This window comes from Muscardinus avellanarius (genome assembly GCF_963383645.1).
Source record: "Muscardinus avellanarius genome assembly, chromosome: 1".
Lineage (NCBI taxonomy): Eukaryota > Metazoa > Chordata > Mammalia > Rodentia > Gliridae > Muscardinus > Muscardinus avellanarius.
This window is the reverse complement of record NC_137786.1, coordinates 235,028,076-235,097,925: the sequence shown is the minus strand read 5'-3', so window position 1 is coordinate 235,097,925 and position 69,850 is coordinate 235,028,076. Positions and strand designations below refer to the sequence as shown.

The 69,850-nt window shown below is 56.2% G+C and overlaps 2 protein-coding genes across 2 annotated transcripts; one reads left to right on the top strand and one right to left on the bottom strand.

Annotated features, from left to right (window-relative positions):
- Positions 1-1,331: 1,331 nt before the first annotated feature.
- On the top strand, positions 1,332-2,795 carry MRGPRD (MAS related GPR family member D; the record flags this gene model as incomplete). The annotated part of the gene is made up of 2 exons (XM_080693655.1): positions 1,332-1,624; positions 2,123-2,795. The coding sequence occupies 2 exons, from the start codon at positions 1,332-1,334 to the stop codon at positions 2,793-2,795; spliced, it is 966 nt and encodes a 321-aa protein (XP_080549781.1).
- Positions 2,796-24,187: 21,392 nt separating this feature from the next.
- On the bottom strand, positions 24,188-46,299 carry IGHMBP2 (immunoglobulin mu DNA binding protein 2; the record flags this gene model as incomplete). Its single annotated transcript, XM_080700773.1, has 15 exons — positions 24,188-24,382; positions 24,964-25,136; positions 26,884-27,732; positions 28,263-28,386; positions 28,911-29,005; positions 29,459-29,577; positions 29,903-30,085; positions 31,883-32,057; positions 36,477-36,624; positions 37,927-38,127; positions 39,818-39,981; positions 41,380-41,477; positions 41,624-41,816; positions 43,042-43,211; positions 46,214-46,299. 15 exons carry the CDS (start codon positions 46,297-46,299, stop codon positions 24,188-24,190), a joined length of 2,973 nt encoding a protein of 990 aa, XP_080556899.1.
- Between the last annotated feature and the right edge of the window lie 23,551 nt (positions 46,300-69,850).

Sequence of the window (69,850 nt, the reverse complement as noted above, 5' to 3'; positions counted from 1 at the left end):
ATGTCCAACATCCAATCGAGTATTCCTAGACATAAAACAAGCAGGAAAAGAGGCCCCATAACCAAAAGTAAAACCAGCAAATTAATGCCGGGCGTGGTGGCGCACGCTCGTCATCCCCGCGCTTGGGAGGCGGAGACAGGGGGATCGCGCAGGTTCGAAGCCAGCCGCGCGCGCTGGCTTAGGAGACCCTGTTTCCAAATAAAAATGTAAAAATAGGTCTGGGAGTGTAGCCCGGAGGTAGAAGGGCTTCCAGGAACCCCAGTACCACCAAAAAAAAAAAAAAAAAAAAAAAAAAAAAACCAGCAAATTAAAAAAAAAAAACAGGAAATTGAAAAATACCTCTTTGCAGAGGTGAAGAGAGTACTAGGTAGGGATGTTAAACAGCTTTCATAAAATGCCCAAAGATTTAAAGGGAAGCATGGACACAATATAGATAAAAACAAAATTTAGAGAAGGGCCAAGTGCGACTTTGAGAGCTAAAAATATGGTGTGGGGGACGTCTCGGTAAAAACGACAAACCCTAGCCAGGTGTGGCGGCGCACACTTGTAACCCCAGTACTCGGGAGGCTGAGACAGGAGTGCAGGTGCGCGGCCAGCCTCAGCTACTTAGTGAGGCCTCTGCAACTCAGTGAGACCCGGTTTCCAAATAAACCATAATAGCCCGGCGCGGTGGCGCACGCTTGTCATCCCAGCACTTGGGAGGCTGAGACTGGAGGATCGCGGTTCGCGGACAGCCTCAGCTAGTTAGTGAGGCCCTCTGCAACTCGGTGAGACCTGGTTTCAAAACAAAGAATAAAAAATAGGGCTGGGGATGTAGTTCGGAGGTAGAATGTTCCTGGGTTCCATCACCAGTACCACAAAAATACATAATACATAAAGTAATAAGTAAATAAGTAATAAATAAATAAAAACAGAAAAATGAGAACATAGAATGGGGATTATTACAGATTCTTTTCAGAAATTATGCAAGATGGAGCCAGGTGTGGTGGCGCAGGCTGTAGCATCTTTGGGGGAGAGGAGAGGACTTTTATCTCTGAGCTACTTTTTATTTTTATTTTTAAATTTTGAAACAAGGTGTCTCTAGGTTGTTGAGGGTCCACTAAACTGCAGAGGCTGGCTTTGAACTTGAAGTCCCCCATCTCAGCCTCCTAAATTCTGGGATTACGGCTATGCATCCCTGCACCTGGCTGAGTGATATCTTTAAAGTGCTGACAAAAGAAAAAAACAAAACAAAACAAAGAAAAGAAAAACCATCGACCTAGGATTTTTTTTCCCACCAGGGTTCCTGCCACAGTGAATTTCAAAATGGTCCGTTTTTTCTTTTCCTAGAGATGAACGATACCCCGAACGCCTTCCAGGCTCCAGGGCCAACCGGGGACAGCTCCGGGGCGGACGCGCTGACCTGGGCCTACATGGCGGGGTGCTTCCTGGCCATGGTCACCTGTGTGTGCGGGATCGTGGGCAACAGCGTGGCGGCCTGGCTGCTGGGCTCGCGCATGCACAAGACCCCGTTCTGCGTGTACCTGCTCAACCTGGCCGTGGCCGACATCCTCTTCCTCGCATGCTTGGCCACCATGCTGATCCTGGAGACCCAGCCCATGGAGATTCAGTCCCTGCAGATCCGGCCCCTCGAAACGCAGCCGCTGGAGACCCAGCCCACAGGGACGAGGTCCCCGGAGACCTGGCCCATGGTGATACGGCCCCTGGAGACCTGGACCATGGAGACGAGGAACAGGATCATAAAGTTAGATCTCCTGCTGACCTGGCCCCAGGAAACGCAGCCCCCGGAGACCCAGCCTATGGGGACGCAGCCCCCAGAGACCTGGCCCACGGGGACGCGGCCCCCGGAGACCTGGCCCACGGGGACGCGGTCCCCGGAGACCCAGCCCATGGGGACGCGGTCCCTGGAAACCCAGCCCATAGGGATGCAGTCCCTGCAGACCCGGCCCCAGGAAACACAGCCACTGGAGACCCGGCCACAGGAAACGCAGCCCCCGGAGACCCAACCCATCGGGTCGCAGCCCCCGGAGACCCGGCCCATGGGGACGCAGTCCCTGCAGACCCAGCCCCAGGAAACGCAGCCCCCGGAGACCCGGCCCCCGGAGACCAACCTGACCACCAGGATCTACGAGGTTGTGATCAGAATGAAGTACTTTGCCTACACGGCCGGCCTCAGCCTGCTCACGGCCATCAGCACCCAGCGCTGCCTGTCGGTCCTCTTCCCCATCTGGTACAAGTGCCACCAGCCCCAGCGCCTGCCGGCCGCAGTGTGCTCTGTGCTCTGGGCGCTGGCCCTGCTCTTGAACACGCTGGCCTCTTTCTTCTGCAGCGGTTATTGGTATCTCAACACGGCCCATTGCTGGTCGGTGGACATGGCCGTGAGCTCTCTGATTATGGGCGTCTTCACACCCGTGATGACCCTGACCAGCCTCATCATCTTCGTGCGGGTACGCAGGAGCTCTCTGCTGCACCGCCGGCGGCCCCTGCGGCTGTACGTGGTCATCCTGGCCTCGGTCTTCACCTTCCTGGCCTGCTCGCTGCCCCTGGGTATCTACTGGTTTTTCCTGTACTGGGTGCACCTGCCACACAAGGTGAAGCTCCTGTTCAGGAGCTTTGCCCGCCTCTGCTCGGCCGTCAGCTGCAGCGCCAACCCCGTTATCTACTTCCTCGTGGGCAGCCAGCGGAGCCGGAGGCTGCGGGAGTCCCTGCGGGCCGTGCTGGACCGGGCGCTGCAGGAGGAGCCGGAGCTGGAGGGGAGGGAGACCACCTCCACGGGCACCATCGAGGGGATCTGAGGGTGCCGCCCAGAGAGGCCTCCCTCCCCTCCCCGCCAGCACCTGGTCGGCCTGTTGCAGGGAACCCCAAAGGCTTGTAGCTGGCCCTTTGGGGACCTCTTTTCTCTGTGCCCAAACCCCCAAGCCCCCCACACCACAGTGTCCTGGCTTAAAACCGGAACAGAAGGTGTTATTATTAGCTTACAGCCTGATCCTGTCCAAAGCCAGTTAAGGAAAAGGTCTCTAAAGGGATTGGGGTATGGACGCTCACTCCCAGCCAGGCAAGGTGGGGCAATATGTGAGAGTACTGATCTAATCCTAATCTCAGTACTTGGGAGGCTGAGACAGGAGGATCGAAGGTTTGAGACCAGCCTCTGCAACTCAGCGAGACCCTGTTTCAATTAGTGAGACCCTGTTTCAAAGTAAAAAGGAGCCGGGCGCGGTGGCACACGCTCGTAATCCTGGAATTCAGGAGGCTGAGACCAGGAGGATCGCGGTTGGCGGACAGCCTCAGCTACTTAGCGAGGCCCTCTGCAACTCAGTGAGACCCTGTTTCAAAATAAAGAATAAAAAATAGGGCAGGGGGTATAGCTTGGAGGTTCTATCCCCAAACCCACAAAAAAATGAATAAATAAAAATAAAAAGGCTGGAGGTGTGGCTTAGAGGTACAATGCTTATGGGATGCGTCCTCCAGGAAGGCAGGCAGGCAGGCAGCAGGAAGGAAGGTCATAGCCGCCTTCTCTCCCTAAATGGCATCTGTCTCGCCGTGGGCGCACCTCGTGTGTCTGGTCCCACGCTGGTCCTTGGGCAAGTGCAGGTGGCCTCACCTGGCCACCGGGATGGTATCCAGGTGTGGGATGGACCTACTGTGTTCTGCCCACAGGGGGCGCTATTGCTATTCAGCCATGAAAGCGTGAAGGCCTGTCACTTGTGACCCCACGAGTGCACGTGGACGGGCGTGAAAGTAGGGCGGGGGAGGGGTAAGTTCTGGAGCTGGTGGCACAGCAGGGTGATCGTGTAAATAATAATAGATCATATATTTCAAAGCAGCTAGAGAGAGGACTGGAATGTTTCCCTACCAAAAAAAAAAAATAATAATAAAAAGTAAATATTGGGGTTAATGGAAATGCTAATTGCCCTGATTCAATCATTATGTAACATATGCATGTATGAACACACCCCATCAGTCATTATATGTTGATTAAAAATAAAATAAAACAGCCGGGCGTGGTGGTATATGCTTATACTCCCGGCATTCGGGAGGCTGAGACTGGAGGATTTGGGTTCACAGACAGCCTCAGCTACTTAGTGAGGCCCTGTTTCAAAATAAAGAATAAAGAGCCGGGCGTGGTGACGCACGCTTGTCATCCCCGCACTTGGGAGGCCGAGACAGGAGGATCGCACAGGTTCAAAGCCAGCCTCAGCTGCTTAGTGAGGCTCTCAGCAACTTAGTGAGACCCTGTTTCCAAATAAAATATAAAATAGGTCTGGGAGTGTAGCCTGGAGGTAGAAAAGCCCCTGGGTTCCACCCTCAGTACGAAAGAAAGGAAGGAAGGAAGGAAGGAAGGAAGGAAGGAAGGAAGGAAGGATAAAAAATTGTGTGTGGATTATCCGTACACACAAAAATAAAATGATATAAAATAGAAAATAAAATAGAAAAAGAAAAATAAAGAGCCGTGTGCCTTTTGCCCCTGGCTGTGGCCCGGGGAACGCCCAGTCTCTGGATTGGTCCGTCCGTACGGGATGGACGCTCTGGAAGCCCCCTGCTTTCCGTCCCGCCTGCGCTGGGCCCCCTGTCCGCCTCAGGACCCGCTCTCTGGGTCACCTCTGGTGTTTAGGACCTGTGTTCTTGGCCCAGCTCCCGCGGTGGCCTGAGGGGGAGGTGGGGGCCGGTGGTCCCATCACACACCAGCGAAGAGGAGGCCAGAGGGGCACACCTGGCCTTGGGGCACCTCAAAGGCAGAGGGAGCCTCGCTCTCCTCGGTCCCAGAGTCAGGTGGGCCCCAGCAGAGACGCAGAGAGGCGCAGGAAGGACTGCGGACGCCATCGGAGACCAGAGGGCCTGGGCTGGGGGGGGGGGGGGCTCTGAAAGCTGGGAGGCTTCCCGGAGGAGGCAGCACTGCCTGGCCTGAAGGACGGAGAGGGCCTCCAGACCAGGGAATCAGATACGCCCCAAACGCCCCACCTTGGGGCGGTCTGATTGTCGCCTGTTTTAGTTACCTGTTTTATGTCACTGTGACCAAAAAGCGTGACAGGGAAGACATCCGAGGAAAGGCTTCCTCGGCTCACGGTTTCAGACGTCCTGCTCATGGTTGGCCGGCGCCAGGGCAGGCACATCATGGTGGCGAGGAGGGGCGGGGCACAGAGAGCTGCTCAGGTCCTGGCAGCCGGAGGCAGAGAGAGCAGGACCCAGGGACCAGGAGCAGATGCAGCCCCCAGACCACGCCACACCCCCCCCCAGGGCATGGCTCAGCTTGTCAGCCCATCAAGGGGTGGAGCCGCCGCTGAGATCAGAGCCCCGACCCGGTGACTGCACCCCTGGATTTCTGCTTTGCAAACACGGGAACCCTCCCAGGGGACATCGTGAGCCCTCCCAGAGGACATCCTCTATGCAAACCCTCACACCTGCCTCCCCAGCGCAGCTGCCTTCAGCCTCCCGCCTGGGCTGTGTCGCTCTCAGCCAATATCCCTGGAGACTTGTCTGGTCTGCCCTCAGGACTGAGCCCCAGGGTGGGTCTGCTGTAAACGCTTAGTGAGGGCCTCAGTAAGTAGTTGAGGCTGACTGGGAGATGTGATCCTCCTCCCTCAGCCTCCCAAATGCTGGGATTGCGAGCGTGCGCCACCACGCCCTCTCGATAGAGAAGTTCTAGGCGCCACAAGATTTGTTCCTGGGTGAAAGGCAGAGGGACCCCCTCAAGGCCCAGACGGTCAGCAGGACCCACTGGGCTATGAGGACAGCTGAGAGCGATGCCCAGGAGGAGGGGAAGGTAGGAAGCAGGGAGGAGGGGAGGAGGGGAGGAGGAAAGGGAGGAAGGAGAGGAAGGGCAGCCTGAGCTCGCAGACCACAGTGGCTGCTCCCGACAGCGCTGGGCGCCTCAAGGCAACAGAAGGACAACTCAATCCTTAATTTCTTGTTTGGAGAGCTGGACGGCAGCTCAGGGACTTTCTGTGCCAAAACTGAAAGAAATCTTTTTTTTCCCCCTGCAGCCGGGAGGCTGATGAATTTGGAGGAAAAGCGACTCTCGCTATCCACTTCTGCGTGGTGGGCACCTAGAACATCCATGGGGGCGGGCTCGGCGCAGGCCAGCTGCCGCGTACAGCTCGTCATCGGTCATCAGCACTTGGGAGGCGGAGACAGGAGGATCGCGCAGGTTCAAAGCCAGCCGCGCTGGCTTAAGAGACCCTGTTTCCAAATAAAAATAATATAAAATAGGTCTGGGAGTGTGGTCCAGAGGTAGAAGGGTTCCATCCCCAGTACCACCAAAAATATATAAATATAAATATATATACATATGTATATATGTGTGTAGATAGATACTAAAAAATAGGACCGGGGCTATAGCTCAGAGGTAGAATTCCCCTGGGTTCCATTCTCAGTATCACAAAAAAGAGAAGAAAGAAAGAAAGAAAGAAAGAGAAGAAAAGAAAGAAGTGCAAACATTTTTCTTTGTCAACTTTAATGCAACAAATGGATGAGAAGAAACCGATTCATGGAAACTGAAAAAAAATCCCCCAAAAAAGCCGATTTCAGGGGCTTTTTGCTCTCTCTCCCGCGCTGCCCTGCCTTAGCACAAAGAATGAGCACGCGGTGTCCTGGTCCCCGCGGGCCCTCCGAGGGGCTTGTGTATCTTGGAACGCAACAGAAAGCCGGGGCCGGGCTCCCCCCGCCAGGCGTGGGTGGGGGCCCAGAACATTCCTGCAGAGCCGGCCTTGAGACGCAGGGGCAGGAGGGGGCCCCTGGCAGGGACCCCAGAAGCTGCGTGCCTTTTTCTTAACAGTACACAGGCACGGGGCAGCGCGCCCCCCCCCCAGAAAGATCCAAAGTGGCGCCTCTATCGCTTGGGGACAGGGAGAGGCCGTCCATTAGCAAATGAAACATCCACGCAGGTCACGGCTAACCATCCGGGTGTGAGGAGAGGAGCCACGGCTGGGCATGGGCGGCCCCTGGTGACACCCCCGGCGGGCAGCGGGATCCGCCCTGGGCAGGTGGCTGCTGTGGCCCCTCCCCCGCCCGGGCAGGTGCAGGCCTCCCGCTCACTGTCCTGGGCAGCTGGCTGGCTGTGATGGCCGGCTCTGTGTGTCCTCTGGCCCGGGCTGAGGATGCCCAGGTAGCTGATGACAAAAGGGAACTTGAACTGGCAGCAGAGTAAAGACCGTCCCCTCGTCCCCTCGTGCATGTGGGTGGGCCTCGCCTAATCGGCTGAGGGCTGCACAGAAAAAAAGGGTGCAGGAAGCGGGGGCTCCTTCTCCTCCGGCTTAGCAGGAGCCGCACACTCACGCACGCCTCCTAATTCAGCGGCGCCTTAAGTTCCACAGCTGGTAAACAGGAAATAGGGAGACAGGATTCACAGGCAGCGTCTCTCCCAGGAAATCCCGCCCCCACGTCCTCTGCCCAGACCCCGATTGTCCCCAGTCTCCTGGGAGTTACTGTGGCCTCGCCCCACACACTGCACCCCGGGGCAGCCTCCTCAAATCTGTCCCACTGACACCGGAGCCGGGATGGACACCCAGTTCCCCGGTGTGGGGCAAGGGCTGGGCCAGGGCTGCTGGCTGAGCTCAGGAGGACTGTGCTTGGGGTTTGGCACTCTTCTCCACTGTCTTGTCAATTTCCATCTTTTTTTTTTTTCTTTTTATGGTACTGGGGATGGAACCCAGGACATTCTACTTCTGAGCTACACCCCCAGCCTTATTTTATATTTTTTATTTTGAAACAGGGTCTCACTGAGTTGTAAAGAGCCTCACTCAGATGCCGGGCGTGGTGGCGCACGCTTGTCATCCCCGCGCTTGGGAGGCTGAGACGGGAGGATCGCGCAGGTTCGAAGCCAGCCTCAGCTGCTTAGTGAGGCTCTCAGCAACTTAGTGAGACCCTGTTTCCAAATAAAATATAAAATGGGTCTGGGAGTATAGCCTGGAGGTAGAAAGCCTCTGGGTTCCACCCCAGTACCACCAAAAAAAAAAAGAGCCTCACTCAGTAGCTGAGGCTACACTTGAACCTATGATCCTCCTGTCCCCGTCTCTCAAGTACTGGGATTATTTATTCTTTATCCTGAAACAGGGTCTCACTAAGTCATGGAGGGCCTCACAAGTTGCTGAGACTGACCATGGACCTGCGATCCTCCTGTCTCAGCCTCCCAAGTACTGGGATTACAAGCGTGCGCCACCACGCCCGGCTAAATCTTCATTCTTTTGACTTTGTATTTATGTTTGCTAGAAAGTCTGGCGAAGTCCTAGCTTCCAGCGCCTGGCGGGGCCCTGATGTCCCCAAGTCAGAAGTGGCAGTGCAGCCAGGCATGGTGGCGCACGCTTGTCATCCCAGCATTTGGGAGGCTGAGACAGGAGGATCGCGGTTCACAGCCAGCCTCAGCTACTTAGTGAGGCCCTCTGCAACTTAGTGAGACCCTGTTTCCATATAAAGAATTGAAAAATAGGTCTGGGAGTATAGCCCGGAGGTAGAAAAGCCCCTGGGTTCCACCCCCAGAACCATGTAAATAAATAAATAAATAAATAAATAAATAAATAAATAAATATTTAATGCACCCAACAGCAAACCCCTAACTCAGCCTCCCCTGCCTTAAATGCACTCAACACACAAGTGCCGACCAGTAGGTAACTCAGCAACACCAGCCTGTAAGAGTGGCAGGTGCCGAGCTCGAGCTCCACGGGGCCAGGGGAGGCGGGGACACCTCACTGCTGTCTTACCCTGGGCCACATTTCAGGGCCGGACAGTTCCTGTTTATCAGCAGTAGAGCCGCTGAGTTAGGACGCGTACGTGAGTCTTCGGCTCCTAACAAGATAATGGACGCAGAGCGGCTGGTGGGAGGCGCCAGACCACTCAGGACAGCGGGCAAATGCAGGGTGGGCCTGGAGCCGAGGCCCCTGGAGGAGTCTGCGCTTGTTTCAGTCTGTGATAATTGCACTAGGCCAGCAGGGCTTTTACGTTGTGTTGTGTTGTGGCACCAGGGACTGTGTCCCACCCCTGAGCTACACCCCTAGCCAGTTGCATTTTGAAAGAGGGTCTCACGAGGTTGCAGAGGGCCCTGCCCTGCCCAAGCAGGACGTCCGCTTAGGGGTTGGAGGCCCTGCCGTCCTCCGAGGATGCGGGCGCCCTCCCTGCCCACCCTGCGGCTCCCCTCACGGCCCACGCCGGCCTGTTTACTCTCTCACAGGCCCCTCCCCAGCACTGCTGGCCACACTGAACTTCAGGGTTGAGCTGGGCATGGTGGTGCCCGCTTGTAATCCCCGCGCTTGGGAGGCTGAGACAGGAGGATCGCGCAGGTTCGAAGCCAGCCTCAGCTACTGAGTGAGGCTCTCAGCAACTTAGTGAGACCCTGTTTCCAAATAAAGTATAAAATAGGTCTGGGAGTATAGCCCAGAGGTAAAAAATAAAATGCTCCTGGGATCCACCCCCCAGTACCACAACAAACAGACAAAACTTCAGGGTCACCCTTAACTATACAACCTTGGACAAAGTGGGGCTACATCTTGTTTGGGGACTCTTGGCCTGGAGTTCCATCTCCCCCAACCCTCCTCCCTGGAAGAACCTTCACAAAACCAAGTTCCCATGGACAGTGGGGTGCGGTGGTGCACGCCTGTAATCCCAGGACTTGGGAGGCTGAGGCAGGATCCCAGGTTCAAGGCCAGCTCAGCAAGTACTGAGCTGCTCATCAACCTAGTGAGACCCTGTTTTAAAATCTGGAATAAAATAGGGCTAGGCATGTAGCTCAGAGGTAGAAAGCCCCTGTAGTCAATCCCAGGGGAAGAAAAGGGAGAAGAAGGAGGAGGAGGAGGAGGAGGAGGAGGAGGAGGAGGAGGAGGAGGAGGAGGAGCGCTGGCTGCAGGGGGAGCGTCTGTCCTTTCCCAACCACACCCCTCACGTCATGGGCCCACAGAGCTCCTAGCTGGGTCCCTCCTGTGCCAGGCGACTCCCGTGCCTTGGGCAACTTTCCTGGGGAGGCCAGGCCAGGGGAGCACTCCCATTCCTCCCTCCTCCCCCAGGGCCAGGGAGGAGGGAGCATGCAGGGCAGCCTGCCAGCCATGCCCGCTCCTGCAGGGCAGGGCCTAATGGGCAGGTCCCCTGGGCCCCAGAGGGCTCTGCTTCCCGGAGGTGGGCTGGGACCTCTCCTCCTTCTCAGAGGAGGTCGCCTCTCAGGCAGATGGGGGACAGGCCTGCTCTGAGGTCAGACAGCATGAGGACAGCACAGCTGGCCAGGCCTGGCCCAGGGGAGCTGCCCACGAGGCCCATGGTGCACGACTCTGAGCGGAGCACAGACATGATCAGCCGCCCTCCCTCCACCCTGTAGGCCTCTGTTTTGCATCTGAAAAACTGGGCTAATCATCCCTGCCCCCAAGGGCTACGGGAAGGCCAGCGGTGCCCTCAAACCGAGCGTGGCCTCTGCACCCTGCATCCTGCCTCCCATGGCCAGCAGGGTCCAGGGCCAGAGGGCTAGGGATGGACAAGACTAAAGCACCTCCCAGAGCCCAATCAGCTGGTTTGGGCAGATGGGAGAACAGAGCACACTCCTGGTTACTCAGAGACGTCCGGGCCCCAAGCGTGCAGTTGTGCCTGAAACCCCAAGGCAGCTTCAGCTGCGCCAGACACAAGCGTGCAGGACTGGGGAGACAGGAGGCGGAGGCGGGACTTGAGGACCAGCCCTGAGGTGTCTACTGTGTGGGAGGAGGGCCCTGGCCAAAGAGGACCTTGCTCTGAGATCTCCTCCTTCCCTGAGGTAGGGAAGGAGCCCAGCCTGAGGGAAGAGAGAGACCCCTCCATAGCACCAGCGGGGCTTTCTGTGAGCAGCCCGATACCCGGCCGAGCTGCCCACCCTCACCTGCTTCTGAGGCCCCAGCATGGCCGGCTGTGCCACCCCTGCCTTTTCCTGTCCTGGGCATCCTGTGGTCACTTACTTGGTGAACAGTGCGGGCCAAGCACTGGGGGAGGGAGAGCAGCCCCTCCCCTTCCGGGCTGCTCTCCCTTCCCCCTGTGGAAGGGAGAGGGTCATGTTTAAAGATCAGGAGGATCACGTTTAAAGTCCTAATATGAGCCGGGGCCCGGGTCGTGGGACTCTGGGCCCCGGGCCAGACTGCACGTAGCACGCCAGACCCCTGGAGAAACTGGGCCCAGTACCCTGGGTCCTGGACAGGGGTCGTGCGGGGCACTCCAGCCAGGGCCCGGATTGCGGGACTCTGGTCCCCAGGCGGAGTAGTGCGGAGAACGCTGGACCCATGGGGAAACCAACCGGGTCACAGTGCTACTGAGTGCCTGATCCCACTACCTCCTCAAACCACATATACTGTCTTCTCTTATTTAAAAAAAAAAAAAAAAAGGAAAAGAAAAAGAAAAAGAAAAAATATTGGAGAGGGGTTAAGAAAGCCGTGGCGGATGCCAGGACACTTGAGATGCAGACAAAACTTATCCAAATGCACTGGAACTTATGGAAAAATTCCCCGTGAAGGAGGACTGCTTCTTCTCTACATTGTTAAGAATCTTGGACATCACCTGTAAGGAAAGAGTTTAGCGGAGACCAAGGAGAAAGGCGGTGTTGAAAGCGGTCTCCACGAAGGTGGTGGAGACTTGTATTCAGGAGAAGCAGAAATCGAATCCTACCAACCTTATTTTTTTGGAGAAATTACACCAAAGGTCGAATGCTACCGTCGCGCATGCTTAGGAAGACTGGACAACATTCAGAGTGGAAAAAGAGCTTGGGAAAGATTTGAAATGGTGGAGGCAGTGGCATTGGCAGTGGCCAGTACTCAGGGGAGGCAGAGATCTGATGCATTACACCTGGAACCTTTGAAATAATAACCCCAGAGGCAGAATGCTACCACCACGCACCCTCGAGAACGTGGGACAATTGGTTGGACGAAGAGGATTGGAGCCTGCCAAGCGGTGAGACCAGCAATGGACACAGCAAAGCTGGGATTGGAGCCTATTGTGAGGCAAGGCCGGTGCTGGAGCCTCCGAGGCCAGGATCGGAGCCTGCCGAGGGGTTAGGCCAGTGGGAGCCAGTGAGGCCAGGATCAGAGCCTGCCATGAGGCAAGGCTGGTGCTGGGGCCTCCAAGGCTGGGATCAGAGCCTGCCAAAGGGTTAGGCTGGTGCTGGGGCAAGCGAGGCCGGCATCGAAGCCTGCCGTGAGGCAAGGCCGATGCTGGGGCCTCCAACGCCAGGATAAGAGCCTGCTGAGGGGTTAGGCCAGTGCCGGGGCCAGCAGCCGGCATCGGAGCCTTTCGTGAGGCAAGGCCGCTACTGAGGCCTCCGAGGCTGGGATCGGAGCCTGCCGAGGGGTTAGGCCGGTGCTGGGGCCAATGGCCGGCATCGGAGCCTGCTGTGAGGCAAGGCCAGTGCTGGGGCCTCTGAGGCCGGGATTGGAGCCTGCCAAGGGGTTAGGCCGATGCCGGGGCCAGCGGCCAACATCGGAGCCTGCCGTGAGGCAAGGCCGGTGCTGGGGCCTCCGAGGCTGGGATAAGAGCCTGCCGAAGGGTTAGGCTGGTGCCGGGGCCAATGGCTGGCATTAGAGCCTGCTGTGAGGCAAGGCTGGTGCTGAGGCCTCCGAGGCCGGGATCGGAGTCTGCCAAGGGGTTAGGCCAGTATCGGGACCAGCAGCCAGCATCGGAGCCTTCCGTGAAGCAAGGCCACTACTGAGGCCTCCAAGGCCGGATCGGAGCCTGCCGAGGGGTTAGACTGGGGCTGGGGCCAGCGAGGCAAGGCCACTACTGGGGCCCCCGAGGCTGGGATCGGATCCTGCCGAGGGGTTAGGCCAGTGCTGGGGCCAGCGAGGCTGGGATCAGAGCCTGTCTTGAGGCTAGGCCAGTGCTAGGACCTCCGAGACCGGGATCGGAGCCTGCCGAGGGGTTAGGCTGATGCTGGGGCCAATGGCCGGCATCGGAGCCTGCCGTGAGGCAAGGCCACTACTGGGGCCTCCGAGGCTGGGATCAGAGCCTGCCGAGGGGTTAGGCTGGTGCTGGGGCCAGCGAGACCAGAATCGAGGCCTCCCATGAGGCAAGGCCACTGCTTGAGCCAGCGAGGTTTGGATCAGTCCACCGGGTAGCCAGGCCACTACTGGGGCCGTCAAGAGTGGGATCGGTACTTGCAATGCGGCATGCACAGAGAAATATCACAGAAAATAAAAATCAGATGCTTCCCCTAATCAGCAAAAACTAGGAGGAAAGGGGCAACAGGAAGTGGTCAAGCTATAGAAAGGGCCCTATAGTGAAGCAACTAAGGTGACCAATCAGAGGGTATGGAATAGGGGAGGATGGAGCCTCTTTAAAACGCAGGAGGTACATAAACAAATGTATCAAAGTTAATCACCCAACAAGCATGGGATCAAGGGAGGGGGAGGGAATGGGATGGGGACTGGATGAGGGCTAATTGGAAGATGTGTGCTTGTATATCCTCTCAAGTCTTGTACTCCAATGTGATTGATATATGACTACAATGCACCAATTAAAAAATAAATGAAGAAAAAAAAAGGAATAAAAAGTCCCAATATGCACAGTGAGGCCGGGTCTGGAGCCAGCAAGGCCGGGCCTTGAGCCAGTTGTGTGGCAGGCCTGGAACTGGGGCCTGCTCCACAGCAAAGGGCCAACGGGTTTCTTCAGCTGTGTGGCCAGGAAGCTCTAGAAGCTGCTGCTGCCTTACCTCGTCTCTCAGTAGATTCCCAGATCCAAGTGATCTCTATTAGAAAAACAGTTGGTTGTGAGTGGATCATCCTGTCAAAGTTGCTCACCTTCTGGCTTTCAGTAAATGGGAATACGTGTGGAGAAATAGAAGCTCTAATGCATTGTCGGTGGGATTGCAAGTTGGTGCAACCACTTTGGAGAACAGTATGGAAGATCCTCAGAAGGAAAATGAACTGACCCTATGATCCAGCAACACCACCTCTGGTATCTACCAGAAAGAATGAAACCAAAACACCAAACTAAGGCATGAGCAACCATGGTCAGAGCTGCACAGTTCACCACTGCCAAACTTGGAACCAGCCAAGACGTCCTTCAACGGATGAGCGGATTTCAAAGCTATGGGATGTGCACACGATGGAATTTTGCCCAGCCATAAGGGAGAACAGAATTATGGAATTTACAGGGAAATGTCACAAAAATAAGAAATCAGATGGCTTCCCTAATGTGCGAAAACTAGGGAGAAATGGGCAACAGGGGGAAGTCTCGATGAAGAAGGGACCCTGTAGAGGAGCAATGAGGGTGACGTATCTGAGGGGATGAGAGGGAGGAGAAGGGAAACTCTCTACAGCACACGATGTGCTTAAACACATCAAAGTCAATCAGGAAGCCAAGCAGGGGTAGGAGGGAGGGGGAGGGCAGGGGTTAGAGAGTGGGGAGGGCTGACTGGGTGATGTGTGCGTGTGTATCTCCACAAGTTTTTATCCTATTAGGATGTATGACTACAGTGCACCAATAAATATTTATTTAAAGCCGGGCGTGGTGGCGCACGCTTGTAATCCCCGCACTTGGGAGGCGGAGACAAGAGGATCGCGCAGGTTCGGAGCCAGCCTTGCTGGCTTAAGAGACCCTGTTTCCAAATTAAAAAAAAAAAAAGGTCTGGGAGTGTAGCCCAGAGGTAGAAGGGCTTCCAGGAGCCCTAGTACCGCAAAATAAATAAATAAATAAATAAATAATTAAAAATAAATAAAAATAAAAAATAAAAAAATAATTTAAAAAAATATTATTTGGAAATAAAAATAAATAAATAATAAATGAAGTCCTAATAGCCAGGCTGGGCACAGAGACACACATCTGTAATCCTCTGTAATCCCGGCTACCTCTGAGGCTGGGACAGGAGGATCACAAGTTCAAGGCCAGCCTCAGTAACTTAGCAAAACCCTATTTCTCAAATGAAAAGGGCTGGGGGTGTAGCTCAGTGGAGGAGTGCCCCTGGGTTTAATCCCCAATACCAAAGAAAAAGTCCCAGGTTAGCCAGGCACGGTGGGGCACACTTGTAATCCCAGCACTTGGGAGGCTGAGACAGGAGGATCTCAGTTCATAGATAGCCTCAGCATTAGTGAGGCCCTCCACAACTTTGAGACCCTGTTTCAACATAAGGAATAAAAAATAGGGCTGGGAGTATAGCCCAGAGGTAGAATGCCCCTGGGTTCCATCCTCAATACGGCACAAAAAAAAAAGAAAAAAAGAAAAAATCCCATGTTCTAAGCCCCCTGCATAGGGCACTGGTAGCTCGCCTATTGGATGGAGATAAAGGGGTCCTGGGGGTCCTGGGGAAGCAGCTGGGGCCAAGGGAAAAGGGGTCCTGGGGGACTCGGGGTAGAGCTTTCGATAGAAAGAGGTGGATCCGTGTGTCAGCCACCTCCAGAGCCCTGTCCTGTCCGTCACAGTTAGATACCAGCACAGTGGCCGGCCAGGAGCTGGCGGCACGCACAGCCATCTGACCCGCACAGATGGCCTGCGCGGGGGACAGCGGGACCGGGAGGGGCCTTGGTGGCCACGGGAGCAGGCAAGGCTGCACTGCCGCTCTTCTTGGCCTCGGATGACCGCGGAGGGAGGCAGGCAGGGGGGCCGGGCAGGATCTGGGGCGGCTCCGAGAGAACCGGCCAGGGCACAGGGGTGGCCGAGTGGAGGGCCACGGGCTGCTCGGCCCTCAGGACCCTGTCGCTCTGTGTCAGCCCTGCTCACCCAGGGGCCTGTAGACCAGGAACAGGGTGCTGCACCCCACCAACAAGCGCTCCACCCCTGCACAGACCATGCACACAGCAGGCGCTTAATATGTGTTTAATAAGCCAGGTGTGGGGCACATACTTGTAATCCCAGCACTTGGGAGGCTGAGACCAGAGGATCGCGGTTTGCAGACAGCCTCAGCTACCTAGCGAGGCCCTTTGCGACTCAGCAAAGGTTCTTGTATTAAGCACCAGGTTCTTGTATGAAAGTTTACCTATTTATTTCTCCTACTGGACACCCCCAAGACAAAGAGCGCAGAGCACAGACCTCTGAGGCGGGGCTGTGCATACGGGGTGGGAGGACAGGCAATAGGCTGTTTCTGGAAGAGACAAGACGCCCGTATCAGAGCCCACTACCACTGCCGGAGGGACACCCAGGGGCCAGGAAGGCGCGGACCACACGGACCATGGCCTCCCCGCCTCCCCGGTCCCCTGCAGCCAGCCACAAGCAGGCCCTGAGTGTGAGGATGTGGCCCCAGAATCTCAGCCCAGCTTCACTGAGCAGATCACGAAAAATTGGATCTGGGACAGAAGGATGAATAAATGGCCAGCAACCGTGGGCGGGTGAAGGGGAAGGGTGCAGGAGACCACCCAGCTGGGCACCGAGCAGCGCTGAGCAGACCCCTGCAGCTCTACGGGACCAAGTCCTCTGGGCCCACCTCTAGGGAGCGGGCTGCGGCCTCTCTGCCCAAATCCCAGAGCCACACAGCCCGAGCCTGGAAAATGGCCGTTTTGCCCCTTGGAGTTTTCCAGAACTGTGTTGTGTAGCCATGGTAACCGCCCAGCCCTCCTCCCTCGGGCGAATCAGAGCCCGCCCCAGCATCTGGCTCCAAGCGGACCGGCCAGCCAGGGTCCCCTCCCAGTTGGCCCTGTTCATTCTGTTACCCTCAGGACGAGGCTGCAGCGGCTGCTGCTCACCAAGCCCAGATCCGCCTCTCCAGAAGCTGCTCTCCTGCCTGGATCCTGAATACTGGGCTATTTCTCCCACAGAGTGCAGCTACACGATATTAAAACACCCATTCTAACCCCGGCGTGGTGGCGCACGCGTGTAATCCCAGCATTCAGGAGGCCGAGACAGGAGGATCGCGGTTCACGGACAGCCTCATGTACTCAGTGAGGCCCTTTGCAACTCAGTGAGACCCTGTTTCAAAATAAAGAATAATAATTTAAAAAAAGGCTGAGGGTGTAGCTCAGAGGTAGAATATGCCTGGGTTCCATCTCCAGTACCGCAAGAAGAAAGAAAGAAAGAAAGAAAGAAAGAAAGAAAGAAAGAAAGAAAGAAAGAAAGAAAGAAAGAAAGAGAAAGAAAGAAGAAGGAAGGAAGGAAGGAAGGAAGGAAGGAAGGAAATGAGTAGGGCAGGGGACATAGCTCAGAGGTAGAACACCGCTGGGTTCAATCCCCAGTACCACAAATAAATAAATATATACATATATATATTAAAAGCTTGTTATCTAGAATATATAAAAGCATCTTATATCTCAGTAGTAAGACAAACCCACTTTATTTTTTTTTTCCTGGCATGGTCGAGTTCTTGGAATTTCCTGGTCATGATTCACTAGGTGGGTGGAGGAGTCAGTGTCCCCATTAGTGCTCTGATGAAAAGCCGGTGGTACTGGGGGTGGAACCCAGGGGCTTTCTACCTCCGGGCTACACTCCCAGACCTATTTTATACTTTATTTGGAAACAGGGTCTCACTAAGTTGCTGAGAGCCTAAGTAGCTGAGGCCGGCTTCGAACCTGTGCGATCCTCCCGTCTTAGCATCCCGAGCGCAGGGATTACAAGCGTGCGCCACCACGCCCGGCAACAAACCCACTTTAAAAGCCACAAAAGGATGGGGCACCGCTTGGTGGTAGAGACTATGCTTAGCAGGCACACAGCCCTGGGTTCTTATCTCCTTTGGTGAATTATCTTTTGCCAAAAAGGGGATGGGTGGGTGATGAACAGACATTTCACCAAAGGAGACGCAGAATATCTTGTAATCAAAGGTGCCGGCCATCATGCATCTTTAAGGAAATGCAAATGAAAACTGCAATGAGCCGGGCGTGGTGGTGCACATGTGTAATCCCAGTACTTGGGAGGCTGAGACAGGAGGATCGCAGGTTCAAGGCCAGCCTCAACTGGCCTTCACAACTTAGAGACCCTATTTCAAAATAAAAATAAAAATCTATATAGGGCTGAGGGTGCAAGTCCAAGGTAGAATGCCCCTGGGTTCAATCCTCAGTACCACACACACACACACACACACACACACACACACACACACACAAAGAAAACTGCAATTAAATGCCAGACATACCACAAGGATGGCTACAATCACCACCACCATCAGACAATAGCTAATGTTGGTAAGAAGGGAGAGAAACCGAATCCCTCACATTGCTGTTAGACATGTAAGATGAAACGCCGCTCCAGAAAAACTGATTCTTTAGAAAAATGTAAGCCGGGCGTGGTGGCGCACGCTTGAAATCCCAGCATTCGGGAGGCTGAGACCAGAGGATCGCGGTTCACAGACAGCCTCAGCTACTTAGTGAGGCCGTCCGCAACTTAGTGAGGCCCTGTTTCAAAATAAAGAATAAAAATAGGGCTGGGGGTATAGCTCGGAAGTAGAATGCCCCTGGGTTCCTTCCCCAGTACCACAAATAAATAAATAAACAATTAAATAAATAAAATATATATACATATATATAAACTTAGTATATGACCCAGTAATCGCCTAAGCACTCACCCGAGAGAAACGCGCACACACACTCACTCACACTCCTTGGAGGTGAGTGTCCACTGCAGCCCCAGGGGTCCAGTCCCTGCAGCCCCTTGGTGCCTGGGGGAAGGGCCTCACTAAGTAGTCGTCTGTCCATGAACCGCAATCCTACGGTCTCAGCCTCCCAGGTGCTGGGGTTATAAGCGTGCGCCACCAATAAAATTGGGCTAAGGCAGGCGTAGCTTGGAGTAAAATGCTTCCGGGTTCAATCCTCAGTACCAGGAAGAAACAACACAAAAGCAAAACAGAAAAACCTAGAGTCAGAGCCGGGCATGGGAGCACGCTTGTAATCCTAGCATTCAGGAGGCTGAGACCTGAGGATCGCGGTTCGCGGCCAGCCTCAGCTACTTAGTGAGGCCCTCTGCAACTCAGTGAGACCCTGTTTCAAGATAAAGAATAAAAAATGGAGCTGGGGGTGCAGCTTGGAGGTAGAATGGCCCTGGGTTCCATCCCCAGTACTATAAAAAACCCCAAAAAACACAAAATACAAAAAACAAAACAAAAACAAAAACAAAAAAAAAAACAAAGACAACGCTGCCCCATGCTACTGAAGGGTAGACTGCGAAGTCAGGCTGTCGAAGGCCCACATGCAGAGGACTGTGTACTAGTATGAAGTTTCCAGAAAAGGCCAGTTTACAGGCAGGAAGCCGTCGGTGGTTTCCGGGGCCCAGTGGGCGCAGGCGGCCGTGGGCCTCTGTGGGGTGATGGACGGCACGGTCCTGAGCGTGTGCAAGAGTCGCTGAACAGCACTCGCGTGAGTAGGTGGACTCTGCGGGACGGTAACTAGTCCTTCGTCACTAGTCCTCCGTCACTAGTCCTCCGTCACTAGTCCTCCGTCACCAGTCCTCCGTAACCAGTCCTCTGTGAAGCTGCAGGGGACAGTGGCCCGGGGTGAGGGCCGGGAGCCGGGCCCGCAGAGGGAGGCCCCGTGGCAGGAACTCAGAGCGGGCAGCCCGTCCTGGAATGCTGGAGCTGGCCACACACCGCCCGCCCGCCAGGGCTGCTCCCTGCTCTGCGCCTCTGCACTCAAGTTTCCAGACCAAATAAGGCCACAGTGCCTGCCATGCTCCTGCAGAGACACAGCCCAAGTGCCAAGGCTGTGAGGCAGCCCGAGCCTCCCCTGTGCTGCAGCGCCCCAAACCAACCCAGGTAACCGTGGGCCACCCGCGGGGTGGCCATGGACCGCGTCACCGCAGCTTTGCAGGATGCCCGGGATAAGCCAGGGCCACCTGCCGGTGCCCGGCACAGTGCCACGGCCTCCCTTGAGCGCCTCACTTTCTTCAGAGCTCCCGCGTGGGAGGGGTCCTGGCATCGCCCTATTTTACAAATGAGGAAACTGAGGCACAAGGAGAGGGAAGGCTGGGAAGGTTTTTCCCAGACCCGCCCCAAATCCAGGGCCTACAGCGGACTGTCCCCTCCAAGATGAAGCCAAGGCCGAGCCTCCTCAGTGACCCTCCGCAGAGGACCCCCGCACCAGGAGGGGCGCTCTTGGTACCCACGTGACCCGCCCTTCTGCAGGACCGAGCAGGGCCTGCGGGGAGATGGTGCCGCCGGCTGCGCAGACGCTGTCCTGGGACACGGTCTCTCCTGAGGGCTAACATGTGTCCAGTCGAGCTGCGGGACATTTTCCAACTGCCACAAACATTTTCCTAAGAAGTTCTCTGGGGTGACAAATGGAAACTTCTAGTGTTACTTCGCTGCTGACTTTTTTTTTTTTAATGCAATACTAGTGATGTACCCAGGGGCATTCTACCTCTGAGCTACTCCCCCAGCCCTATTTTTTATTCTTTATTTTGAAACAGGGTCTCACTGGGTTGCAAAGAGCCCTACTATGTAGCTGAGGCTGTTCATGAACCACGATCCTCCTGTCTCGGCCTCCTGGATGCTGGGATGACAAGCGTGCCCACCGCGCCCGGCTCCACCGCTGACATTTTAACAAAACCCCCTCAAGGGTTGAGCGGGCAGTGGTTAAAGGGGAAAAGGCTCCGTGTGCGAGGGCGGGCGCGGGACTGCCGTGGAGGGCGCCAGCACGGCCTGGGCGTGCCAGGGCAGGGCCACAGTGCTGGTCACCTCGAGATCCCCGCCCAGCCGGCGGCGGGGGAGCGACAGTCCCCGCTGCTTCACAGACATGATCGTGACCTGTTGAACCACACGCCAGCATGTGGACTCGGGTCCTGCCAATTCCGGTGGCTTCTCCCACGCAGGCCGTGCTGTGGCCCCGGTGGGATGGGGGAGCGGAACCTGGATTCCAGGCCCTCCCTCTCCAGCGGGTAAGAGGGCACTGACTCACGCTGCCTTCGTACCGGGACACATCTACCCAACAAGGCACCCAGAGTGGGCGTGACTGACCCGCAGAGGGCCCGCGGCCGCCTGCCTCCTCCACCAGGGAAGGGTGGAGCGGAGGCCGTGCGGCTGGTCCAGTGCTCAGACGCGGCCACCGTCATCCCCACCCCACCTGACCCTTGGCCTTTCCCTCCAGCAGAGCGTGGCTGGCTGCTGGCGTCTCCAACGGAAAAAGAGCCAACGACTCTTCCCTTCAGCACCCAGCGTGGCTGCAGGGCAAGCTCCTGATGGGCCTTGTTGGGATTCCGGCCTTGCTGTGGCCAGAAGGGCAAGTTCCTGCGAGCCAGCCGAGGACGCCTGCATCCCAGGTATGCCCGCACTGGAAACTTGTCGCGGTCCTCATCTCCAAAATGTAACGAGCAGTCAGAGGCTGGGTGCTGCGCAGGCGCTCAGGAGGGGGCGCGGCCGTCACCCTGCAGTGCTCCCCCCACCGCCCTTTGTAGTAAGGACGTAAAGGAAATTAAGGCTTTTAGCCTTAGAAGCCCTAGAGACAACGGAAGCCTTTGACCTTAGAAATACACAGAGGCAATCGGGGCCTCTGTTCACCTCCTCTCCTGTGACTCGGCTTGGTTACAGGAAAGGTAAACCCAGGGGCCGCTTCAAAGCACCCAAAGTTGATGAGCAACCGACACTGCCCACTACAACAGAGGTGGAAACAAGGTAGATTGACACAGTTTGCAGACAGCCTCAGCTACTTAGGGAGGCCCTTCGCAACTCAGTGAGAGCCTGTTTCAAAGTAAAGAATAAAAGGCCGGGCGTGGTGGCGCACGCTTGTAATCCCCGTGCTTGGGAGGCAGAGACAGGATCTCGCAGGTTCGAAGCCAGCCTCGCTGGCTTAAGAGACCCTGTTTCCAAATAAAAATATAAAAATAGGTCTGGGAGTGTAGCCCGGAGGTAGAAGGGCTTCCAGGAACCCCAGTACCACCAAAAAAAAAAAAAAAAAGAATAAAAATAGGGCTGGGGGTGTAGCTCGGAGGTAGAATGCCCCTGGGTTCCAACCCCAGTACTGCTAAAAAAAAAATAAAGAAAAAGAAATATTACTATCCCATTGCCTTGGTAACGCTAAGACATACCAACATTAAATCTGTATTTAAGGGGCCGAGGTGGGGGGCAGAGGTCCTGAATTTTCAGCTTCTCCATCTCCAGTGTGGCTGCCAGGACACCCTGCTTTTCTTCTCTTCCCTTTCTATTTCCTACTGATTTTGTAATAAGGAATTGCTAACGCTGCACCAAGCTATTACTTGCAGCTTCCCTACTCAACAGATTCTAGTTGAATAAAGAGCCCACAGTGCCGTTACAACCGTCACACCGGGAAGAAGGCGTCCAGCAGGTGAGGGACGCAGCGCCCAGCCTCGGCAGCCAAGCGGCAGCACCGTGCGCCCCTGCCCCGCGGCTGCACTCCCGACGCGGCACCGTGCTCCCGGCGAGCAGCCCGGGGAGCACAGCCATCGCCGGCGTGCGGCGCTCAGCCTGCTCCGCACACATCAGCCCCATCCGCACTTACTTAAGAAACTGAACGCGCTCTATGTAGTACTTGAGTACAAAATGCAGTGAGGGAGCCGGGCGTGGTGCACTTGATTGCAATCTCAGTACTTGGGAGGCTGAGACAGGAGGATCGCAGGCTTGCAGCCAGCTGCAGTAACTTAGTGGGGCCCTTCAAGAAGTGGAGGGGCCTTTGTGAGATCCTGTTTCCAAATAAAAAATAAAATAGGGCTTGCCAGGCGTGGTGGCGCACGCTTGTAATCCCAGCGCTCGGGAGGCTGAGACAGGAGGATCGCACGGGTTTGAAGCCAGCCTCAGCTACTTAGTGAGGCTCTCAGCAACTTAGTGAGACCCTGTTTCCAAATAAAATATAAAAAAAGTCTGGGAGTATAGCCTGGAGGTAGAAAGCCTCTGGGTTCCACCCCCAGTACCACCAAAAAAAATAAATAAAATAAAATAAAATAGGGCTAGAAGTGTAGCTCAGTGTTAAAAAAAAAAACAAACCCTGGATTCAATCCCCAGTACAGCTACCAACACACATACACACACACACACTCTCACACTCTCTCTCTCTCTCTCTCTATTAGGCAGCCAGGGGTGGCACATGCCTACAATCCCAGCTACTTGAAAAGCTGGGGCGAGAGGATCAAAATTTGAGAGCAGTCTATACGACTTAGCAAGATTCTGTCTTGGAGCAGAACATTTCAAAAAGAGCGGGGGGCGCAGCCCAGTGGTAGAGCACCTGGGCTCGGTCCCTGATACAGCCCAGTGGTAGAGCACCTGGGCTCGGTCGCTGATACAGCCCGGACAGACAAATCAAAAAGCCCCCACAACAAAACAAACAGTGAGTCCTGTCCTCTTTCCTTTTCCAAACAATTCAGTCCAAAAGCGACCATGGGCCGGGCCGGGCCCGGCAGCCCACACCTGTAGTCGCAGTACTCGGGAGGCTGAGCCAGAAGGATCACAGGTTTGGGGCCAGGTCCACTAATTTAGTGAGAGAGATCCTATTTCAAAACAGAAAATAAAATAGGACTAGGGTTTATCTCAGAGGTACACACCCCAGGGCTCGACACCCAGCAGCACAAAAACATAATCTGCTTCCGGTTATGGAAGCCAGCGGGCAGGCCGTGCACGGAGGGGAGGGCCGGTCCAGGCTGCGCGGGTGTCTGCCGGGCAGCAGAGTGGGACAGGAGATGACGGAGCCGAGGAAGCACCGGGGAGGGTGGCGCAGGGACGGCACGCGGCTCCTGAGGGCTACTCTGGATCGCCCAGGAGGGCCGTGGGGCATCAAGACACACCCACAAGTGCCACTGACGTCCAGGGTGTGGGCAGGAGCCTGGCCAGGGGCTCTGCCCAGCCCCGCAGGCTCGACTGTCCACAGTTTGTTTACAGTGCTCAACTTTCCCATGCGGACTCTGCCCCCTCGTTGGTTGAGGAGCCGAGCGAGAGGCAGCCTTCCCGTGCCCGGCCCTCCGCCCATGCCACCGGCCCCTCTGAGCGCCCTACACCAGAGCTCCAGACGCGGGGGTTCGCCGGCAGCCCGCGAGTGTGAGATCTGAGCAAGAGGCGGGGGCACTCACCCCACACACGCAGCAGGCACACTGCAGGGTATGTTAACTTCATGTAAATAATTTATGAGCCTTTGAAACAGAGACCTGAGGCTAAAGTACATCCGATGATGTTCTCATAAATAAGACATTTGGCCAAGGACACTGGTGAGTGCTGGGGAGGCCCGGCCCCGCCCCAGCCCAGCAGGAGGGAGGGAGCCCGGCCCCAGCCTTGTCCACGCGCCGAAGCCCAGCAGAGGCGAAGCCCACTCGACGAGGCCAGCAACGCTTCCGGGCCCGGGCGGCAGTGGCGGGCGGCTGACCTGGGTGCTCTCCACCGCTGCCGGCTGGGGGGCCGGTCCCTCCGGCGCGGGGGTCACGTCCCCGTCTCCTTCCTCCTGCTCCTCTGGCCGCTCAGCTCCCCCAGCTTCCTGTCCAGCCTCCTCTGCAGCTGGGCCCTCTTGGCCGGGTCCAGCGACCGGTCCTTGGTCCCACTGCCCGCGTAGAGCACGCCTTCGCGGCTGATTCTCTGCCGGGCGTAGGCACGCGCCTTCTCGCCACAGCCGTGGACCTGGGAGTAAACGGTGGTCAGCGCAGGGTGGTGTGGGGAGCCTGCAGATCTGTCGTTAAAGAGCCAGGCCCCAGGAGCCCACGAGACTCAGGCTCTCTGTCCCGGGGCTCGCCCTTGGCCTGCGCCTTTACCCTGCAGGCAGCAGGCGGCCTGGGCTGGGAGCGGAGCACTCCATGTGTGGTCGGGAAACCACCGGCTAACCGCACAGCCATGGCCACAGCACTCCCCCGGCCTCCAGTCCCCGGCTAGGGCCACTCTGGCCACAACAGGGCCTTGTTGACACCTCTGTGAGCCTGCTGTCTCTAGACTAGCCTGAGGCCCCCAGGCCCCTCCCCGCTGCATGCTGAGGGCCTCTGCCCTTCTCCCTTGGGGTCTGGGCCCACCCTGATGACTGCACCCAGATTACCCCCGAGAAGGAAACCAGGGGCAATGGGACAGTCCTGTGTGGAGCCCCACTACCATGGCCGTGACCAGCAAAGACCACACTTTAGGTCCCTGTGCCCGGTACCACAGCAAGCCGGCTCTAGCCTCTCAAGAACACGCTCTGGGGACAGTCAGAATGCGAGCGGGCGGCCACATACCTCGGGCAGGTGGTGGCTGAGGCAGTAGCGGCGGCCGCAGAGCTGGCAGAGCTGGCCCAGGGTCACGACGCTGGCTGAGCATTTGCTGAAGCCGCAGGTGTTATCAGCCTTGACGGCAGCGGACACCAGTGCGTCAAAGTCCTCCTCGGCCGGCCCGTCTGTGGCAGGGCGCCCTAGAGAAAGAGGTGGGCTCAGGCAGGCAGAGAGAAGGTTCCTGTGGCACCACAAAAAGCCACACATGCCCGCCCCCCTTCCCGAGCCCCGCCGGCACGCAGAGCAGTGAGCTGGGCAGCAGACCATGCCTCCGTCCAGGCTGCGAGGGCCCCTCCGACTGGCCCGGCTTCTTCATGGAGCCAAAGGTCCAGAGCACATGGGGTGAGTAGCGGGCAGGGCTGTCCAGGGCCCTGGTGCAGGGGGGCCTTCCACAGCACCCCTCTCGTCCAGCAAGCGTGGAGATGCCCCCTGGGACACAAACCCAGCCACGCACAAGTCCAGGAGCGCGAGGCACCACGCGGCAGCAGGGGACCACGACCTTCTTACCCAGAGGCGACAGCAAGTTTTGCAGTCCAAAAGTGACTCGTCTAGACCACTGCCTTCTAGATCATACCCCCCATCGCGGCCCTTCTGCACTGTGCCCCCGCCTCCCTAACTAACCCTCTTGAACTCCTCTGAACAACGTGAGAAGTTATAAAAACAGGAGCGGAAGGTGAGCAGCCCGTGGCACGCGTCTACACAGCAGAGGCCGGGGGCAGGAGACGGAAGGGCCACCCACGCGGGAGTCGGCCTCGGAGGCAGGACACAGGAGGCGGGGCCGGCAGCCAGGGTGCCCCAGGCCCGTCCACACGGCCGCTCCTGCCTCCTGGCAGGAGCTCTTCCTGAGCCTGCAGCCCCAGCAGGCGCTGACGCTGCCGGGCTCCAGGTCAGAGCCGGGCCTAGAGGCGGCCTGGAGAGCAGCCATCCTGACCTCGGGACGCAGGTCCCTCCTCACCCTTGATGGCAGCAAGGGAACGTGCCCAGGCCCCAGGGGGAGGAGGGGCGCCGGCCGGGCCCCAGCACCCGCCCCGCCCTCTGCCTGCAGCTGAGTACGTGCAACCCAGGTATGGGACAGCCGGGCGGCCCGGGCCACCTCTGCATCTGAGCTGCCGGCCAGGGCACAGCCCGAAGCCCCGCAGGGCCGTCACGGCCAGAGCTGGAGTGGCAAAGGGACCAGAAAGAAGGTGACCGCCATGAGAAGCGCTGTCAAGGGGGCTGGGCGCCTTCCACCCAGGCCAGGGCCCAACCCCGCTGCAGGTGTGGAAGGGCGGATGGAACGCCGCTCCCTGGGGAAGCCATGCCCAAGGGCTGGTGGCCCCTGGTCCCTACCGCGGGCCTGGGCCGAGGCTGCTCACGAAGATGGCGTAACGCGGGCTGGCCTGGCGCCCTGGCTCCGGAGCCCGCCTCCCTCGCGGTCTTGCCCACAGGGCTGCGGTTCTAACAGGAGCCCGGTGCCAGCAGGCCTATAGTTCTGTGCTGGTGGGCCCTGGACTGCAAGGAGAGCCGGGGACCCCAGCGGGAGGCGGGCACAGGGCGCAGTGCAGGGTGAATGCACAGCACACGGCCCGCCTGGGACCAGCACAGCACACTCAGCGAGCTTGGCGCCCACCTCTGGGCCCAGTAGTCTGAGGGGGTGAGGCCCCAGGCCCCGAGCCCGCGGGACGGCTGCCCTGTGCTGGCGAGCTCCCCGAGAGCTTCCTGGCTGCTGGGCACCACGAGCCTGGGCCTGGGGGCCAGAGGCGGTTACTGCGGCAGGAGGGCAGGCCACAGAAGGCCGCTCAAGGATGCAGGCCAAGGACCCAGGCCGGCCGCAGCAGTGATCCTTCCCCGGGCGGTGTTTCCAGGGAGGGCGCCCCAGCCCTGCTCTCGATAGCTGGTAGCACTTACCCTTTGCCTTTTTCTTCTTCTTTTCTAGAACCTTCTGTAGCCCCGAGCCCGCGGCTGGCTGCTCCTCCTTGGCTGGCCGCTCCTGGCGGCCCCTCTCCCGCCGCAGCCTCTCCAGGTGCAGAGCCTTCAGATCCAGCGGGGCCGATCTGCGTGGCTCCCCGAGGGGCTGCTCTGGCTGCGGCTTTGGCTGGGGGGGGCTGGGGGGCTCGGGTGGCGGGGGTGTCCTGCGGCCGGCCCCCGCGGGGCCCCTCTTGCTCACGGTGATGAACCGGGCCTTCCCCTCCCCAGCACTGTCGTGGCGCAGCCCCAGCTCCTCGGCTATCTGGTGGACCCGCAGCCTGTCGTGGGAATTCAGGGACGCGGGGAACTCCAGCCGCGTGTCCTCGCTGGCCACGAACGCCTGGATCGTGGCCCTGAGGTGCTCCATGCCTCCCGGGCCCCCTGCTTCTCCCAGGCTGCCCCCGTTCAGGCTGGGCTGGCAGGGGGCTTTGCAGCCTGAAGGCTGGGGGCCTGGCTTCCTCCGCTCACGTGTGGTGGCGGCCGCGCTCTCCCGGCGCCCCTCCTGCTGCCGGCCTCCGGCCTTCTTGGCTGAAGAAGCAGGGCCCGGGGGCCTGGAGGCCGCGCGGCCATGGCTCTGGGAGTGCTCGTGGGCATAGCTGTTGGGGACCAGGTCGTCCAGGTACTCGAAAGCCGTGCGCACCTCCCCGTGCTCAGTGAAGTAGCCCACCAGGGTCTTCAGGAACGCGTGGCTGCTGACCGTGCGGGAATCGCAGACCACAGCCACATGGCGCCGGGCACGGGTGACAGCGACGTTGATCCGCCGGTCCTCGGCCAGAAAGCCCACCTCACCTGAGCAGGGAAGGGGCAGCCCTGAGCACACCGACTCGGGAGGGCAGGGAGGCGCGGCCGCCCACGCCAGCGCCCGGCACGGCCTCTTCCCCACCCTGCCTGGGACACAGCCGGGGCGGGGGTCCCCACCTCCTGACTTCCACCCACCGCCCAACAGGCGCCAAAGCCACGAGTGAAGGCTGGGCTTCTGGCTTCAACTAACTAACTTTCTTTCTTTCTTTCTTTTTGTGGTACTGGGGATGGAGCCCAGGGGCAATCTACCTCCAAGCTACACCAAAAACCCATTTTTATTTTTATTTTGAAACAGGGTCTTGCTAAGTTGCTGGAGTTCTTGCTAGGTTGCTGAGGCCGGCCTCAAACCTGTGATCCTCCTGCCTCAGCCCTCCTGCCGTTAGACGTGTGGCTGCGCGCTGGGCCTTGGCTGACGTGAGCTCACGGAGGGCCAGGCTGTGCTCCGCGGCGACAGCAGTGACCCGCGTCCTCAGCACCAACACGCCCTCGTAGTGCCCCAGGGCCTGGCCAGTTCGCACCTTTCCTGTTGGACCTGACGAATGACAGTATCACGGCCTCCTTTTCTCGGCCTTGGAAGCCGTCGACAGACTTGATCTCGAGCTCGGGGTGCTTGTGTGCGAGGCTCTGCCTGAGCAGGTCCACCTGAAACACCAACACGGCCCTGGCCCATCCGCCACCCAGCACGACAGTGTGGAGACCCCGCCTCGGCCAGCGGAGGGAGCCAAATGGGGTCCCCTGAGCAAGCCAAGAGTGTGCCGGCAGGACGCCTCCCCACGGGGACCCCATCCTCAGACACGCGTGACGCAGAGCCAGGATGGCGTTGTGACGCCGCCTCCCTGGACCGTACGCCACCCAGACGGCCATGGGACCCGGGCCTAAGCCGAGGCTCGAGATGGCCCAGGGACCACTGCTCCGCTGGGACCCGTGGGAGGACAGCGCCCCTGAGGAGCCGGGACCCCGGGGGAGGACAGCACCCCTGAGGTGCTGGGCCACCTGGGGCAGCAGGCCAAGACCAAAGTCAACATGGCACCCACTGGGGGCCCGGGGCCGACCGTCAGGCGGAGGGCTCCTGTTATGGCGGTGTGCACTTCTGGGTTACACGGCCAGTGGATTCCCTCGCCTTAACCCCTCCAGGCTGGCTGAGAGAAGTGGCAGCAGCCCCTCACCTGGAGGTTGTAGGGCGTGATGACGGCGATGTCGCCGGCTCGCACGCCGGCGTCCACCAGCGCCTGGACGTGCAGGGTGACAAGGCGGACCTCACCTGCGGGGGAGAGGCCTTGAGTGCGGGAGCCGCGCTGGCCGGCCACTGCGCTTCCTGTGGTGGCACCTGACCACGCTGTGCCCGTGGGCCCTGCAGGGTGTGCTGGGAACGGGCACCTGCCGGAGACTCTCCAGGCCCCATGCCTGGTAACCTGAACTGCACACCAGCGGGGCCTGGCCGCCCGTCCGTGGAGAGGCGAGGGTGCTGTTGGGTGGCAGGGATCTTGCATGAGAATCCCCTACCAGCTAGCCGCGTGCTCTCAGGGTGAGGCCCGACAGAGCTGCTGGACCAGCAACGCGCGGTCACAGGCCGCGGCCCCAGGAGGGCGGGGGCTGGCCCAGCGCAGGGCCCCATCGAGGCGCAGGCTCATCTCCAGGGGCGCCTCCCTCTGCCCCCAAGTGACGTGCCTTGTGCTGTCTGATGGAACGGGCTGGCGCGGGCCGGCGAGCTCACCCGGATTCCCCTTGGACTGGTCATCCTGCTCCTCCAGCTCCAACAGCCCACAGCCGGCCGTGTCCACCAGCAGCAGGGGGATGCCTGTCTCCTCTGTGGCGGCCACGCCCGGGAGGTCCCTGGCCCAGGACAAGAACGGAGCTGAACTACTCGACGACACCGAGGGGCCACCGGGGACCGGACACCAAGAGCATCAGGCAGGCGGCCAGGCCTGGCCCTGCACAAGGCCTGCTCCGTCCAGAAAGGTGTGCCTCTGAGCTCACTGGCACCCTAAAAGCCTTGCTGTTGTTCTACTGGAGGCTGAATGCAGGGGCTGACGGGAGGATCACAGGCTCGCAGCCAGCCTCCGCCACTTAGGGAAGCCCTCCCCAGCTTACTGAGGCCCTGACGTCTTAACAGGACCCGATTCCGGTGGGGTGGGTAGGGCCGGGCCGAGTCACTCACCTCAGGAGATGGCCCTCCACGGACGAGTGGGCTGCGAGCCGCCCCTCATACATGGCCTCCGAGGCCCAGCGCATAATGGCCCCGTGCATGCGGTATTGCGTGGTCAGCATGCGCGTCACCCTGGCGCCGTACTCCCTGGACATGCGCTCCATCAGGCTGAGCGACAGCCCCTCCTGCGCCGCCCTGCACCCGAGAGGAAGGCGGCCTGAGTCCAGCGAAACCCCAGCAGGTGGACAAAGCAGTCTGCAGACCTCAGGACTGGCCCAGCTGACCACCTGAGACAGCCCGACAACAGACTCTGCTGATGGGCAGAGGGTCTGGGTGCCCGGGGACAATCACGACCCAAGCCAGGCAAGGCCGCGGGTGTGTGAAGGTCTGCCGGCCTCCTGCTGCGGCAAAGGGCGCGGAAGGAGCGTCGGCTGCCGCTGGACGGGAGGAGACGGGTCCCCTCACCGTTAGTGATGGACTCACTCCCACCAGGTGGCTGCCGAGACGGTTCCTACCTTCTACAGGACGGTGAGACCCAAAGAAGTTAAGGCGCTGGCCCAATGCCGCCCAGTCAGGGAGCGGGGCCAGAGCCTACCCAGGCCGCCTGGGCCCCAGCCCGCACTCTGGGCCCCCAGGAGCAGCATCGCTCCCCAAGCTGCCAATCACCAAAACTGTGGGAAAGTGCCCAATCCCCAAAGGCGACTTCAGCGATCTCTGGACACTTACGGGGCCTCTGACCAACCAATTCTGAGAAGTCATCGCTGCCAGAGTTGAGGCCCCAGGAGACAGCCCCCACCTGCAAACCAAGACGTGCCCTACAGGGCCCGCCCGCTGACCGCAGGATCCTCTGCTGTCTCCAGGGACACCAGGGGTCCACCCCGAGGGCACAGCTCAGCTCCAGACTGTCCACCCAAAGGCTCCCGGAGGACACAGCCCTCTTGCGGGGACCCCCAGAGAAGCCACTGCACAGCCCAGGGGGCGCTCCCCATCCTGGGCTTCCGCTCTGGATCCCGCCTTCTCCACAAGAGCCAGCCCTGGTCCCTCTGCCGTGTCCCAAACGCTCCTCCCAAATCCTCGCTAGAGGGGACTTTCTTTGTGTATGTGGTGCTGGGGATGAAACCCACTGACCTGTACACTCCAGGATATACACGCAGACCTATTTCTTATTTGGAAACAGGGTCTTGCTAGGTTACCAAGGACCTAAGTTGCTGAGGCTAGCTTCAAACCAGTGATCCTTCCGTCTCAGCCTCCCAAGTACTGGATTACAAGCATGCATGACCATGCCCAGCTAGGAAGGACACTTGACATCCTTTCTCTGAGACACCCTGGCCCAAACATCCCAACTTCTGGACCATCCAGCCTCTTCTAGAAGATTCCGCCGGACACCCTTTCTTGCACTTGTTACTGGCACTCAGAAAACCACTCGAGGCCCAGGCTCATCGTGATCACTGCACACACGGCGAGGCAGCCTCAGGCTGCCCTCTAGACACAGGCCTGCCCTTCAAAGACAACGCGTGCAGCTGCCTCTGGACAGAGGATCGGCACGGCAACACAGGCCACGCGAGGGAGCCCCCGGCGCCGGGAACAAGCACGCTCAGGAGGTGGCGCGTCCCAAGGGAGGGTGGGCCACCAGCGCCCAGGGAGCCGGCCCAGGCGTGGCCACGGGGAGGGCGGGGGAGGAGCCGGGCTGAGCTGGGAAGGGCCAGCCCACCCACAACTTGGTCCAGGCCCCACTCACAGGGCCACGGGGCAGGGCAGGAAGCTCCAGGTGAGCGCAGAGAGCAGGCGAGGACCGAGCCCGCACGGGGCCAGGACGCTGGGCCAGGCGCCCCGAAGGGCACAGTGACGGCTCCGCCGCCTCCTCAGGCAAACGCGGCAGCGCGGGTGGGGCCGTGTAGGTTAACAGGCTAAGGGCCCAGCACGCCCGGCCGGACCCTGGAGGACGGCTCGAAGGGACGGGCGAGGGGGGAGAGCCACGGGAACGGGCCTTACTTCTGAGAGACCGTGGTGGGCGGCAGCTGCTGGTGGTCTCCAGCCAGGATGCACTTCCGGGCCCTCAGCAGCGGGATCCAGCAGCTGGCTTCCAAGGCCTGGGCACACTCGTCGATGACCACCACGTCAAAGTGGCCCTCGGGCAGCAGCCTCAGGGGGCCGTCGGCGGAGGCCCCTGGTGGAGATAAGGAGTCTAAGCACAGGGGAATCGCATCACAGAGACGCGCCAAGGCTGGGGTCCACGGCGGGGATGCAGGGGTGGGGTCGTCATCTAGCTCGCGTTACACTGGGAAAGCAGAGCCGGGCGTGGAGGCACATGTCAGTAATTCCCGTACTTGGAAGGCTGAGACAAGAGGATTGCAGATTTGAGGCCAGCCTCAGCAATTGTGTGAGACCCTGTTATAAAAATAATAAATAAAATAGAAACCAGACATGGTGGTGCACACCTGCAATCCCAGGACTTGGGAGGCTGAGACAGAAGGATTGTAGGTTCGAGGCCAGCCTCAGCAACTTAGAGGCCCTATTTCAAATAAAAAATAAAATAGGGCTGGGGTTGAGGCTCAGAGGTAGAATGCCCCTGGGATTCAATCCCCAGAGCCATACAAAAATAAAATAGGGCCAGGAGTATAGTTCAGATGTAGAATGCTCCTAAGTTCAATCCCCAATACCCCCCCCCAAAAAAAAAGCATGCCTGTAATTCCAGTACGGGGGTGGGGGGGGGCTGAGACAGAGGATCACAAGTTTGAGGACGACCTCAGCCACTCAGTGAGAACCCCGTTTCAAAATAATAAGATAAAACAGGGCAAGGAGTAGAACTTAAAGGTAAAACACCCCCGGGTTCAATCCCCTGTGCCAAAAAAAGAATGAAGGAAAATAAATGGAGTCTCAGAGACCTGTGGGATACCATCCAGCACCTCCCTCCCTCCCTCCCTCCTCCCTCTCTCCTGCACACTAAGCGGTGGGACGTGTGGTAGTGGCAGCCACACAGCAGTCTCACAAACACGGGACGCGCGCCTGATCCCGGGAGGGCAGGCGACGCATTCTCAAACCCGCCCGGGGTACAAAGCACCGTAATAGCTGGATAGCCACGGGAGAAATGGAGAACAAGACTCATTTCTGCCCAGGATGGAGTAACGGCAGCTGTTACACACACACACACACACACACACACACACACACACACACGGCCCTAGAAATAGAAAATCTGAAGTTAACTTTTTGCGACACTGAACAAAGTAGGTGAACCCTGAAACGGCCTCAGCTGCTGCCTTGAGTTCCCAGGGGCAGCCAGAGGACCCCTGCGCTGAGGAGGGGAGGAGACCCAGGGAGATCGACGCAGCCAGACTTCCTAGGCAAAATACCAAAGCGACCGCTGCACAGCGGAGAACGCCAGAGCTCTGCAGAGACCGCCTCAGGAAGTCAGCCGAAGACCGAGCAGCCCAGGCTCATAAAAACTACCCGAGGTCAGGGGAAACGCCATCGTAAACTATGCTATGTTTTGTTGTTGTTGTTGTTGTTGTTGTTGTTTATTTTTTGGGTGGTACTGGGGTTCCTGGAAGCCCTTCTACCTCCGGGCTACACTCCCAGACCTATTTTTACATTTTTATTTGGAAACAGGGTCTCCTAAGCCAGTGCACGCGGCTGGCTTCGAACCTGCGCGATCCTCCTGTCTCCGCCTCCCAAGCGCGGGATGACGAGCGTGCCCACCACGCCCGGCTGTGCTATGTTTTTTAAAGGGTTTCTTTTGTTTGTCTTTTTTGGAATCAGGGACCAAACCCAGAGCGCCACACCTGCAAAGCAGGCGCTTTGCCACTGAGCTGCCTCCCGGCCCCAGTCACCTTAAACTATGATAGCAGTGCCCCTGCTCACGCAAGCCTGGGATGCGCCGAGCCCAGCGGTCAGACCAAAACCTCAGGACCCATGTGCCCTGGGTGCAGAGCCCAGGAGGGCCTTCCTTCAGGAGTGGGAAATATAAACCATGGACTACCCCGTTTCAGACACAACAAGTCCAAAAGCAAGACCCAAAAGCAACACAAGTAACTTTTTATCTCCCAGAATACCGCGCAAGAATGTTTATAGTAATACAAAAATATCCAGCATGCACAAGATAAAACTCCCAGTGTCTGGCATCCAACAAACTGAACAGGCGCACAAAGAAGACGGACGGACGGACGGCACACCCCAGACGAGGCCCAACTGAAAAGGTGTAGAAAAAGGCGGGGATGGCGGGCCTGGGCCGTCAAACAGATTATGTTACAAACTACAAAGATTACATCGCAGGCTATATTCCCGGTGTTCAAGAAATTAAAGAGAAGTGCCGAACTGTGAGGCCCAAATCTAACTTCTGAGTCTCAGATAAAAATTCTGATAGGACAGATCAGATAGGACAAAAATAATTAGTGAACGTGAAAATACAGCACTCAAGAGGGACTGAGTTGCAAATTATACAAAATGTTTGGGGGAATCTTCAAGCAGCCTCCTAAGGATAGGAGAGGAGGACAGGAAAATAAGTAATAGCAGAATATTTTCTAAACTGATAAAACTATACACCCATATGTACAAGCACAAAGAAAACTACACGAAAATCTGCCAGAGCCTGCCGGGCGCGGTGGGCACATGTGTCATCCCCGCGCTTGGGAGGCGGAGCCAGGAGGACCGCGCAGGTTCGAAGCCAGCCTCGATGGCTTAAGAGACCCTGTTTCCAAATAAAACATAAAATAAGTCTGGGAGTGTAGCATGGAGAAGGGTTTCCAGGAACCCCAGGACCACCAAAAGCAAAAAAAAAATGTCAGAACCAAATTACTTAAAACTAGAGATAAGGAGAAAAAAATCTTAAAATCACCCCCCACACACAAAAAAGGACATTACATACAAAGAAAAAAGGGATGGAAACAGATTTCTCTCCGGAAGGACTGGTACAGACGACAAGGGGACATATTTTTAAACAACAAAAGAGCCGGGCGTGGTGGCGCGCGCTTGCGATCCAGGACTTGGGAGGCCAAGACAGGAGGATCGCAGGTTCGTGGCCAGCCTCAGCTACTTAGTGAGGCCCTGTTTCAAAATAAAGAGTTAAAAATAGGGCTGGGGGTGTAGCTTGGAGGTAGAATGCCCCTGGGTTCCATGCCCAGTACCACACACACACAAAAAAAAAGAAACACCAAAAAAGCCAGGCATGTTGGTCCATGCCTATAATCCCAGGACTTAGGAGGCTGAGACAGGAGGACTGCAAGTTTGAAGTTAGCCTCAGCAATTTAGGAGGCTCTCAGCAACTTAGCAAGACTCTGTTTCCAAATAAAAAATAAAATAGGGCTGGGTACAGAAGGCCTCTGGGTTCCACCCCAGTACCATACACAAAAAATAAAAAACAAAAAATAAATAAGCCAGATATGGAGGCACACACTCGTAATCTCAGTGTTTGGGAGGCCGAGACAGGAGGATCACAGGTTCAAAGCCAGCCTCGCCAAGTTAGCAAGGATCTCATCAACCTAGTGAGACCCTGTTTCCAAATAAGATATAAAATCAGGCAGGGCTTGGAGGTAGAATGCCTTTAGATTCAATCCCCAATACCAAAAAAATAAAATACAAAACACCAAAAGAAAAATGTGTCATTCTGGAATTCTGTACCCAACAAAAATATCTTTCAGAACTGCAGGTGAAACCTGGTGTGGTGGTACACAACTGTAAACGCAGTGCTTGGGAGCCTGAGACAGGAGGATCACAGGTTTGGCCCTGGCCTCAGCAACTCGGCAAGACCCCGCTCCAAGACAAAAAACACAAAGGGCCGGGGATACAGCCCAGAAGTAGAACGTCCCTGGGTTCAATCCCTGGTACCACAAAAATTTAAAAAAAGAAACTAGAGAAAGAGGAGAACAAATTAAACCCAAGTAAACAAAGCAAAACAAAAACAGAACAATGAAGGTCCCTGCAGAAATCAATGAAACAGAAAACAGAAACCCAACAGAGAAAGCTGGAGTGGTTCTTGGGAAGAACTGAGACCTCCGGCCAGAAGACGGTGAGAAAGAGAAAATAAAAACTAAGAGTGACATCATCGTGGGCTCTGCAGGTGTCGAGATCAATAAAGGAGTATTAGGAATAGGTTTATGCCTCTGCTTCCAATAATTTACAGAAAATAAACAAATTTCTTTCTTTCTTTCCTTCTTTCTTTCTTTCTTTCTTTTGCAGTACTGAGGATGGAACCCAGGGGCATTCTACCTCCGAGCTACACCTCCAGCCCTATTTTTTTTAATTTTTTTATTCCTTATTTAGAAACAGGGTCTCACTGAGTTGCAAAGAGCCTCACTAAGTAGCTGAGGCTGGCCATGAACCACGATCCTCCTGTCTCAGCCTCCCGAGTGCTGGAATTAAAAGTATGCGCTACCACACCTGACAGAAAATAAACAAATTTCTTGAAAGGTACATGCCTGCTCGAGATGACATGAATAGCCCTCTACCTGCTAAAAGAATTCAATCTGTAGCCACAAACCTCCCTACACAAAGTTTCCAGGCCCAGAAGGCTTCCCTGGCCAATCCTACCCAGGCTCAAGGGTCCACACCGACGCCGTTTCGGGGCGCGCCGGCCAGTGGAGACGCGCACCTGTGTTGGTGGCGAGGACCACGCTGGCCAGGGTGAGGCTCTCCACCATGGCTGCGTCCTCCCGCTGCTTCAGTTCTTTCCTTAACAGCTTAATTTCATTTCGAAAATTACTCTTCTCTCTCTTATCCTGCGTCTTCTTGGTTTTTGCCTGTACAGGGAAGTAAAGAAAGTATGACTTTTTTTTTTTTTTGGCGGTACTAGGGATGAAATCCAGGGGCATTCTACCTCTGAGCGACATCCCCAACTCTTTTTTTTTTATTATTATTATTATTCTTTATTTTGAAACAGGGTCTCACTGAATTCCAAAGGGCCTCACTAAGTAGCTGAGGTTGTCCGTGAACCTCGATCCTCCTGTCTCAGCCTCCCGAGTGCTGGGATGACAAGCGTGCGCCCCCATGCCCGGCTGACAATATGACAGTTTTGACATAACTTTGTAATTGTTTTATGTTCACAGAATGCTTTTAGTTATAATCAGTTGGTTCAGTTCAGTAAGTTTCTTAAAAACCACCCAAGTCAAAAATTGAAGGAGCCACAGGTGCACACAACTGCCTGAACACTCACATCCAGTCAGGTGCGCAGGGGAGCCGGAAAGGAGACGGCGCTCTGAGCGGGCCTCAGAACCACCCAAGGCTGCCCAGGACGCGGCTGCGGGCACTTGTGATGGAGGAGCGGAGCCTCAAGGAGTATCATGCTTCCCAAGAGATTAAAATAAACCTGTTTCAGCCCATAAAATGCCAACCTAGCTAGGCATGATGGAATACACCTGGAATCCAGGCACTTGAGAGGATGAGACAGGGGATTGCAAGTCTGAAGTCAGAAGCCAGTCTCAAGCCCGGCGTGGCGGCGCACGCTCGTCATCCCAGCATTTGGGAGGCTGAGACCGGAGGATCACAGTTCGCGGACAGCCTCAGCTACTTAGTGAGGCCCTCTGCAACTCAGTGAGACCCTGTTTCAAAATAAAGACTAAAAAACTAGGGCTGGGGGTGTAGCTCAGAGGTAGAATGCTCCTGGGTTCTTTCTCCAGTACCGCAAAAAAAAAAAAAAAAAGAAAGAAAGAAAGAAAAAAGGCCAGTCTCAGCAACTTAATACCCCTAGGTTCAATCAACAAACTACTGAGATCCTGTTTCAAAACAAAATAGGGCTGGGGGTGTATCTCGTGTTAGAATGCACCTGAATTCAATCCCCCATACCACAGAAACAAAGGAAAGTGAGGCACCCAAGCCAGGCGTGGCGGTGCACGTCTAGAACCCCAGTGCTTGGGTGGCCGAGACAGGAGGATCACAGGCTTGCGGCCAGCCGCGGCCACTCAGTGAGGCCCTCCACAACTTAGTGAGACTCTGTTTCAAAATAAAATAGGGATGGGGTGTAGCTGGGAGAGAGAATCCCGGGTTCAATCTCCAGTAACACACACAAAGAGTGCAAATCAGAAACCAGGTTCTGCGATACCTACGAAGACCTGGTCGATGTCCTTTCTGATGTCCGCGACGATCTGCGCGCTGTCGCTCCGCGCCAAGGCTGCGTCGAGCGAGTGCTGCTGAATGCACTCGAGGAGGCGGGCGGGGTGGCCGAGGCGCAGGATGCGCTGCTTGCAGCGGGCCAGGCGCTCCACCAGATTGTCCACCGCCACGTTGGAGGGCGCGCAGCACAGGACCTGGGACGCAAGCCCAGGTGAGGCTGGCGGTTCGTCTTGGACTCACACCCCACACGGACGCATCACGAACACAGGTGCACCCCGTCCCAGTCTGTACGCAGAAGCACAGCCAGCAAATCTGCTTCCCAACTGGAAGCCAAACCTTTTTTTTTTTTACAGTACTAGGGATGGAACCCAGGGGCATTTTACCTCTGAGCTACACCCCCAGCCATATTTTTTATACCTTATCTTGAAACAGGGTCTCATTACGTAATGGAGGGTCTAAGTAGCTGAGGCTAGCCGAGAACCAGCAATCCTCCTGTCTCAGCCTCCCAAGTACTGGGATTACAAGCGTGCACCACCACATCTGGCTATGATTTCTTCTTCTTTTTCTCAGTACTGGGGCTGGAACCCAAGGGCATTCTACCTTCGAGCTACAACCCCAGCCCTGTTTTTTTATTCTTTATTTTGAAACAGGGTCTCGCTGAGTTGCAGAGGGCCTAAGTAGCTGAGGCTGGGTACGAACCGCAATCCTCCTGTCTCAGCCTCCCAAATACTGGGATCACAAGCGTGCGCCACCGCGCCCGGCTCAGAAGGACTTATTTTTAACGAGCTTTCTGCACTCTGAGGCCCACAGTGACGTGTGTCAAGGCAGGTAAAGATAAAAGGCCCTTTCTCAGCCATCACCCACATAAGTGACGCACAACAAACAGCCTTCTTGGAAAGCCAGAAACCCGCGCTCCACACACGTGTGTCTTATCGATTAACCAGACTACTGATTAGCTACAATCCTCCTCTTCCTTAATCAGGCACAGGGCTCCCAAGGAGCACAGATCAGGTCAACTGCACACCGCCAGCACGGCCCGAAGGTAGAGCAGGGCCGTGGGCCAGGGCCTGGGGGACAGCTGAGGCTCCCGCGGTCTTCAGGGCGCCAAAGCCTGACGCCATCATCCTGACCACCTCCAGTGCAAACTCCAAGAGCTCATGGGAAAGAAACCAAGGGCGCAGACGCCAAGAAGGGCCCGGCCCGATTGCTGTCTTTTTTACCTTTCTTTTTGCAGTAATGGAGATTAAACCCAGAGGCGCTCTATCGTTAAGCTACATCCCTAGCGGACCTTTTCTTCTCTCTTTCCTGCAGTACTGGGGACTGAAGCCAGGGGCATTCTACCTCTGAGATACCACCCCCCCCCGTCCTATTTTTTTATTTTTATTTTGAGACAGGGTCTCATAGGTTGATGAGAGTCTCACTACCTGCTGAAGGTCTCAAACCCGTGAGCCTCCTGTCTAAGCCTCCCAAGTAGGGGGATTATAAGTGCGCACCACCACACCCAGCTTACCTTTTATTTTGAAAGTCTCACAAAGTTGCGGAGGGCCTCACTAAGTTGCTAAGGCCATCCTTGAACCTGTGAGCCTCCTGCCTGAGCCTCCCAAGCACTGGGGTTACAGCATGCACCAACACACCTGGCTTCATTTTATCATGAGACAAAAATCCCACTAAGTTGCTCGGGCTAGCTTTGAACTTACAACCTTCTGTCTCAGTGTCTCCTAGCAGCCGGGATTACAGGCCTCCAGCACCATGCCGGATCCAGTCCGCCATCTATAAGCACCCAGCAGGGTTACTGGCCAAGCCCACCAGAACTGCGGCCGGGAGCCCGCGATTCCCGGGCGGCGGCCTGGGTGGACGGGGCATGGGGAGTGGGCCCAGGCCCACCTTTAGGCCTTGCTTCACGGCTTGAAGGACGACCTCCACCACGGTCGTGGTTTTCCCAGTGCCCGGAGGCCCGTGGATGATCGCGAGCTCTTTCTGGGACAGCGCAAACGATACCGCTTCTTTCTGCGAGGGGTCCAGGGCGGCATTGTAAAACTCGAGGGTTTCTGCAGAAGAGGCCCAGTGTGAGGCCCCGGCTCTGGCCTGGCTTACCTCCTCCCCGGGTGCTCAGAGGGGACGGAGGGACGCACATGGAAGGATGCTTGACTTCCCGGGGCGATCCAAGCAACACGGAATGAGCTCGCTGTTCCCCAGAAAAGGCCATCCCAGGGCGGGAATCCGCAGCCTGCTGCGGTTTCCCCAGGCTTCCCTGGAGCGCGGCCACCCCGTGCGGTCACCGCCGCCACTGCCTGGGGCTCAGACAGTGCACAGGGGCGCTGCCAAGACGGGACCCCAGGCCCACATGCTACGCCCTGGCCCACAGGAGGTCTGCACGCTCTGGAGCGCCGCGGGGAACACGGCCCTTTCCTTTTTTTTTTTTTTTTTTTTTTTTTTTTTGCGGTACTGGGGATTGAACCCAAAGGTATTCAACCTCCAAGCTACATCCCCAGCCCTATTTTATTCTTATTTTATTTTAAAACAGGGTCTCACTAAGTTGTGGAGGGCCTCGCTAAGTAGCTGAAGCTGGCCGTGAACCTGCGATCCTCCTGTCTCAGCCTCCCGAGTGCGGGGATGACGAGCTGCGCCTCCGCGCCCGGTTTCAGCCCTCTTTTAATGCTCATTAAACAACAAAGACAAGCCGGGCGCGGGGCGCAGCTCGTCATCCCCGCACTCGGGAGGCTGAGACCGGAGGATCCAGGTTTGCGGCCAGCCTCAGCTACTTAGTGAGGCCCTTTGCAACTTAGTGAGGCCCTGTTTCAAAATAAAAAAGAGAAAATAGGGCTGGGGGTTCAGCTCAAAGATAAAATGCCCCTGAGTTCCATCCCAGTACCGAAAAAAAAAAAAAAAAAGACCAAAGTTAAGGAACTCTGGGACCATAATTCTATTCTGGATCATGGAAGATTCAGTTGAGGACTGCGCTTCCCATCCCGTCTCTCAGTGCACGGCACCTGCTGCAGAGGTGACGAGAGCGTGCCGAGCTCCTGGGCAAGGGTGCAGGCCTGAGCTTGTGAGAACAAAACAGGGGAAAGTGTGAGGGCTGGAGGGTACGGGACTGAGCCCAGGCACCTCCGCCTCCGAGCCACACCCCCGCCCTCAGCTGGCTCAGAGGCAGAATGTCTCTGGGTTCGATCCCCAGTACCAAAATAATTACGATACGAAAAGCTCAGCACAACGAGCTGCCTCTTCAGCACCGTGTCCAGGGCACGGCCGCTTCCTGCACGTCATTCAGAGACGGACGCAGAGCTGCTGAGGCCGGTCCCTGCCCGGGCGCCCTTGGCCTGTGAGCGCGGCGCCCCCTCCAGCGCACCCCACCCGCTGGGCAAACTCTTGGGGAAATGCCCCCAAGGCCAGCTGTCCTGATCATCTTAACAGTAATGTAACAAAGAAACACAAGAGGCTCTCACGTGTCTCGCTGGGCGGGCTGGGGGCGGACCCACCGAACAGGACCTCGATGAGGGGGGCCGCGGGGCCGGAGCGGTACTTCTTCAGGGAGCTCAGCGCTCTGCGGGGAGAGGGCAGGCGGCGGGGCTCGCGGGGGCCAGCAGGCCAGGGCCGCCGCCTCACAGGAGGACGTGCATGACAAACCCAGCGACACGCAGGCCGCGCCTGGCCCTGCGCAGGAGACCCCGGTTCCAGGCACACACTCACTTTTTCAGCCGCTTGTAAGTGACGTCGTTGGCAAGCTTTAAGAGTCTGTAAGAAGTCTCCCGGTCCAAGTTCAACTGGGAGTCGTGGGCCTCATCAAAGGCCACCGTGACCGCCGTCTGGGTGATGCGGGTCAGAATCCCACTGGCCAGCAGGCCACCTTCGTCCACAGCCTCATACAGACCCACAATGTCGCCTGCAAAACCCAAAACTCAGCTGCGTGAAAGCCAAGCAAAGCTAAATGGCACGTTGTGGAGTAGGTTCTAGCGTAGCTCAGATACTCTATCTTTGTTTCTGTGGGGTCTTTTCTTGTGCCGCTGGAGGTTGGGCATGCTGGACAGGCACTGTCCCACACCCAGTCCATCTCTGCTACCTTTAATTGCAGTAAAAACAAATGTCAAGATGGGCGCGGTGGCGCACGCTTGTAATCCCAGCATCTGGGAGGCTGAGACAGGAGGATCGCGCAGGTTCGAAGCCAGCCTCAGCTACGTAGTGAGGCTCTCAGCAACTTGGTGAGACCCTGTTTCAAAATGAAATATAAAGTAGGTCTGGGAGCATAGCCCAGAGGTAGAAAGGCTCTGGGTTCCACCCTCATTCCATCCCCAGTACCACAAAAGAAAAGGTGCACACTTATAATCCCAACATTTGGGAGGCTGAGACAACAGTTTGCAGACAGCCTCAGCTCCTTGGGCCCTTTGCAACTCAGCGACACCCTGTTTTATAATAAAGCATAAAAAAATAGGGCTGGGGTGTAGCTTGAAGGTAGAATGCCCCTGGGGATTCCATCCCCAGTACTGCAAAAAAAAAAGGGTTTGGGGGTATAGCTCAGTGGTAGAATGGTCCTAGGTTCAATCCCCAGTACCATTTTTTTTTTTTTAAAGTACTTCTAGCCAGGCATGGTGGCGCACGCTTGTAATCCCAGCATTCAGGAGGCTGAGACAGGAGGATTGCGGTTCATGGACAACCTCAGCTACTTAGGCCCTTTGCAACTCAGTGAGACCTTGTTTCAAAGTACAGAATAAAAATAGGGCTAGAGGTGTAGCTTGGAGGTAGAATGCCCCCTGGATTCCATCTCCAGCACCGCAAGAAAAATAAATAAATAAATAAATAAATAAATAAATAAATAAATAAATAAATAAATAAAAGTATTCCTGGGATGTTCTCAAATGTTTTCAACAAGCCCCCAAGGCCTGGCACAATTTATACCTGCCGCAACCTCTAGCTGCACACGAGTGTTCTCTGACCACGTGTGGCCAGTGCCTCCTGTTTGAAACAGTGCTGCCCTAGATAACCCAAAGCCACTCGAATTGCTGGATGGCCGCGTAAGCTTCCACTGTGGCTCTCGGCTCGGCAGCTGGGCCAGCTACCCGCTTCCCAGGAGCATGCCCAGCCGATGAGCGTCTGCCCCTTGGTGCACGCACCGGAAGCGAAGCTGTTGCTCGGAAGCGTGGCCGCAGACACGCACTTCCTGGGCTCCAGGGTGACCAGCAGCCGTCCGTACAGCCCCGTGCGCTGGCTGGTGACCTGCAGCTTCAGCAGACACACCCCCCGGCTCTGGAGCTCCTTCAGAGAGATATTCTCCTGCCAGGACCTGGAAGACACCCGGGTCGACGCTTTATTTTTTTTTATTAATTTTTTATTTCTTGTGGTACTGGTGATCGAACCCAGGGACATTCTACCTCCCAGCTCCACCCCCAGCCCTGTTTTTTACTCTTCATTTTAAAACAGGGTCTCACTAAGTTGTGGAGGGCCTCGTTACAAAGCTGAGGCTGGCGGCGAACCTGTGATCCTCCTGTCTCAGCCTCCCAAGTACTGGGATTACACCCAGCAGCGTGTTTATGTTTTAGTGTCTCTATCTTTACCAGATTCTCCTTCCAACCACGCTGAAGAACTAGGAGGCACGCTTGTAATCCCAGCATTCGGGAGGCTGACACAGGAGGATCGCTGGTTCGCAGCCAGCCTCACTTAGTGAGGCCCTTTGCAACTCCGTGAGACCCTGTTTCAAAATAATTAAAAAATTCCTTTTAGGGGTGTAGTTCAGAGGTAGAATGCCCCTGGGTTCTATCCCAAGTACTGCAAAACAAATAATAAAAAAAAATAGGGCTGGGAGGTGTGGCTTGGAGGTAGATTGCCTCTGTACCAGTATTGGGAAGGGCTTCAAAATGTATCAGTGTGCTGGTATGGGAAAAGGACTTTAAAATGTATGAATGTACATTAACGACTTTGTTATTAGTAACCCAGGAGCTTCAGGGAAAGGGCTGCAGAGTTCCAGGCATGAAGGGGATTAGCAAGAGAACAGAGGACACAGGGTCTTTTATACCCCACCTCCCCGAATCTGGGGATGGAACCCAAGGGCAATCGACCTCTGAGCTACAACCCACTCTTGCCCTGTTTTTTTATTCTGCATTTTGAGACTCCAGGGTCTTTTACGTTTCTAAGAGAAGCAAACTTCCCCAAGGATGGGGGTGATGGCTCATGAGGAAGTCCAGGGTCTTGTACATTTTAACGATAAACCTCCCAAGGATGTGGGGGACGCCATGAGCCTCCAAGAGACCCCAGACTCCAAAAACCAACTAACACATTTCGGGGTGTAACAAACGACTTTGGGCCTGTGCCAGAGACAGGGCAGGTCCACAGGAAGGAATCCCCACATCAAAAGACCTGCCCTGGAGAAAGGGTGGATCTAGTCTGGTCAGAAGACTGGGTATAAAAATGTCCTGGGCCCAGAAAAACCTCGGGTGACTTCAAGTCACCCCCTCTATACCACCTCTGGCATAGGGCTTTATTAAACCTGTCCTATCTTTCTGCCTTCGTAATAATAAGCCCATTTAAGCTTCCAGCAAGAGTTCAGGCTAGTGTTTCCTACACGCAGCTCAGAACAAGAACCCACGGCTAACCTCACTGTAACTGTTGGGCCCCCAGAACACATCCGCCACTGGAACGGTTTCCCCACCATTACAGCCTCTGAGTTCCAGCCCCAGTACCACAAAAAGAAATAAAACAAAAAACAAAAATAAAAGACAGAACCTTTGCCTTCCGATTTTCCTCACACCCTAATTCCCATCTATTATATCAGCCCCTCCCATTTGTACCCTGGCTCCCCTACACCCCCCCTTTTTTTTGGTCTTGGGTCTTACCCTTTGGTCTTGGGCCCCATTTTATATCTGAGCTATACTCCCGGGCCTTTTTATGTTTTTCTTTTTTATTGTGGTCCTGGGGATTGAGCCCAGGGGCATTCGGCCTCCAAGCTACACCACCAGCCCAATTTTAGTCTTACTTTAAAATAGGGTCTTGCTAGGTTGATGAGAGTCTATTTGCTGAGACTGACCTCGAACCCACGATCCTCCTGTCTCAGGTACTCACAAGTAGTGGGATTACAAGTATGCACCACCACACCTGGCTTTTTGTGTTTTGCTTTATTATTACTATTATGTGTGTGTGTGTGTGCGTGTGTGTGTTAATGGGGGTGGATCCCAGAGGCTTTCTACCTACAGGCTATACTCCCAGACCTATTTTATACTTTATTTGGAAACAGGGTCTCACTGAGTTGCTGAGAGCCTCACTCAGTAGCTGAGGCTGGCTTCGAACCCGTGCGATCCTCCTGTCTCAGCTTCCAAGCTCAGGAATTACGAGCTGTGCCATCATGCCCGGCTTAGACTGTTTTACTTTAAAACAGTCTAAGTTGCTGAGGCTGGCCTTGAACCTGCGACCCTCCTGTCTCGGCCTCACAAGTACTGGAATTAAAGGCACGTGCACCACACCCAGCTCCGATTCGCACTCAGCCTCTCATCCTGAACACCTAGCCCTAGTTGACATGGACTAAACACAGGCTCCCCAATGCCTTCCTCTGGGCTCTGCTGTCCGACTGCAGCAACAGCAGCCGCGTGGTCCCACGGCGCCAGCCCCCCACCTTCCTCCAGGGCCCGGGGCCATCCGCACTGCCTGGCCCCTGCCCATCCACCCTCGGCCAGGAACAGCCACCATCGCAGGTCCTTACCCTGTGCTGGGTACCAGACCTAGCACTTGACTTACAACAGATCACTTGGCTCTCAGAAGGCAGCTGTGAGATGGGACCTGCCAAGGTTGTGCTGGGACTGGGACCCAGGGGCATCCTACCTCCGAGCTATACCCTCAGCCCTTTTTTTTTTTTTTTTTTTTTTTTTTTTTGGTGGTACTGGGGTTCCTGGAAGCCCTTCTACCTCCGGGCTACACTCCCAGACCTATTTTATATTTTTGAAACAGGGTCTCTTACGCCAGCGCGGCTGGCTTCGAACCTGCGCGATCCTCCTGTCTCCGCCTCCCAAGCGCGGGGATGACAAGCGTGCGCCACCACGCCCGGCCGATACCCTCAGCCCATTACCAAAAATACCATCCACCCGCCCATTTCCCCCAGGCCGTCCTCCCGCGCCTCCTCCTCCGGGAAGCCCTCCCGACCTCCCCGGGCCTCCCCGGGCCCCGCAGCTGGAAGGGCCCGGGGTCCTTGGCCGGCCTCGGCTCGGCCTCACTCCGCCCGCCGGGGCCTGGCACCCGTGGGGGTCGGAGGGATCGCGCAGCCCGGGGCCGGGAGGCTCGGGGGCCGGCGGCCGCGGGCACCTGCGCTCCTCCACCTCGGCGGCCCGCTCCTGCTCCAGCAGCTCCAACTGCTTGGCCACGAAGCCCTCCACGGCGGCCGAGGCCATCGCTGCCGGCACGGGCCCGCCCGGGCGCCGGACCCCAGCGCGCGCGGCTTCCGCGTTCCCGCCGGACCCGTGCGTCGACGCACGCGCCGCTGCCGCTTCCGCTTCCGGCCGGGGCTGCGGGAAGATGGCGGCGGCCGCGGCGGGCGCCTGGCGGCGGCTGGTGTCCGCGTGCACCCGCGGCACCCTGACGCCTGCGGGGCCGGGAGCCGGTGAGCCGGGGCGGCGGGCGGGAGGAAGCGGGAGAGAGCCGATGGCGGGCGGCGGGGATGGAGCCCCGGAGGCGGAGTCCGGCCAAGCACGGTGGGGCTCCGTCCACCCGGCGCCTGCGGCTGGCAGCTCAGACCTGGCCCTCCAGCCTGCGATGGCCGCGCGTCAGGGGAGAGCGGGCAGGCCCGGAGCAGGGGCGCCCGTCTACGCTTACTTTTTCTTTGCCACTGCCTTTCTCCGCCCTTTAAGTATAGGCTGGGACAGTGGCGATCCTCTGGGGCGGGGGAGGCTGTTTCTTATCACACAACACTTCTAGGTCCTAATTCAAGGTTTCTGACCAGTTGGGCACAGTGGTCCATGTCTGTAATTCCAGTATGTGGGAGGCTGAGAGAGGAGGATTGCAGGTTCAAGGTCAGCCTCAATTTGGCGGGCCTCTCGGCCTTTTAGCTTATTATTTTTAAAGGGTTTTTTTCTCTTGTCTTTTTTTGCAACCGGGGATCGAACCCAGAGCGCCACACCTGCAATGCAGGCGCTTCGCCACTGAGCTACATCCCGGCCCCCTTCTCGGCCTGTGGAAGTGTCGTCGGTGGCTATTGCTCACACCAGGGCGCCCGCTCTTGGGCACAGCGTGGGGGTGAGGCCGAGGAGGGGGCCTCTGGCCTTAGCAGCTTCAGACAGTCTGATGTACAATCTGGTGCACGGCCTTAAGCGCTCCGGGCTATTCCTTTAGTTTTATTCAGCCAGGTTTTTCCCGTGGGTGAGTTGTGAGGCGGTGCTTTAAACCAGAAATGAGCCACGGGCTCCGGGCGTTTCGTCGTCGTGACGCCAGTGTCTCTTGTTCCCTCAGCCTCCCTCTGGTCTGCCGCCCGAAGGTTCAGTTCGCAGAGTTCTTCGCATCCACCAGGGTAATGTCAAAACGTGGGTTTTGCTGACTCGTTTGCTCTCATCTGTAGAACTGCCTCCAGGGTTTTGTCTTGTTTGCAGTACTGAGGATAAAACCCAGGGGCATTCCATCTCCGAGTGACACCCCGGCCCTATTTTTTATTATATTTATTTATTTATTTATGTGTTTATTTATTTTGCAGGTCTGGGGATGGAACCCGGGGGCATTAGACCTCCAAGCGACACCCCCTGCCCTAGTTTTTATTTTTTAATTTGAAACAGGGTCTCACTAAGTAGCTGAGGCTGTGATCTGTGATCCTCCTGTCTCAGCCTCCCAGATGCTGGGATACTAGTGTGCTCCACCATGCCCTGCTAGAACCGTCTCCTTCAAGCCAGAACTTCCTACATTTGAGTATGTCTAAGCTTTTTTTTTTTTTTTTTTTTTCCACTCCTTTTCTCAGGCCCTTTAAAGTATAGGATGGAACAGTGGCAATCCTATGGGGTGGCGGGGAGGCCTTCAGTCCTACAGTACTGTTTCATACCACACTGCACTTTAGGTCCTAATTGAAGGTTTCTGACCAGTGGGGCACAGTGGTCAGTGCCTGTAATTTCAGTATTTGGGAGGCTGAGACAGGAGGATTGCAGGTTCAAGGTCAACCTCAACAACTTGGCGAGCCTCTCAGCCTTTTAAAGTGTTGATGGTGGCTATTGCTAACACCAGAATTCTTAGCAGCCGGAAATAGAGACTTTTTGAATCTCAAAAGAAGTTGAAAAGCCAGGCATGGTAGCGCACGCTTGTAGTCCCAGCATTTGGGAGGCTGAGACAGGAGGATCATGGTTCAAAGACAGTCTCAGCTACTTAATGAGGCCCTTTGCAACTCAATAAGACCCTGTTTCAAAATAAAGAATTAAAAAATAGGGCTAGAGGTATAGCTCAGAGGTAGAATGCCCCTGGGTTCCATCCCTAGGACTGCAAAAAAAAAAAAAAAAGTTGAAAAACTAAGTGTGAAAATAAGAAGAAAAGACGGGCACGGTAACAAGTGCCTGAAATCCCAGTACTTAGCAAAACATTTGCTCGGCAACTTAGCAAGACCCCTTTTCAAAATAAAAAAATTAAAAGGCCTGGGGTTGTAACTTGAGGTAGGATGCCCCCTGGCTCAATCCCCAGTACACACTAAGTAAGTGAAATGAAGAAAATCCCCGTGGTGTTTTGCCAAAGGGAGCCTGGTCTTTGCCATGAGACGCTCCTGGCCTTCCTGCCAGGCTTCTTCGTCCTGTGTTCTTCTCATGGTTCCCAGGCGCAGTCACCCGGTAGAAGGGGGTGGAACATCACTGGGGCAGGGCATGGAGAATGGCGCCGTCCAGCTCTTCCTCCACCCTCAGCCTCACTTCTGGCCTCAGGGCATGGTCCCGGGGCCCCAGACCTGCCGGGGTGCAGCCGTTCGTTTCCATTTGCGTTGAGCCCCGCTGTGAGTCAGTGAGCAGCAGTCAGGCCCAGTGCGGGGTCTGGAAGTCAGCACACTTCTCCTGTGATTAGTGTCAGGTGGCCACGGTCCATGTTGGTTTTACTTTTGTAGTACTGAGGATTAGACCCAGGGGTGCTCTACCTCGGAGCCAGACCTATTTTATTTTTTATTTGGAAATGGAGTCTCACTAAGTTGCAAGCTGGCCTCAAGCCTGTGATCCTCGTGTCTCAGCCTCCCAAGTACAGAGATTACAAGCGTGCGCCGCCCGCCTGGCGAGTGCCTGCAGCTCTGAGGGGACTGGAGAAGCCCATCCTCGGTATTACACCAGAGGCGAGGCTGGTCCTGAAGAGCCAGCTCTCCTCGGCGGCGAGCTTACACACACACATGCACACGCAGAGCCGTGGCCTCCAGCAGGGGCCTGTCTTTTGCACACACGAGGACAGGTCACTCGGCTCAGGGTACTGACCGCAGCAGGCACCTTGACAGTGTAAGGCCCGACTCGGCTCAGTGCTTGTCCCTCCTGGCGCGTGAGCAGAGCTGCTTCAGGAACTTCCAGCTGCCTTTCACATGCACGGGAAATGCATTTATGAAATTTTTTGTTACAGATACGTTCCTAAAACATCCTTGAGTTCACCGCCTTGGCCAGAAATTGTTCTCCCCGACCCGGTGGAGGAGAGAAGACACCACTCAGGTAAAGGACCTGCAGGAAGGGCCAGGGAGAGTGTGGGGCCCGGAGTCGGTGCTGGGGGAAGGGGGCCTCAGTCCAGCGGTCTCCGCCGTTGGGGTGATGTGGGTTCAAGGATCAGATCTCCCCGGTCTGAGGAGCAGCGCTGATGAAGGGGACCTGGTGAAGCCCCAGCACTGGAGGGCTTCCAGGTGCCAGGAGTCGCAGCCCCCAGGAGCCGAGTCAGGAAGAGGGACGGCGTGGCCGCTGCTCTTGTCACGAGGGAGAGCTGGAGCCTCAACTCTCCAGAAGCTGGAAGTCACAGTATTGAGCAGAATCTTCTCATCCTTGAGATACTCTTTGAGATACCGTGCAGCTGGCTGGGTACAGTGGCACCTGGCTGCAGTCCCGGCTACTTAGGAGGCGAAGGCGAGAGGATCACAAGCTCCAGGCCAGCCTGAGCGACTCAGCAAGACTGTCTCGAAATAAAAACAAAAATGGCAAGCCGGGCGTGGTGGGCACGCTTGTAACCCCAGCACTCGGGAGGCTGAGACCGGAGGATTGCGGTTTGGCCAGCCTCGGCTACTTAGTGAGGCCCTGTTTCATAATAAAGAATAAAGTAGGGCTGGGGGTGTAGCTTGGAGGTCAAATGCCCCTGGGTTCCATCCCCTGTACCTACTGCAAAACAAGAAAAATTGCCTGGGGGTGTAGCTCAGAGGTAGAACACCCCTGAATTCAATCCCCTGGTCCCCCAAAAATAAAATAAAAAGCCTCCCAGTACTCAGGAGGCGGAGACAAGAGAATTAGAGGTTCAAGGCCAACACATTAGGTAACTTAGTGAGACCCTGCTTCAAAATAAAAAAATAGGGCTAGGGAGATAACTCAGAGGTGGAATGACCCTGGATTTATTTATTTTATTTTTGTGGTACTGGGGTTCCTGGAAGCGCTTCTACCTCCGGGCTACACTCCCAGACCTATTTTTACATTTTTATTTGGAAACAGGGTCTCGTTAAGTTGCTGAGGGCCTCACTAAGTAGCTGAGGCTGCCCGTGATCTTCCAGTCTCTGCCTTTTGAATGCTGGGATTATAAGCGTGTGACACCAACGCCTGCCTGGATAGTTTTTATTTTTGAAATCAGGGTCTCAGTGAGTTGCAAAGGGCCTCTTTTATTTTTATATTTTTTATTTTTTGGTGGTACTGGGGTTCCTGGAAGCGCTTCTACCTCCAGGCTACACTCCCAGACCTATTTTTACATTTTTATTTGGAAACAGGGTCTCCTAAGCCAGCGCGCGCGGCTGGCTTCGAACCTGCGCGATCCTCCTGTCTCCGCCTCCCAAGCGCGGGGATTACAAGCGTGTGCCACCACACCCGGCATCTGAGTGAGGCTCTTTGGATTTAATCCTTAGTTGTACAAAAAACAAATAAGTAAATAAGCCAGGCGTGGCAGTGCACACTTGTAACCCACTAGTACCACAATAAACTACACAGCCCACGGGTGTTCCGGTTCCTTAGGCAAAGCAGCAGGGTGTTGCTTGTGACCCCACGGCCTCCTGCGTGCTGTGAATCCTCTCCTGGTGACTTGCAGCACATAAGTGAAGATGCTGTATAAGGGAATTTGACAAGAACAGTGTCTCCCCTGAATGTTTTCAATTCAAGGCTGATCGGCTCCACAGACGTGGACCCGAGGCTGACTGCAGCTTCTGACCCGGGCTCTTCCCAGGGCTGGGCCTCCGCGTCCACCTGGCACCGGGCCCTTGGCCGGGTGGGGTCCTGCTCACTGACGCCTGTTCAGAGCAGACAGCGGGTTAGAAGGGACTGTGGCCTGGGTCAGGGCCGCGGACCGGTGGGGAGGTGCGTGGGGCTGCCAGCCCACGGGGTATGATTCTGGGTGTTCCTTATGGCAGAAGTCTCTCCTTTGCTTCTCAGGGTTGGCCTGCTCCCCGGCCCTGGCTCCTATTACTAATAAACAGGAGTAAGGGGCGGGGGTCCCCCTACCCCAGCCCCCCACACACAGAGCCGGGCGAGCTGAACGCTCGGGCCAGAGACTCTCAGGAGGCTGCTGGGTCTTCTGTGGCACCCAGGGAACCGCTGCTCCTAAAGCAGCCCATGCCCAGGTGCCAGTGCTCCTGCCCGGTGCCTGTGCCTCAGGGCGGGCGAGCTGGGGCCAGGCTCCCCGCTTCACCGGAGCCTGCCCGGCACCCCAGGTCCCAGTGAGAGAGTGGGGTGGCCTGGCATCAGGTGACCGCCCTTCCCACAGAGATCGTGAGGAAGGTCAACGAGCTGATCGCCGCGGGCCAGTACGGCCGGCTCTTCGCCGTGGTGCACTTCGCCAGCCACCAGTGGAAGGTGACCGCGGAAGACCTCATCTTAATTCACAACGACCTGGACCTCGAGTGCGGAGAGAGGATCTGCCTGGAGAAGGTGCCGGCTGAGCTCTGTGTGCAGGGACTCGGCCGCCAGCACAGGCCCGCTCCCAGTCCCACTGCGGCCCCACCCAGCGTGAGCCCGGCGCTCGGGAGATTGCCAGGAGAACGCAGGCCCCGGCCAGCCTCAGCTACTAAGGGTCCTGGGCCTGCTGTCCGCCTATAAGGCAGCCTCGGCTTAGATAGGAGGGTCTCAGCATCCGGGTATGTGGCCACAGCATGAAACGCAAATTCCACAAGCCTTTTCTGAGGGCCAGGGCATTTGTGTACGGCAGCGCACTGTAGCCAGGGGCACGATGGCGCAGGCTGGTAATCCCAGTACTCAGGAGCCTGAAACGGGAGGGTCACAAATTCAAGGACGGCCTCAACAAAGAGATCTTGTTTCAAAACTTCAAAAAATAAGAAGAGGGGCTTCAGAGGTAGATACCCCCTAGGTTCAATCCCCAGAGCCACAAAAAGAAAAATTAAAAATGGGGATTGTCCCAGCATGTAGGCTTGAACCCGTTTGCTGGTGAGTCACAGGCGGCAGCAGGTGAAGCTTGGGTCACGTTGCTTTCAGCTCGGGGAGCCAGTACTTCCTACCTGTGCCCTGTTCAGGCCACCGGCTGTCAGGGCCTGCATGTTGCCTTCTGAGGCTCAGCCGTGCCTGAGCACCCTCCTCAATCTCTCAGGTCCTGCTGGTCGGGGCGGACAGCTTCACGCTGCTCGGCAAGCCGCTCCTTGGGTAAGTAAGTGCGGGGAATGCGGGGCGCGATCTCGGGTCCGGGGGCTGGGTGTGCACGCTGGTGCAGGGCTTGCACGCACACTGCTGTGGTGCTGTGCACACGTATCTGTGAGTAGGTGCGAGACGGGAGGGTCAGAGGTTGAAGGCTGCCTCAGCAACTTTGCAAGACCCTGTTTAAACCAGAAAGTAAAAAAGGGCTGGAGATGTCACCCCAAGGGGAAAGGCTCCTGGTCCAGTCCCCGATGCCCCAAATCCCACGCAGCACTGTTCACTCTTCCTCCTTCTAGGAAAAATCTTGTTCGAGTCGAAGCCACAGTCATTGAAAAGACAGAGTCCTGGCCAAGAATCAACATGAAGTTTAGGAGAAGGAAAAACTTCCGCCGGAAAAGAAGTGAGTGCGGCGGCGCCGGCAGACGCCCTTCCCGGGAGGCGGCACTCACCACCAGGCCCTTGGGGGACGCAGGCACCGTGGTCACTCTGGCGGCCTGGATGCAGACAGGGCTGTCCTGCCTGGAGGGCCGCGGCTGGGCAGAGGTCACGCCACTTCTCTGAGCTTGTTCACGCGTGTGGCATGAGCTGTTTAAAGGCAGGGCCGAGGCCGGGCCACAGGTGCTTCTGCAGGGCAGGGCGCTATGGGCGAGAGCACGTGTGCCAGGCAGTGCCACGGGCCTGCTTTCTGTTGGGCAGCCGAGCCTTATTGTAGCTTACTAAATTATGTGAAATCTTTTTTTGATGTTTTGCTGTACTGCGCGAGCCCAGGGCCTCACGCTTCCCAGGCCAGGCGCTGCCACTGGGCCACACCCCTGCCCTGCAGCAAATCCTCTAGGAAAACTGCAGCCTTCAGAGCAGAGGCCGCTCTGCGCCCTGAAAGGCGGGCGCGGGGAGCAGCGGGAGGGTGCGAGGCCGGAGGAGCTGGTCACTTTTGGGGTGGGGGTGCTCCTCTGCATGCTGGCGGGGGGGAGGAGAGGCTGCAGGCCAGCAGCCAGGAGGGACTTAAGCAGAGGCTGCCATGCAGGGCTGGCAGGTGCCGCGTGTGCTAGGACAAGCAGGGACAGGACAGCTCGGGGGCAGGAGGCCTCAGGAGGCAGGCGGGCAGGCAGGGTAGGGCCGAGGCCTGAGTCACAGGGGGCCTTGCCCCGCGTGTCACGTGGCCCTCCAAGGAGCGCCAGTGAGGGCAGACAGGACCGGGTGGGGCGGGCTGTGGCCTGATCATGGCAGGACCAGGCTGGGCCCGAGGGTCCCCTGGTGACCTCTCCCAGGAGAGGCCATGTAGGTGCAGGGGTGCCGCTGGGTCTGGGTGCACTGGGCGGAGCGCTGTGGCTAGGCGAGGACTGATGCGGTTTCCTGGGAGGGAGCAGGGGCTCCTGTGGCCGACCGGTCTCCCTGCCCTACGCAGAGGGCAGCTGCCGCCGGGCCCTCCCCCCGTCCTGCAGTGCGCCCTGCCTGGCCTCCTTTCCCGGCGTCCCCAGCTTGCCACCGTTGCTCTGCTGTGTCCACATGGACACCTGGTGCTGCCCCCAGCGGCAGTCGACCCGCAAGCAGTCCTTGCAGGGGCCTGTGGACACGAGGTGTGGGAGCAGTTCCGCGCCCGGCCCTGGGCTGCGCCCCACGCGCGGCCTCAGGAGCACAGCGGGCGGGCGTGGAGTGCTCAGCCCAGTGCCTGAGACTGCCCCCGGGCGGAGCGTCTCCAAGTGCAGAGGCCGAGGCGGCGCCTGCCTCTCCGCAGCCAGGGCAGCCCCGGAGCAAAAGGAGATGAGTGCGCCGCGTGACGTGAGGGGACGCGCCGGGCTGCGCTGGCCGCGGCTCCGACAGAGCCTGCGTGACGCCTCTCTCTCTCTCTTCCAGTTATCGTGACCCCACAGACCGTGCTCAGAATCAACAGCATTGAGATCGCTCCCGGCTTGCAGTGATTGCGAAGCGCATTTTAAAACGTGTAAAAACGCCGGGCGTGGGGCCGCGCTTGTCATCCCCACGCTTGGGAGGCTGAGACAGGAGGATCGCGCAGGTTCGAAGCCAGCCTCAGCCACTTAGTGAGGCTCTCAGCAACTTAGTGAGACCCTGTTTCCAAATAAAATATAAAACGGGGCTGGAAGTGTAGCCCAGAGGTAGAAAGTCCTTGGGTTCCACCCCCAGTACCACCAAAAAAATAAAAAGTATAAAAATAAACTCGACTCACCTGTGATCCCAGCTACTCAGGAGGCGGAGGCAGGAGAATCGCAAGTGCCAAGCTGGCTGGCAACTCGGAGCCTGCCTCAAAACAGAAAGGGGCAGGGGTGTGGCTCCGTGGTGGAGTGCCCTGGGTGCCACCCCCAGTGCTGCAAAATAAAGCAAGTGAAAACTAAACTTGTTTTCCAAGAGCTTCTGAGTCAGGATGTGACAGGTGCGCTGCCAGGTTGAGGCCGGTTAACTTCAGCTCCCAGATGGGCGAGCAGCCCCCCCCCCCCCAGGCCAGAGAAGGAGCGCAGGAGGAGTGGCGCCCCTCCCCCGCCGGGACCCGGCACCCCAGAGGTAGAGCTGAGGGCTGTGGAGGGCGCCGGTGCCCTGGGGAGGAGATGGTAAAAGCGGGAGCTGGGTGTCTGCTCTGCACCCAGCCTCTGGCCCTGGAGAGCTGCAGCCCAGCTCCCGCCCTCCCGCACCGCCTGCAGGCTGGGTGGGCTGGGGCCAGGGCAGGAGTGCCTGAGCAGAGGCCGGGAGTTCTGGGAGTTCAGGGCGGGGGGTCAGACCCCAGCAAGGGGTCCACAGGAGGAGGACCAAGTCATGAGCCCAGAGTGGCCGAGGGTCCCCCAGAGGAAGGGGAGTGGAAGGCAGGGGTGGGGCTCTCGTGTGGCCCCGGCCCTGCTCGGTGTTGACAGGCCATCCCAGAGTAACCAGGCTTCCTTGTAACTATTCACCTGTGGCCAGAGCCCCTAGGCACCCTGAGGCCTGGCGTGAGCAGACAAGGCCCCTCCCGCCAGGAGGCCTCCGCCAGGTGCCCAGCCCTGGGGTTCCCCTGCCGTGTCCTCCGTGGGCAGCAGGGGGCAGTGCCGCCCAAGGCCCTGCTCCCAGCAGCCGTACTCCCAGCGCAGCTGTGGACTCCAGGTCCACCGTGGTGATGGGCCTGGGGCAGAACGTGGAGACGGAGCGTGGCTGTGGAGCGGGCACTCTAACACAGCCATGTCTGGGAGTCGGTAAACGCTCATGCTGTCTCCGTCCAAAAGTCTATCACAGCCAGGCGTGGCGGCGCACGCTTGTAATCTCAGTACTTGGGAGGCTGGGACTGGAGGATCACAGGTTTGAGACCAGCCCCAGCTGCTTAGTGAGGCCCTCGGCAACTTAGTGAGACCCTGTTTCAAAATAAAGAATAAAAAATAGGGCTGAGGATGTAGCTCAGAGATAGAATGCCCCAGTCCCACACACACAAGCCTGTCTGTGCAGGAGTCTGCCTCGGAGAAGCACGGAGCACGGCGCTCTCGCCCCTTACCCGGCACCATCCTTGGCCAGCCCGGCACCGGCGCTGGCGTTATCCCCCCATTGTGTCCATACTTCATACTGCACCAGAAACACGGAACAGGTTCTAGACAACCCTGCTACGGGGGGCAGTCCGCCTTGGCCTCCCTCTAGACGGCAAACATCTTGCCTCCCTCTGCAGGGGCCTCTCGGCTGCGGCGCCCAAGGTGTCCCAGCCATGGCAGAGCACAGGGTCACCGAGGAGAGTGTCTCGGGGAGTCATGCCAGTAACACCACACACTCGTCCTTCCGCGACTCGGCGTATTGGGAAACCACGGAGTGAAAATAGCAACCGCCAAGCCCCTCTCATGGGCTCCAGTGGTCACATTTCACCGGAGCTTGCGGCTCACCTGGTAGTGGTCGGCCAGGCAATCACAGGGCCTTTATTCTCGCCTTAATGTCTAACAGCTGTAACACTCAAATCGCACTCCTCAGTAGAGTGTCGCAGAGATCAGCGCGGCAGCACAGGTGGTCGGACAAGCCAAGAGATGGGGCCCCGGGTTGCCGGCAGGAGCCTGCCCAGGCCAGGGCCGCGGGGGCCATGCGCGGGCAGCTTTGTTGGCTTGGGTTTGGGTTTTGTTATCTGCATACTGAAGATTGAACCCAGGGCGTTCTACCTCTGAGCTACACCCCCAGTACCATTTTTTAGTCTTTAGTTTGAAACAGGGCCTCACTGAGTTGCAAAGGGCCGCACTAAGTAGCTGAGGCTGGCCGCAGACCCAGATCCTCCTGTCTCAGCCTCCCGAGTGCTGGCGTAGGCAGTTTTGAAGTGGGCCCTGAAGCACTTCCCTCCGGACGATGGAGCCCAGCTGAAGCCCGGGACAGAGTCACAGGTTCCGGTGTGTCTGGTGACAGGTGGTGCGCTCTGGGGCCCCGGGCCTGGCTCAGGAGCTGGGGGCTGGCCAGGCTGGCCCGGGGGTTCTGCGGAGGAGACCGAGGCTGTGCCCACAGGCAGCATGGCCAGGCCTGGACCTAGAGCTTTGAACGTGTGCACGGCAACATGGCACTGTGACACCGGCGAGGCTCGGGGTGTCCAGGGGCCAGTGAGAGGTGAAGGACACCCTGGGGCCTCAGCCCTCTCGTCAAGCTGTGGGGGGCGCGGCCGCCCTGGCACTTGCTCCCAGCATCGCCACAGCCCGGGCTGCAGACTCCTGGGGCCACGCACCTGCAGCCCCTCCTGGAGACGAGCGATTTGCCGGGTGGGATGTCCTCCACCATCGCCGTGACGCTTGGCCGTCCACACTCCGCGCGACCCCGTCTGGCCATCTCTCCTCTCCTCCCCCCTGCCGAGTGCTGCCAGGAGACACCGAGACCCTCCACCTGGCCCAAGACAACTGGTCATAAGGTACGGGGCTGGCAGCGCTCTTATCAGGTGCCTCCCAGCATGCTCTCTGAAGGCCAAAGTTCATTGTATCAAGAAGGATCTGTGTGCGTCGAGGGGGATGGAACCCAGGGCATTCTACCTCCGAGCTACACCCCAGCCCATTTTTTAATCTTAATTTGAAACCGTCTCACTGAGTTGCAGAGAGCCTTGCTAAGTAGCTGAGGCTGGTGCAATGCTCTTGCCTCAGCCTCCCCAGTGCTGGGATTACAAGTGTGCGCCACCACGCCCGGCTTTTTTGTTTGTTTGTTTAATTTTTGTGGGTTTTTTTGTTTTGGTTTGGTTTTCCGGTGGTACTGGGGATGGAACCCTCCTACCTCTGGGCTATACTCCCAGACCTATTTTATATTTTTATTTGGAAACAGGGTCTCTTAAGGTAGCAAGGCTGGCTTCAGACCTGCTCAATCCTCTTGTCTCCACCTCCCAAACGTGAGGATTACAAGTGTGCGCCACCACGCCCGGCTTTTGGGGTGTGTGTGTGTGTGTGTGTGTGTGTGTGTGTGTGTGTTTGCAGTACTGGGGATGGAACCAAGGGCCATTCTACCTCTGAGCGACACCCCTAGCCCTATTTTTTATTCTTTATTTCTGTTTATTTTTATTTTTCTGTGTGGGTCTGGGAATGGGACCCAGAGACATTTGACCTCCGAGCTACACCCCCTGCCCTATTTTTTTATTCTTTATTTTTTGAAACAGGGTCTCACTGAGTTGCAGAGGGCCTCACTAAGTAGCTGAGGCTGGCCTTGAACCGCGATCCTCCTGTCTCAGCCTCCTGAATGTTGGGTTTACTAGTGTGTACTCTCACACCCAGCTTTTTTCTTTCTTTCTTTCTTTCTTGAAACCGTCTCAGTCCTTTGCAGAGGGCCTCAGGAGGTAGCTGAGGCTGGCTGTGAACCTGCGATCCACCTGTCTCGGCCTTTGCCCTACTGAAGTACAGGCGTGTACTACCATGCCCAGCTCAAGGGATCCTTTTAAAGTTAAAAACATGCTGTGCGGGTTTTAACTCCCAGGTACAGGGATTACAAGTGTGGGCCACCACGCCCGGCTTCATCTGTTATGGGTTTTGTTTTGTGTGGGATGGGGGGGTACTGGGGATGAACCCAGGAGCCGTCTACCTGTGGGCTACACCCCCAGACCTATTTTATTCATATTTTTTGATTTGGAAACAGGGTCTCCCTAAATTGCTGAGGCTGGCTTTGACCCTTCGATCCTCCTGTCTCAGCCTCCCAAGTCCTGGGACTACAGGTGCGTGCCATCACGCCCAGCTCTTAAATTTTACCTGTGGGGAGACTGCACACAGGCCTGGCCGGGCTCACCGAGCTGGGCAGTCATACCCCGCTGCCATAGCAAATAATCCCCAAACCCTGGGGCTCCAGGGAAATCTGACGCGGTCAGGCAACCCTGGGGCCAGGTGAACTCCAACCCGACTCCTCCAGGGATGCCGCACTCCTAAACCCTCCGGGTCCCGAGCAGAGGAGTATCTTGTGATCACAGTGGACCCTTCCGATCGCCCCGGTTTATGCTAATGAGGGGGCGGGGCGGGGCCACACTCGCTGATTGGTGGGAGGTCTAGAGCTCTCGGCCCTTCCCACCCGGCTGGGGGGGGGGGGGGGGAGGCAGGAGATTAAGCCGAACTGAAATTCTAGAAAAACTCTGGAACCAGGTCCGTTGAGTGGCAGGCTGCCGAGGTGCTGGGACCTCCAGGCGGGGTGAGCAGGGCGGGCAGCCGGTGTCCAGCTTCCCCGGCCTGCGAGCCGCTCCAGCGGGGATCGAGCCTCAGCCTCAGCCAGGCAGGGGGCCAGGCGGAGGGCGGCTGGCGGCTGGGCGCAGGGGTCTGCCTGGCCAGGCCCCTGGTGTCCAGTTAAACCGCAGGTCAGGTGATCGCTGGGGAGGGAAACCCGAGCCTTGTGCACAGAATGTTTTCTCAGGACTGGGGGGAGCGCTGGGATTTGCCAAAACAGCCCTGGCTCACAGATGGAGAGGGGGAAAGAAAAAGGGTAACGCAGTGCACACCTGTGATAGTGCAAGGGAGGCTGAGACAGGAGGATCCCAGGTTAAGGACAGCCTCCACAACTTATTGAGACACTCAGCAACTTAAACTCTGTTTGAAAAGAGAAAAAACACGCCAGGCGTGGTGGGCACGCTCGTAAGCCCAGCTTTCGGGAGGCAGACAGCCTCAGCGACTCAGTGAGGCCCAGTTTCAAAAAATAAATAGCCGGGCCGGGCGTGGTGGCGCACGCTTGTCATCCCCGCGCTTGGGAGTGGAGACAGGAGGATTGCGCAGGTTCGAAGCCAGCCGCACTGCCTTAAGAGACCCTGTTTCCAAATAAAAAAGTATAAAAAATAGGTCTGGGAGTGTAGCCCGGAGGGGTAGAAGGGCTTCCAGGAACCCCAGTACCACCAAATAAATAAATAGCCAGGTGTAGTGACGCCGCTTGCAATCCCAGTACTTGGGAGGCTGAGACTGAAGGAGGTGAGGCCCTCCGCAAGTTAGTGACACCCTGCTTCAAAATAAGGAATAAAAACTAGGGCAGGGGGTATAGCTCAGAGGTAGAATGCCCCTGGGTTCCATCGAGGAAAGAAAGAAAGAAAGAGGAGGGGTGTAGCTCAGAGGTCAAATGCCCCTGGGTTCCCTTCCCAGTGCCACAATAAAATAAAATAAAATAAAAATAGGGCTGGGGATGTAACTCAGAGGTAGATGCCCTGGGTTCAATTCCCAGTACTACAACAGAAAAGGAAAACAGAAAGGATGAGAGGGCGGGCGCACGGAACCTTTGATTCCCGGGCAGCCGCGGTCTCCCCTCCCCGCAGCCACAGCGGAGGGTGGTGCTGAGGTGAGAGTCCCAGGGGAGCCTGGAGAGGGTCCCGCCCCGAGGGAGGGCGCTCGCTGGAGGAATGGGTCCAGTCAACCAACCAGAGCGCCAAGGGCCACATCCCCGAGCCCTCGGCCCAGCCCCTGGGGCCACCGAGGTCTTAACCCAGGGGGTGCACCGAGCCTGAGCGTCAGCGGGGGTGGGGGCACCCGGGGGGGGGGCGGAATTAGGCAGAGAAAAAAGGTAGCACATCAAAGGCCTCTAGTGACCCAGAACGTGGTCCCTCTGGGGAAGGACAAGACCAAGGAACTGTTGTCAAGGGGTATTCTATGATGTGTCCATTTTTAATTTTTTTAATTTTATTTATTTATTTTGCAGGTCTGGGGATGGAACCCAGGGGCATTTGACCTCTGAGCTACACCCCCTGCCCTAGTTTTTGAAACAGGGTCTCACTAAGTTGCAGAGGGCCTCACTAAGTAGGTGAGGCTGTCCGCGAACCTGTGATCCTCCTGTCTCAGCCTCCCAAGTACTGGGATTACAAACGTGCGCCACCACGCCCGGCTCCCTATGTTTTATTCTTTATTTTGGAACAGGGTCTCACTGAGTTGCAGAGGGCCTCACTAAGCAGCAAACCAGCAATCCTCCTGTCTTAGCCCCCCGAGTACTGGGATTGCAAACATGTGCCACATGCCCGGCTTATTTTTATGGATTAATTTATTTTGGTACTGGATATTGAACCCAGGGGCATTCTACCGCTGAAATACACCCCCAGCCCTTTTTAATTTCGAATCAGGGTCTCATTAAATTGCCTTAATGAGGGTCTTGCTAAATTGCTACAGCTGGCCTCGAACCCGTGATCCTCCTGTCTCAACCTCCCAAGTACCAGGATTATAAATGTGCCCACACCCAGCTTACTTAGGGCCCTCTGCACAGGTTCCCACCCGATTTTATTGCTGCCAAATCTAGCAACTGGCTAAGGAGCTTCATGGAATTTGTTCTCGGCTGCCCTTCATGCATGAAAAACTAATTAAAACAATCAAAAGCAAATTCTTTCAACAGGAGGCCAGGAAAGGCAGAGGGAGAGTAAGAGGACAAAGAAGAGTAAAGGAGCAGAGCAAAGCAGGCTCCATGGGGCACGCCGTGACCCCAGCCTTGGGAGGCTGAGGCGGGAGGGTCGCAGGTTCAAGGCCAGCCTCCGCAAGCAGGAAGCGTCATCAACCCAGCAAGACCACGTTTCCAAATAAAAATAAAATAGGGCTGGGGGTGTAGCTCAGAGGTAGAATGCCCCTGGGTTCCATCCCCAACACCAAAAAACAAGGGAAGAGAGGGAGGGAGAGTGGGAGGGAATATAGCTAGGGGAGCCGCACAAGCCTGTCATTCCACCACTCAGGGATCCTCAGGCAAGAGGATCACGAGTTCAAAGCCAGCCTGGACAACTTAGTGACATCCTGTCTCAGAATAAAAATAAACTGCCGAGCATGGTGATGAATGCTTGAAATCCCAGTATTTGGGAGGCTGAGACCGGAGGATCGTGGTTCGAAGACAGCCTCAGCTACTTAGTGAGGCCCTCTGCAACTCAGTGAGACCCGGTTTCAAAATAAAGAATAAAAAATAGGGCCGGAGGTGTAGCTTAGAGGTAGAATGCCCCTGGGTTCCATCCCTAGACCCACAAAAATAAATAAATAAATAAAATAAAATAAAATAAAGCATTAAGCTGGGCGTGGTGGCGCACGCTTGTAATTCCAGCATTCAGGAGGCTGAGACCTGGAGGATCTTGGTTTGAGGACAGCCTCAGCTACTTAGTGAGGCCCTCTGCAACTCAGTGAGACCCGGTTTCAAAATAAAGAATAAAAAATAGGGCTGGGGCTGTAGCTCAGAGGTAGAATGCCCCTGGGTTCCATCCCCAGTACTGCAATAAATTAAATAAATAAATAAAAATAAAATAAACAGGACTAAGGACGTAGCACAGTGGTAGAGCACCCGTGGGTTCACTCGGTACCACCAAAAAAAAAAAGGGGGGGGAATAAAATAGAGAAAATAGAAAGGGGAGAATGATGGGACTCGCCCAGCAGGGGCATCGATAGATCGTTGTTGCTACAGAGTTTGGGAGTGTCCCCAAAGCCCCATGTGTTGAAGGCCCGGTGCCCAGCTTGGCGGGAGTGGCGGCACCTTTAGGCGGTGGAGCTAGCGAGAGGTTCTATATTTTATTTATTTATTTATTTATCTTTATTTTGAAACAGAGGCTCGCTGGGTCAAAGGGCCTCACTAAGTAGCCGAGGCTGTCCGCGAACCGCGATCTCCAGGTCTCAGCCTCCCGAATGCTGGGATGACAAGCGTGCGCCACCGCGCCCGGCTAGCGAGAGGTTTTAGGACCCTGGTGTCATTGTCCTCAAAGGGGACTGCGGGACCCAATCCCTCCCTCTGTCCTGCAGCCCGACCTCACGGTGAGCAGTTCTGATCCACCACGTGGTCTCACCATAATGTGCCGTGAGAGGCCCAGAGCAACTGGGCCTGTCTCTCATCGACTGGAAGCCCCAAGACTCTGAGCCCAAATAAACCTGTCCTCGTCCAAGGTGATTGTCCCAGGCACTTGTTATCGTGATACGGAAGCTGACTGATGTTATTGAAAACTGAGACGAGAGCCGGGCATGGTGGTGCACACCGGCTGAGACGGGAGGATCGCAGGTTCAAGGCCAGCCTCAGAAATTTTGACCCTTGCCGGGCGTGGTGGGCACGCTCGTCATCCCCGCGCTTGGGAGGCGGAGACAGGAGGATCACGCAGGTTCGAAGCCAGCCGCGCGCGCTGGCTTAGGAGACCCTGTTTCCAAATAAAAATGTAAAAATAGGTCTGGGAGTGTAGCCCGGAGGTAGAAGGGCTTCCAGGAACCCCAGTACCACTATATATATATATATATATGTATATATATATATATACACACACACATACCCTCTGCAACTTAATGAGGCCCTGTTTCAAAGTGAAAATAAAATAGGATCCAGGCGTGGTGGCACACACATATAATCCCAGCATTTGGGAGGCTGAGACAGGAGGATCACAGTTTGCAGACAGCCTTAGCTACTTAGGGAGGCCCTTTGCAACTCAGTGAAACCATATTTCTAAATAAAGAATAAAAAATAGAGCTGGGCAAGTAGCTTGGAGCTAGAATGCCTCTGCGTTCAATCTCTAGTGCCATAAAATAAAATAAGGTTGAGGGTGTAGCGCAGGGGTAGAAGCTCCCTGGAGTAAATCCCCTGTACTATAAACAAGTAATTTTTTTTTTCAGTACTGGGGATGGAACCCAGGGGCATTCTGCCTCTGAGAGGCACCCACAGCCCTGTTATTTTTGCGGGTCTGGGGATGGAACCCAGGGGCATTCGACCTCCGAGCTATACCCCCTGCCCTATATTTTATTCTTTATTTTGAAACCGGGTCTCACTGAGTTGCAGAGGGCCTCACTAAGTAGCTGAGGCTGTCCTTCCTCCGGTCTCAGCCTCCCGAATGCTGGGATTACAAGCGTGCGCCACCACGCCCGGCGAGGTTTAGGTTTTATTTTAACTATTCAGGTCAAGTCAGGCCAACAGAACCAGGCAGCTGGTGGACAAATTAATAAACAAGGTACTCACAGAACGTGCCGGGGCCCGCAGCACTGAAGCAGGTGGATAATGGCGTGAAGGTCCTGCCCAGAGGGCGGGCGGGCGGGCAGCCAGGTGGCGCCCCGCGGCAGAAACCACAGGGGGAGTGGCGCCAGGTGCCTGTCATCCCAGGACTTGGAAGGCTGAGACGGCAGGATCGTGGGTTGGAGGTCCTCGGCAACTTAACAAGACCCTGTTTCGAAATAAAATAGAGCTGAGGGTGTGGCTTAAAGGTAGAACACCCTGGGTTCAATCTGGAGGGAAGGAAGGGAAGGGAAGGAAGGAGGGTGGGAAGGAACATCAGAGGTCGTGATACCTGGCTCAAGACAAGCTAGGAAGAGATTTCCCAGGAAAGCACATATTCCAGATTTTTTTTTTTTTTTTTTTACGGTACTGAGGATGGAACCCAGGGGCATTTGACCCCTGAGCTCCACCCCCCTGCCCTATGTTTTATTCTTTATTTTGAAACAGGGTCTCACTGAGTTGCAGAGGGCCTCACTCAGTAGCTGAGGCTGTCCGTGAACCGCGATCCTTCTGTCTCAGCCTCCTGAATGCTGGGATGACCAGCGTGCACCACCGCGCCCGGCTATTCCAGAAGTTTCAGAAGTGAGAAATCTAAGATGGTAACCAAAGCCACGCCAGGGGTAGGGGAGGAAGAGGGGACCACAGAAGACCAAGGGAACTTCTGCCACCCAAGCCCAGACTCCAGGGAAGGGCCTCCGGCTGGCCAGAGGGATGGTGGCAGCGGCAAATGTGTTTGGCATGTTTCGGGCTGACTTCTCTGTTCGGGGCGCATCTGAGCAAATTGCAGCCCCCCCGTAAGATGGAATGGAACTTGGGGCTGGGCACCGTGGCGCACACCTGTGCTCCCAGCCATCCTGGAGGCCAAGATGCGAGGATCGCACGTTTGAAGCCAGTCTCAGCAACTTAGCAAGAACCTGCTCCTAAATAAAAAATAAAATAGGGTGTAGTTCAGAGGTAGAAGGCCCCTGGCTTTCATCCCCAGTATCACAAAACAATAAATAAAATAAAAACAAAAAGGGCTGGAGGTGTAGCTCAGAGGTAGCGAGGTCCAGGGTTCAATCCTCAGGACAAAACAAAACAAAAACAAGAAACAAATTCATCTGCTGACCTTTCCTTCCCCGTCCCTTCTCCTGCACAGGTTCTGGGATCCCCTCCCAAGCCCGGGACTTCCCCCACTCCCTCATCTTGTGCTCCCCTCTTCCACTATTGGGGAACTCAGCGTGGAGCCACCTGTACTGACACGGACGTGTCCCTAATAGTGTGCGGGGAGAAGCATGTCATACGTCAGCAGGTACAGGTATACGTGTGGACGCTGAGACACACGCACCGTGTACAGCCCGCCCTCAAGTTATGATGGTTTTACTTAATTTGTTGACTTTACCATGATGCAGAAGAACCTTGAATCCAGCAGAATTGTGCTTGAAGTTTGATCTTTGCCCAGGCTAGTGAGGCATGGCAGGGTCCCTTCTCTCTGTACCCAACTGCAGGCCAATGTGTGCGTTCCGGGCGCATTCGAGGTACGCGAGGCAGGGCTATGACGTTCGTTACGTCGGACGTGTTCAATGTGTTTCCAGTGCACAAGATTCTCGACCTACGATGGCTTTATTGGGACCAATCCCATTGTCAACTGAAGAGCGTCGTCATTCACGGCAAATATATTACCAACCTAGCTGACTTTGTTATTCTATCTATCAATATGCATATATATGTTATTTACTTATTTATTTTAATACAGATGCATTCTACTTCTGAGCTACGCTCTCAATCCTTTTTATTTATTTATTTTATTTATTTATTTATTTACGTTTTTTTTTTTTTGCAGTACTGGGGCATTCTACCTCTGTGATACACTCCCAGCCCCTTTTTTAAAAAAAAGTTATTTATTTATTTTTGCACTACTGAGGTTTGAACCAGGGACATTCTACCTCCGAGCTGCACTCCCAGCCCTATTTTTTATTCTTTATGTTGAAACTGAGTCTCACTATGTCGCTCAGGGCCTCACTAAGTTGCTGAGGCTGGCCACAAACCTGCGATCCTCCTGTCTCAGCCTCCCAAGTACTGGGATTACAAGCATGTGTCACCACACCTGTCTTAATTTTGTATTTTGAAACAGGGTGTTCCTAAATTGCTAAGGGCCTCCCTAAGTTGCTGAGGCTGGCACTGAACCTGCGATCCTCCTGTCTCAGCCTCCCAAGTACTGAGATTACAGATGGGTGCCATTACACTTGACGGATTCTTTGTTCTTTAAAAGAAAAAAACAGTTAGCCTTTCCTTTTTTTTTTTTTTTTTTTTTTTTTTTTGCAGTACTGGGGATGGAACCCAGGGGCATTCTACCTCCGAACTACACCCTCAGCCCTAATTTTTATTCTTCATCTTGAAACAGGGTCTCAAAGTTGTAGAGGGCCTCACTAAGTAGCTGAGGCTGGCTGCAAACCTGCGATCCTCCTGTCTCAGCCTCTCAAGTACTGGGATTACAAGCGTGTGCCACCACGCCTGGCTATATTATTTTCTTTTTTTTTATTTTGAGACAGGAAATTACTAAGTGCCCAGGCTGGCTCTGAACTTGCGATCCTCCCACCTGAGGATCCCTGAGTTGTTGGAATTAAAGGCTTGTGCCGGCTCCCATAGCTATTCTATTCCTTCCCTCCCTTCCTCTGTTCCTGGTGCTGGAGATTGAACCCAGGGGCATTCTACCTCCCAGCCTACACCCATTCTACACCCCCAGCCCTATTTTATTCTTATTTTGAAACGAGGTCTCACTAGGTTAATGAGAGTCTCACTGTTTGTTGAGGCTGGTCTCGAACCCATGATCCTCCTGTCTCAGCCTCCCAAGAACTGGGATTACAAGTGTGCGCCACCACACTCGGCTTACCTTTCCCTTTAAAATTTGTCCATATTTGAGCTGGCTGCAGTAATGTAACCCTGTCTCAAAATAAAAAGGGCTGGGAGCCTGGTATGATGGCGCACGCTTGTAATCCCAGCACTTGGGAGGCTGAGACAGGAGGATTGTAGGTTCGGGGGCAGCCTCAGCTACTTAGTGAGGCCTCTGAAACTTAGTGAGACTCTGTTTTGTTTATTTATTATTTTTTTTTTTTTTGGTGGTACTGGGGGTGGAACCCAGAGGCTTTCTACCCCCGGGATATACTCCCAGACCTAGTTTATATTTTATTTGGAAACAGGGTCTCAATACGTTGCTGAGAGCCTCACTAAGTAGCTGAGGCTGGCTTTGATCCTCCTGTCTCAGCCTCCCAAGCGCGGGGATTACAAGCGTGCGCCACCACGCCCGGCAAGACTCTGCTTTAAAATAAAGAATAAAAATAGGGCTGGGGGTATATATCAGAGGTAGAATGCCCCTGGATTCCATCCCCAATACCGCAAAAATAAAAATAAAATAAATAAAAAGGGCTGGGGGTGTAACTCAGAGGTAGAATATCCCTGCATAGCCCTAGTAAAAAAAAAAAAAAAAAAAAACCACCAAAAAAATCCAGGCAAGAGGTGATGTGTGTTTCCTTTACAGCCACGAAAGCATCTTTCCAAAAATAGCAGGCCATAAATGTCCAGGCAGAAACATCTGAAACATATTGGGAGAGTTAGCCTTTTTTTTTTTATTAACTTTTTGGGAAAGAAACCAGCTGGACCATGACCAGCAGAGCCAGCAGGCTCGTGACGAGGCTCTGGAAAACGGTTTCAGAAGTCTCAGCATTCCTGACCTTTGCTCCAGAAATATTAGTGCTTGAGATTTCTAAAGAGAATAACGGGCTGTAGGGAGAAATGGGAGCGTGTGCGGGTGCTCCCCGTGGCTCCTCAGCAGGCAGATGGGGCGGCGAGGTGTCCAGCGGGAGAGGAGGGCCAAGGGACCCTGGGCAGCGCGTGCTTGAAAGGGCCAATGGAAGCCGGGCGCGGGGGCGCACGCTTGTCATCCCAGCATTCGGGAGGCTGAGACAGGAGGACCGCGGTTCACGGCCAGCCTCAGCTACTTAGTGAGGCCCTCTGCAACTCAGTGAGACCCTGTTTCAAAATAAAGAATAAAAAATAGGGCTGGGGGTGCAGCTCGGAGGTCGAATGCCCCTGGGTTCCACCCCCAGGACTGCAAAAAAAAAAAAAAAGGCAGGGGAGGGAGGAAGAAAACAGTAAGGGCGGCGTCCCGGAGCAGAGCAGGAGCTGCGGATCTACCGAGGCCGCGCGGAAAGGCCTTCAGAGCAGGCGACCTCGAGTTGGCCCTTGAACACTGAGCGGTACTTTTCCAGGTCTGGAAGGAAATAGCCGAGAGGTTCTCTTTCAGGGTCCAGGTCAGAGTGGGAGGTCCAGCCACGTCCCACCCAGCAAGTGGACCGGGAGCCGGTGGTGAGGGGGCCACCGCACCCAGCTGCTGAGTGGAAAATGAGGCGTGGGGTACTCACGCCAATGGAGTACTAGTCAGCCAGAAAAAGGAAGGAAGTGTCAGGTGTGGTGGCGCACTGCTGTGATCCCAGGACCCAGGACCGGGAGGCTGAGACGGAAGGATCACAGGTAGTGAGACTTTCATCAACCTAGTGAGACCCTGTTTCAAAATAAAAATAAAATAGGGCTAAGGATGTAGCCTGGAGGTAGAATGCCCTGGGTTCCATCCCCAGCACCAGAATAAAAGTGGGGGGTGAAGTGCTGATACATGGATGTGTTAGTCTTTTTGTGTGTTTGTGGGTCTGGGGGTGGAACCCAGAACATTCTACCTCCGAGCTACACCCCCAGCCCTCTTTTTTATGTTTTATTTTGAAGCAGGGTCTTACAGAGTTGCAGAGGGCCTCGCTAAGTGCTGAGGCTGTCGGTGAACCGCGAACTCCTCGGATGTGTGCCATCTGCGATGGACCCCGGACGGGTTACGGCCCTTGTTTTCTAGAAGCCCCACCTCGCGCATGGCGAGCCTTTCAAAGCCACCGCTCTCTGGAGAGCATCCCAGGCCCAAGCTGGGATGAGCCTGGAAAACGTTCCGGGAAAGAAGCCAGCCACAAGCCCAGGGATGGCGCACGCTTCCAATCCCGGTACCTGGGTAGAGACAGGAGGATCTTAGGTTCAAGGCCAGCCTCCAGAGGTAGCAAGACCCCCAACAACCTAGTAAGACTCTTGGGAGGCTGAGACAGGAGGCCCGTGGTTCGCAGACAGCCTCAGCTACGTAGTGAGGCCCTCCGCAATTTAGTGAGACCGTGTTTCAAAAAAAAAAAATAGGGCTGGGGCGTAGCTTGGAGACAGAATGCCCCTGGGTACCATTCCTAGTACAAGAAGAAGAAGAAGAAGAAGAAGAAGAAGAAGAAGAAGGAGGAGGAGGAGGAGGAGGAGGAGGAGGAGGAGGAGGAGGAGGAGAAGAAGAAGGAAGAAGAAGAAGAAGAAGAAGAAGAAGAAGAAGAAGAAGAAGAAGAAGAAGAAGAAGAAGAAGAAGAAGAAGAAGAAATAATAAAGGAGCAGGGAGGGGGTAGCTGGAAGGCAGAATGCCCCTGGGTTCCATCCCCAATACCGCGCACACACAAAAAGCCACAGACGGCCACATGCTGTAGGACCCCATTTCTATGAACATGTCCAGATTGTGCGAATCCATCCTTTTGAGTCTGACAGAAAGCGGCTCAGGAGTCCAGGGCGAGAGCGAGGGCAGCCGAGGGCGCGGCTCTCTTTAGGAGAGGAGGTTCAGGGGAACCGGCCTGGGTTAGATTGCGGCGACGGGTTGCACAACTGTGTATACAGTAGAAGCCACTGACGTGCAGACTGTAAAATGATGGCTTTTACGTCTATGAGTCAGACCTATCAGCTTGGGGGGGAAAGCAGCGGCGGAGCTGCACGGGGATCCTGTCGGCTCGTTATCACCCCACTTTGCCACAAGCCT